Source organism: Nicotiana attenuata, unplaced genomic scaffold (assembly GCF_001879085.1).
Source record: "Nicotiana attenuata strain UT unplaced genomic scaffold, NIATTr2, whole genome shotgun sequence".
In the NCBI taxonomy this organism is placed as follows: Eukaryota; Viridiplantae; Streptophyta; class Magnoliopsida; order Solanales; family Solanaceae; genus Nicotiana; species Nicotiana attenuata.
In genome coordinates, this window is record NW_017670730.1 from 275312 (window position 1) to 347400 (window position 72089).

General features: G+C 40.3%; 1 protein-coding gene, 3 non-coding genes and 1 pseudogene across 4 annotated transcripts; 3 read left to right on the forward strand and 2 right to left on the reverse strand.

Moving 5' to 3' along the window:
- Positions 1-11367: 11367 nt before the first annotated feature.
- Positions 11368-17007, forward strand: LOC109242746 (annotated as a pseudogene).
- Positions 17008-18914: 1907 nt separating this feature from the next.
- On the reverse strand, positions 18915-18986 carry TRNAP-AGG. Its single transcript has one exon. It is a non-coding gene; the product is annotated as a tRNA-Pro (tRNA).
- A 3084-nt stretch (positions 18987-22070) lies between these two features.
- TRNAK-CUU lies at positions 22071-22143 on the forward strand. The gene has a single exon. It is a non-coding gene; the product is annotated as a tRNA-Lys (tRNA).
- Positions 22144-42276: 20133 nt separating this feature from the next.
- Positions 42277-42349, forward strand: TRNAK-CUU. Its single transcript has one exon. It is a non-coding gene; the product is annotated as a tRNA-Lys (tRNA).
- A 2577-nt stretch (positions 42350-44926) lies between these two features.
- On the reverse strand, positions 44927-47421 carry LOC109242752. Its single transcript, XM_019409603.1, has 6 exons — positions 46946-47421; positions 46023-46110; positions 45652-45812; positions 45491-45551; positions 45353-45412; positions 44927-45216 (listed from the first exon to the last, which is right to left on the reverse strand). Exons 1-5 carry the CDS (start codon positions 47060-47062, stop codon positions 45396-45398), a joined length of 444 nt encoding a protein of 147 aa, XP_019265148.1. The 5' UTR covers positions 47063-47421; the 3' UTR covers positions 44927-45216; positions 45353-45395.
- Between the last annotated feature and the right edge of the window lie 24668 nt (positions 47422-72089).

The window sequence follows — 72089 nt, forward strand, 5'->3', positions numbered from 1 at the left end:
GTGCTGAGGTTCTTTCTATTGATTCTGTGCCCGTTGTTTGTGAGTTCCCCGATATTTTTCCTTCAGACCTGCCGGGTATGCCACCCGACAGGGATATTGATTTCTTCATTGATCTGGTATCGGGCACTCACCCCATTTCTATTCCCCCATATCGTATGACCCCGCTGGAGTTGAAAGAGTTAAAGGAACAGTTACAGGATTTGCTTGAGAAGGGTTTCATTAGACCCAGTGTCTCACCTTGGGGTGCGCCGGTGTTATTTGTCAAGAAGAAGGACGGGTCAATGAGAATGTGTATTGATTACCGGCAATTGAACAAGGTAACGATCAAGAATAAGTATCCACTGTTGAGGATTGATGATTTGTTCGACCAGCTTTAGAGTGCCAGGGTATTTTCCAAGATTGACTTGCGATCTGGATACCATCAGTTGAGGATTAGGGTATCCGATGTCCCTAAGACAGCTTTCCGCACTCGGTATGGGCATTATGAGTTTTTGGTTATGTCATTCGGGTTGACAAATGCCCCAGCAGCTTTTATGGACTTGATGAACCGAGTGTTCAGGCCTTATTTGGACTCATTCGTGATAGTTTTCATTGATGATATATTGATATATTCCCGCAGCTAGGAGGAACACGAGCAACACCTTAGAATAGTTCTTCAGACTTTGAGGATAGTCAGTTATATGCCAAGTTCTCCAAGTGTGAGTTCTGGCTGAGTTCAGCTGCGTTTCTGGGTCATGTTGTATCAGCAGAGGGTATTCAGGTGGACCCAAAGAAGATAGAGGCAGTCAAGAACTGGCCTAGACCAGCATCAGCTACAGAGATCCGCAGTTTCTTGGGATTGGCAGGCTATTATCGACGGTTCGTGGAGGAGTTTTCATCTATTGCAGCCCCGATGACCAGATTGACCCAGAAGGGTGCCCAGTTCAGATGGTCGGATGAGTGTGAGGCGAGCTTTCAAAAGCTCAAGACAGCTCTGACTACGACACCGATGTTGGTTTTGCCCACAGGTTCAGGGCCTTATACAGTCTATTGCGATGCTTCCCGTGTTGGGCTTGGAGCAGTGTTGATGCAGGATAGCAAGGTCATTGCCTATACTTCGAGGCAGTTAAAGATTCATGAGAAGAACTATCCGGTTCATGATTTGGAGTTCGCAGCCATAGTCCACGCTTGAAGATTTGGAGGCATTATCTATATGGCGTGGCATGTGAGGTGTTCACAGATCACAAGAGTCTTCACTTCTTGTTCAAGCAAAAGGAATTGAATTTGAGGCAGAGGAGGTGGTTGGAGTTGTTGAAGGATTATGATATCACCATTCTATATCATCCGGGGAAGGCCAATGTGGTGGCCGATGCATTGAGTAGGAAGTCAGCCAATATGGGCAGTCTTGCTTATATTTCGGTCGGTGAGAGGCCGCTTGCTTTGGATATTTAGGCCTTAGTCAATTAGTTCGTGAGGTTGGATATTTCAAAGCCTAGTCGTGTGTTAGCCTGCACGGTCGCTCGTTCTTCATTATTGGAGCGTATCCGTGATCGGCACTATGATGATACCCACCTGTGTGTCCTTAGAGACACGGTGCAGCGCGGAGGTGCCAGGCATGTTACCATAGATGATGATGGAGTTTTGAGATTGCAGGGTCGAGTATGTGTGCCTAATGTGGATGGACTCCGAGAGTTGATTTTGGAGGAGGCCCATAGCTCCCGGTACTCTATTCATTCGGGTGCCGCGAAGATATATCAGGATTTGCGGCAGCATTATTGGTGGTGTAGAATGAAGAAGGATACCGTAGCATATGTGGCTCGTTGTTTGAATTGTCAACAGATTAAGTACGAGCATCAGAGGCCTGGTGGTTTATTTCAGAGGATTGAGCTTTCCGAGTGGAAGTGGGAGCGGATTACTATGGACTTTGTTACTGGACTTTTGCTGACTCGGAAGAAGTTCGACGCAGTTTGGGTCATTGTTGATAGGCTAACCAAGTCAGCACATTTCATTCCTGTGGCAGTCTCCTATTCTTTTGAGAGGTTGGCTGAGAATTATATTCGGGAGATTGTACGCCTTCATGGTGTTCCCGTATCTATCATTTCGGATCGGGGTACGCAGTTTACCTCGCGCTTTTGGAGAGCAGTTCAGCGAGAGTTGGGCACACGGGTTGAGTTGAGCACAGCATTTCATCCCGGACGGTCAGTCCGAGCGGACTATTCAGATCTTAGAGGATATGCTCCGAGCTTGTGTTATTAACTTTGGAGGTTCGTGGGATCAGTTCTTTCCCTTAGCGGAGTTTTCCTACAACAACAGTTACCAGTCGAGCATCTAGATGGCTCCTTATGAGGCTTTATATGGTAGGCGGTGTCGGTCTCCAGTCGGATGGTTCGAGCCAGGAGAGGCTCGGTTGTTGGGTACAGATCTGGTTCAGGAGGCCTTGGACAAGGTCAGGATTATTTAGGATAGGCTTCGTACAGCGCAGTCCAGGCAAATGAGCTATGCAGACCGCAAGGTTCGAGATGTGGCTTTTATGGTTGGTGAGCGGGTATTGCTCCGAGTGTCGCCTATGAAAGGCGTGATGAGATTTGGGAAGAAGGGCAAGCTTAGTCCTAGGTTCATTGGTCCGTTTGAGATTCTTGACCGAGTGGGAGAGGTGGCTTATAGACTTGCTTTGCCGCCGAGCTTATCAGTCGTGCATCCAGTGCTTCATGTGTCCATGCTTCGGAGGTATCACGGCGATCCAGCCCACGTGTTAGATTTCAGCATTGTCCAGTTGGACAAGGACTTGTCTTATGAGGAGGAGCCGGTGGCTATTCTAGACCGGCAGGTTCGTCAGTTGAGGTCGAAGAGTTTTCCTTCTGTTCGTGTTCAGTGGAGAGGTCAGCCTCCTGAGGCATCGACCTGGGAGTCCGAGTCCGATATGCGGAGCCGTTATCCTCATCTTTTCCCCGACTCAGGTACTTCTTTCTTCTGTCCGTTCGAGGACGAACGGTTGTTTTAGAGGTGGAGAATGTGACGACCCAAAGGGTCATCACCTGTTTTATTATCCATTCTGTGCTTCCGAGGCTTTGAAAACCTCATTTATAGTCGCCTCGTTTTGCATGTGCAATCCGGGCGCGTAGCCGGAAGGCTTAAATGTGAAATTGTGTGAAAAATGCTAAATTTTGGTATTAAAATGAATAAATTTGACTCCGTTCAACATTTTGGGTAAACGGACCCGGACCCTTGATTTGACGGTTCCGGAGGGTCCGTAGGAAAATATGGGACCTAGCGTATGCCCGGAATCGAATTCTGAGGTCCCAAGCCCGAGAAATAAATTTTTGAGTAAAATTATTTTTATGAAATTATTACGGAAAATTGAAATAAAAATTGATTATAACGTGTTGGTATCGGGCCCGTATTTTGGTTCCGGCGCCCGGTACAGGTCTTATATGTGATTTAAGATGTTTCTATAAAGTTTGGTTGAAATCGGACGTCGTTTGACGTGTTTCGGACTTAAAATTCAAAATTTGAAAGTTAATGAAGTTTGAGGAAAACTAGTGATTTTGAGGTTTGATTCGTTGTTTTTGATGTTATTTGACGATTTGATCGCACGGTTAAGTTCGTAGGATGTTGTTGAGTTAGTGCATGTGTTTGGTTAGGAGCCCTGAGGGCTCAGGAGTGTTTCGGAGGTGTTTCGGAGTGGTTTCAAACTTAGAAAAATTTCAGATTTGCTTCAGCTGTTGCAGACCCAGTTTCTTCTATGCGTTCGCATTGTTCATCTCGCGTTCGCGATGCTCTAATTTTTCCTCCTTCGCGTTCGCGTCCCTGACCTCGCATTCGCGTAGGGTTATTTGACTCTGAAGGCTGAGTCTTCTTTTCTTCATCGCGTTCGCGTAATGACTACTCGCGTTCGCGTAGCTTTTCAGGACTTCCTCTTCGCGTTTGGGTGCCTCCTTCCGCGTTCGCATAGACCCATTTCAGGGCCTCACCATTTTCACTCTCCGCGTTCACGTGCCTCCTTCCACGAACGCGATGGTCTGTTAAGTCCTACCCTTCGCGAACGCGACCAGCCTATCGCGAACGCGAAGCGCAATTTCGCCCAGTTATATTTCTAATTTTTTCAGAAACAGTAGCTACGGGATTTCATTTAGTTTTCACGAACTCCTTCTTCTCCAAGGTCCTTAGGCATCCATTGAAGCTATCTTTCACCAAAGACTTCTTGGGTTAGTAATCTTGGCTTGTTTCCTTCCATTTTCTTCAACATCTAATGAATTCCTAAGCCTAAAACATGTAATTAAGGGTAAAAATTAGAGAAATGGGTAGGGTTAGGGATTTTTAATTTTTCTTGATTTAGACCTCGTTTTGGGGTCGAATTTGAAAACAAATTATATATTCGGGCTCGTGGGTGAATGGGGGATTTGATTTTGGTCCGAACCTCGTGTTTTGACCAAGCGGGCCCGGGGTCGATTTTTGGGATTTTGGGAAGAAAGCTTGGAAATCTATAACTAGGCATTGGGCTTGATTTGTTTAGCATGTATTGATGTTATGGCGTCATTATTGTATAGATTTGATTGATTTGGAGCCGAATTCCAGAGGGAAAGCGGTTGTTAAGGATTGAATTGGCCGGGAAGTTTGAGGTAAGTGTTTGGTTTAACCCTAGCTTGAGGGACTAGGAGTTGAGTCTTATTTGCTAATTGCTTCTTGTTGAGTATGACGTATAGGCATGGTTACGAGTATCTATACGTTGGTGTCTAGCATGACCGTGGGTCTTTAAATTGTGAATATCTTGATTTCGTTGTATTTTCTTTGCCTTGGTGATGATTCCTAATTGTTGTGAAAAGTTTGTGAAAGGAAATTGTGACCTATGAACAACGAGGAGCATTGGCTAAAGTTATATTTCAATTGTGAACATCTATGAAATGGTTGAACCCTTTGGAGCATTGGCTCAAGTGGTAAAGTGAGATATGAAATAAAAGTGAAAGGAAGAGAAAGAGTATTTAAATTGTTCCCTTGCCGGGATATTGTTGTTTATTGATTATTTTCCCTTGCCGGGATGTTGAGATTATTGATATTGTACCCTTGCCGGGATTTAATTATTCAATTGTGTTCCCTTGCCGGGATTTTTTTATTATTCTGTATATTCCCTTGCCCCTTGTTTGTGATTGTTGTTTGGGTGAGTAAGAGTGTTAAAGCACGAAGGGTGATGCCGTGCATTGTTTGTTTATTGTGAGGAAAGAGTGTAAAGCACAAAGGGTGATGTCGTGCATTGTTTGCTTATGGTGAGGAAAGAGAGTAAAGCACGAAAGGTGATGCCGTGCCGCACGATGTACCATTCCGTGCCGATTATTTTGATTATATGTGAGGAAAGAAAGTAAAAGCACGAAGGGTGATGCCGTGCACATTTTATTATATCATTGCTTGGTGAGGATGAGAGTAAAAGCACGAAGGGTGATGCCGTGCACTTGTTGCTTTCTGTCTCTTTATTTATGTCTGAGATGTATTAATTTCTTTCGTTGCTGGACGTCTTTTACTTGAAATTGTTATTTTCCCCTAGCATGCTCCCCCTTTCCCCATATTGATTACTTGTCTCTGTATTTCGATTCCGCTGTATATGTATATATAACTGCACAGGTTTATGTGGTAGTCCGGTCTAGCCTCGTCACTACTTCGCCGGGGTTAGGCTAGGCACTTACCAGCACATGGGGTCGGTTGTGCTGATACTACACTCTGTGCTCTTTTGCACAGATCCAGGTGTTGGACAGTAGCTGCAGTAGCACGGGAGATAGCCTTCAGTCCAGCGAGACGCCGATGTAGCCTTGCAGGCGTTCGCAGGCCTGGCGTCTCTTCTATCTTTTATTTCAGTCTGTTATCTCATGTATTTCGAGACAAATAGTTATATTTTCCTTCAAACGGTTGTATTTAGCACTCTTAGTAGTTCGTGAGTATGTGACACCAGCTCTTGGGTAGAGGTTTATGTTGATTTTCCGCATTGTTGTTCAGATTCTTTAATTTAAGACTTCCGCTTATTTATTTTATTCCGTGGTTTTCATGATATTACTGATAATTGTTAAAAGAGGCAAATTGGTTAATGACAAAGGTAATTAAGGGTTGGCTTGCCTAGCTCTCATTAGTAGGTGCCATCACGACTCCCGAGGATGGGAAATCCGGGTCGTGACACCTCGAAAAATTGGCTCTAGCGTTGGTCATAGCTTCACGGAAGCTTAGACCATATTTCCAATGCCACCCCATAAAGGTGGTAACGACTCTTCCCCTCAGGAGCATCCTGCACAAACCCGAATTGTCGGGTAGATTGACCAAATGGGCCATAGAATTGGGCGAGCACGATATAACATATCAACCAAGAACTGCGATATAGTCGCAAGTACTCACCGATTTCGTCGCCTACTTCAGCGCAGAAATATTGCCCGAGGTCGAGTAAGAAGCGCTTCGCACCTCCCCTGGGCAACCCGACCTCTGGGTCCTCTACCCTGACGGTGCATCTAATGCATCGGGATCGGGATTGGGACTAGTACTTGAAGTCCAAATAGGCGAAGTAATTCGCCAATCCATACGGTGTCCTGAAATGACTAGCAATGAGGCCGAGTATGAGGCCGTAATTGCAGGACTAAAATTGGCCGAGTATGAGGCCGTAATTGCAGGACTAAAATTGCACGACGGGTCATCCTCCGCTGCGACTCTCAACTCGTTGTAAACCAAGTACTGGGACTTTCCAAATAAAGGAGAAGAGGGTACAGAAATACCAGACGCAAATCCATAAGCTACTACCAGAATTCGACGAACGCCGACTCGACCAAATACCCCAAGCGCAAAACATCGAAGCAGACGGTCTGGCCAATCTGGCAGCAGCAACCAATAGTATCACCAAGGAAAACGTGGCCACCCTCCTCCACTCATCAATAGACCAAGTCGAGGTTTATTTTATTAATTTAACTTAGGACTGGCGCAACCGCATCATAACATATTTGAAGGAGGGAACACTTCCGCAAGACAAAAAAGAAGCCAAAAAGCTTCGAATACAGGCGGCCAGGTACAGCCTCATAAATCACGACCTTTACAGAAGGACGTTTGGCGGCCCTTTGGCAAAATGCCTTGGACCAAATCAAACAATGTGAGTGCTCGAAGAAGTACACGAGGGCCACTGCGGTGCCCATACAGGCAACCGAGCCCTCGCTAGATACCTCATTCGGGCAGGATACTACTGGCCCACTATGAAAAGGGAAGCATCGGATTACGTCAAAAAATGTGAGCAATACCAAAAGTATGCACTAATGATACACCAAGCGGGCGAACTCCTGCATTTCGTCACTTTACCATGTCCGTTAATCAAATGGGGAATGGACATCATCGGACCCCTACCAATAGGTCGAGGTAAGACACGCTTCCTTTTAGTTTCAACTGACTAATTTTCCAAATGGGTGGAAGCAGGTGAATTCGCCCAAATACGCGAACAAGAAGTCATCACATTCATATGGAAAAACATCATATACCGCTTCGGCATCCCCAAAGAAATCAGCTGCGACAATGGGCCTCAGTTCGTCGGAAAAAAGACGACCGAGTTCTTCGAAAAATGGCAGATCAAGCGGATACTCTCCACGCCATACCATCCTGCCAGCAACGGTCAGGCAGAATCCTCCAACAAAACAATATTGAATATACTAAAGAAAAAACTTGAAGACGCCAAATAGCTATGGCCGGAAATGCTACAAAAATTATTATGGGCCTACCGCACCACGCCAAACACTAGCACAGGAGAAATGCCATATTCGTTAGTCTACGGAACTGACGTTGTCATACCTGTTGAGGTCGGAGAACCCGACCTGAGATACTCCAATGAGAGTGGACCAAACAACGACGAAAACAGAACACAAGACCTGGACGAAGTGGAAGAACGGAGAGATATGGCTCATGTAAGAATGGTAGCCCAAAAACAACAAGCGGAAAGGTACTACAACAAAAAGGCCAAAGTAAGACCACTCAAAGTCGGGGACTATGTCCTCAAGACCAAAACACATGCATCCAAAGATCCAAAAGAAGGAAAACTAGGAACCTACTGGGACGGGCCATATAAAATCACAGCGGCAACAAGCAAAGGGGTATTCCAACTAGAAACAATGGAGGAAAAACTACTACAAAAAAACTGGAATGTCGCTCATCTCAAATACTTTCACTTTTGAAAAACGAACGACGCCACCCAATTCGTACTCTTTTTCCCTCACCCGGGTTTTGTCCCAACTGGGATTTCTCGGGGAGGTTTTTAACGAGGCGACGAGGGGGACGCCTCAAAGTTCAAAGTATGATTCATCGCCTCGCCTGCTGATGATATCTCCACGCCGAGCGACGAAGGGACTAGATACAAGGAAACTTCTCCAATGTGTATGAAATCGACACGTACAACACTTTAATAAATTAAATAAAACAACATTTTCTACTCAGCATTTTCTCTCCATCGATCTCCGCTCGCAAGAAAGAGTTCGACATCACTCGAACTATGACGGGTTAACATTTCGATAAGCTCGAAATAATACCCCCTACGGCTAAGGCCATCGCCAAAGGAAAAAGTTTGACATCGCTTGAACCACGACGGGTTAACATTTTGATAAGCTCGAAATAATAACCCTACGGCTAACGCCATCGCCAAAGGAAAAAGTTTGACATCACTCGAACCACGACGGGTTAACATTTCGACAAGCTCGAAATAACGCCCCTACAACTAAAGGCCATCGCCTAGAAAAGAAGAGTTCGACCTTGTTCGAAACACGATGGGGGAACATTTCGACAAGCTTGAAATAAAACCCCTACGGCCAAAGGCCATCGCCTAAAAAATAAGAGTTCGACCTTGTTCGAAATACGACGGGTTAACATTTTGACATTAACTCGAAACAAACACCCTTACGGCAAAGGCCATCGCCAATAAACAACAACAAAAAACAGCTCAGAGGTACACAGCAAAAAATAACTGTTCCACTACACCTGATATATTACAAGTCTTTTTTACAAAGGGCTCAAGGACGCCCTCATAAAAATAGCAAATTAAAAATAAATACAACCAAAACCTACGCCACATCATCTCAGTGGCATACACCTCATTGTACCAAGAATCGGAGGTGAGCTTGTCCGCATCATCGGAATCAACATCATCTCCACCAGGCGTGCCGGGGTCATAACCGCATACCTCATGAGCCGCACGTGGTTTGACACGCACATCTCGAAGTTCTGCCTCAGACATCCTCTCGTCGGCATGAAGAGACTTATACACGTCAAGCTGAGCTTCGGCATGAACCCACATCTCATACAAATCTCATGGCACGATAGGGTCGGCCGAAGCATGAGATGTAGAGGGTTGCGACTGTCGTCGCCCATCATCCGCCTTCAAAGCGCTAACTTGTTCGTTTAACACGGATAACTCCGCCTCCAAATCTTGGATACGCCCCTCAAATCTCGCTACCTTAAGCGCAGACGCCTCCACCTCTTTATCCCGTTTTGATCTACAAACACGAAGGGTATCTTCCAAAGCCGCTACCTCAGAGAAGGCAGTCTCCCTATCCCTCTCAGCACGAGCCAATCCATCGTCCTTAGAGCTCAGCTCGCCCTTAAGGTCGACAGCTTCCGCCATCCTCCTGTCAAGCTCGGCAGTTAAGTTGGCCACCTGCACTTGAAGGGCGTTTTCAGCCATCACCCCCTTACTCATCTCGAGTTCATCTTCCTTGGCCTTAAGAGCTGCCTCAAGTTCGCTGCATCGGGCAATGGCCTTCATCAGGTCTTCATCCCGCTCTTTCAGCTCCTCTACCCTTTGTGCCAACAGTTTCTCCTTCTGCTTGAGCCTGTCACAGAACTGTTGAAAATCACTATCTTGGGTAAAAAGATCGGCCAATGCACGATGTTTGTTACGGTACTCCTTATATTTGTTGGCCATTTTCCCAAAAATGGCCGTTCTCCGCCTATCCCTCCGATCGCGCTCAACCTCCATGATGAGGGTCTAATATGCAAAGCAAATCCAAAATAAGGAATAGGTTAAGTACACAAAACGAATCCAAAAACAAAAAGAAAAAGAGAAAAGAACTTACCCGCAGAGCCATACCGGAAATACTCCGCGAAAGCTCTACATCGCTCATCGGCTTAAGCGTCGCGCTCTCGGAAGCTGCACACAAAGGGGCGAATACCGACGCCGCCTACGCACAGTTCGACAACAAGTCGTAATCTATAGGAACGACTATGTGTCGGTCAGGACCTTCCGTCCTCACTTCTACACGAGTATGACGCGCCAAGTAAGCTTGGACATCGTCAGGATCGACATCCGAACCTGAACCGTCATTCTCGGCATGCTCAACTCCGCCTCCTCCGACGGTGGACGATGCACCACCCTCTGCGGATCGTACAGATCCCCCGCCTTGATGTATCCCTTCAGCCCTGGGGGACCTCCCCGCCAAAATGGCGTCTGCCGTAAAAATGGCACTTGTGCCCTTCTTAGGCAAAGATGCCGCCTCCGACGCACCGGTTCTGCTCTTTCAAGTATCAGTGGCAACAACCTTCCCAAGCTCTGCCCTCCTCCTTTTCCTCGACGGAGATTCATCCCCATCGGAGGGCTCGTCCATGAGGTGATAAATAGGTCGAGAGGAGATCTCATCCCGTACAATGATGTCACGAGGAGAGTCTCTAGCAGGTACAGATTGAACACGACATCCTCGGACGGACTCGGCCAAGGCGAATTGCATCCCTGCTGATGCGATGGCCTGGCAAAATGCCGGGACTGGGGCCTTCTTCCTGGAATCCCTACGACCTATCATCACAAAGATGTATCAATAAAATGACGACAAATAGCCAAAGGTCAAAACAAAGGCAACATTTAGCGGACGAAACTCTCGGCCCGAAAAGTTTGAGAAAGGCGGGCCAGTCTCGAGTCCCCACCGTATAAGGCAGTACGCAAGCTACCCAGTTCTCCATATCGACGATAGGAGGAGGGGTACGTCTCGTAGCTATACAGAAAAGTCAAAAATAAGTACAAATTAGAGGGAACAAAAATAAACAAACGATTACCAACACCTACGGTTGTGATTCCACTGCTCTGGAAATCCAGTAGGGTCTGACACCAGGTGCTCGGTTCTAATGAAGAAGTACTTGTGCCAAAATTTGCGGCTTGCCCGATCGTCCGTTCTGACCACCAACCCCCTGGTTCCACGGTGCCGCAAGTGTACCATGGTGAACGCTGACTTCACACCCTGCCATCTCCGCATACTTTGTCAGTACTAGAAAATTTTTATACGTGTATGGAGATAGCTGCGCCAGGAAGACTTCGTAGAACCGATAGAATTCCTCCGCTAAGAGAAGAAGAGGGAGGGTGTGGCCGATCACAAAGGGATATACGTAGAAAGCACAATATCCCGGTCTATGGACCTCCACGAGATCCCTCCCTGCCGGAACCATCTCAATATGGGAAGAAACATTATACTTAGACCAGAGGTTATTTATATGAGCCTGCTCGGTTTCAGAAACCACCGGAACAGGGGAAGAGGCAGGTTCTTTATAAAATTCATTCTGGGACAAAGGGTTCCGTGGGAGTATCTCCTCTACGGTGGGAAAGTTGTCCCCACCACAACCGTCGTATCCTCGCCACCAGAAGGAGGTGCTATGGATAACGGGGCGGCGTCAGAAATTTCCTCGTGGGTCCGATGTGTTCTGGGCATCTTGATGATGAAGGGTATGTAGGTTAAACGTAAAACGAAGAATGGTGATTGAACAGAAAAGATGAGAAGAAAAATCACGAAAACAGAGCTGAAAACCCAACAAGAGATGATCAAAGAGGACAATGCATACACAAGAAAGGAAATGGCTAAAAGTCCTTGAAAAAAAAACAAACCTATTTATAGGGTTGGGTGGCGCTACAATCAAAGCGGGAGGCTGCCAATGGCACCAAAACCAAAGCGAAAATCAATCAGTCTCTGTCTCGGGAAGACGCGTAATGATGACGCACGTGGGAGTGACGTCATTTCCCGATAAAGCTACACCAACCAGGATACCATGAAACGCATCGCTCTTCCTTTTCTCGTCAAACCGGCGTAATTCAACAGCCAAATTTCTCCACGGGTATAGGCAATGTCCGCTTATCAAGGACGTACAGGGCCACAACCTCAACAAGCGGAGGGACTAACTGTATGGGTCCAAATTTGGCAACCACGACAGTTACCGAGTGGGACGGGGAACGAGGTTATCATGACGAACCATCTGATGGTCGTCGAAACGAAGGACAACGACCAAGAGCGGTCAGTCGAGACAAGATGTCAACAGTAGTTTAAACTTAATAGGAGACGGTAAGAATATGTTTTTTGAATATTCTTTATGTTGTACTTTTTAGGGTTTCTTGGGAGATTGGCCCTTATAAATAGGAAGGGGTAGTAAAGAAGAAGGGGATCCGGGAAAAAAAGACAAAAGAACACTTTGTAAAAAGATTCATCTGAGAGTGAATACAAAAGTTGCCTTGTTCATTGATTGCACGAAAAGAGATATACATCATTATACGATATCGGGAAGATCCAAAGATTCCTCAATCATCTCATACTGATTCCTTTTCTACGCCGATCGCATTTACTAAGATTGATTGTGCATTTAAGCTGTCGCATTTATGAGCATTTACCTGATTCCTACATGTTAGATAGCATTATTCATGTTGCTTACTTCTTCCATCACTTGATCTAGATTTGGTTATGCTTGACTAAGATTTACCCCATCATTATCATTAATTGATTTAATCAAAAGGGTTTTAATATCTTTTGGTCAAACACTAACAAAATCCTCTCCCTCGTCAAGAGGAGAAATGGTGGCTTCCTGTTCCTAGGGTCCCCATTGATGGTCTTAGTGAAAATGCAAAAAAAAGAACAGTTGCAGCACAAACGCGACTGCACAAACCAAATCTTGAAAGCTGCAATGGCAATCAACAGCAATACCTTAGCTGAAATGGAGGTTCCTGAATCATATCTTGAAAATCTTTCTAAGGTACAATTTTCTTGCAGATAGTGACTCTTACATATACGTAATGAAAACCACCATATCGGTGCTGATCTAACATTGTATTTTATCCACCTACAGAATGGAAAAGCTAGCTTAGGTGATTTTATCCATCAATATATCACCTCGGATCAATTTTCACCTGAATGTTTGCTCGAATGCCTTGATTTGTCTTCTGAGCATCAAGCATTAGAAATAGCAAACCGAGTGGAGGCCTCAATTTACGTGTGGCGCAGAAGAACTCACCCAAAATCCTCAAATAGTATGCTCCGATCCAATTCAAAGTCCTCGTGGGATATGGTTAAATATTTAGTGAGTGATGTTGATAAGAGGGAGTTGCTCGCCGATAGAGCTGAAAGCCTTTTGCTTTGCTTAAAACAACGATTTCCTGGTATTCCTCAGACCACCTTAGACATGAGCAAGATCCAATATAACAAGGTTTGTATGATGACCCAGAAGGTCATCACTTGTTTTAGAAACAAATTCAGTGTTTCGAGGCCTAAAAACCTCCTTTTTACCTCACCTTGATTTACGTGCGTGGTCCGGACCTATATCCGGAAAGCCTTCTATGTGAAAATATGAGAAATAGAAATTTCTAAAATTTGATTATAGTTGACTTTGGTCAACATTTTGAGCAAACGGACCCGGATCCGTTTTCCGATGATCCCGGGAGGTCCGCAGTAAAATATGGAACTTGGGCGTATGACCGGAAATGAATTCCGAGGTCCCAAGCCTTAGAAATCAATTTTTGAAAGAAATTGTTTTACTGAATTATCTAAGAAATGAAGAAAATAATTAATGTTTGAAACCATTGTTATCGGGCCCGTATTTTAGTTACGGAGCCCAGTACAAACTTGTTATAGTATTTGAAAGATAACTGCGAAATTTGGTGAAAAACGGAGTTTATTTGACGTGAGTTGGACTTCCGATTGAAGAGTTATGAACTTTGAGAGTTCTTGATGAAAATGTTCGGTTTTGAGGTTTAATTCATGATTTTACATGTTATTTTGATGATGTGATCGGGCGAGTAGGTCCGTATGATGTCTTTGAGTTAGTATGCACACTTGGTTTGGAGTTCCGAGGGCTCGGGTGAGTTTCGGGTAGGTTCCGGGATGTTTTAGGCTTAAAACATGAATGTTGCAGGTTCAGAGAAGTGCAAATCTCTGAACCCGCCAGTGCTGACCGCATTGGTTTTGGTGCTGTCCGCGGTGGGGGTTGTGCGTCAAGTTCACTGGTCCGACTTCGGGAGCCTATATCTTTTGATCTACAAGGAATTTTGAGATGATTCAAAAATAAAAGTTGTAGCCCTTCGTGTCTAGTTTCCAGAAAGGTAGAGAAATCACAATTTTGACATCTGTAGAGAAAGTTATGGCCAAAATACTAAAGTATGTTACTGCAGTCCACATGGAGAGTTGTGTGGTTGCACTCGATTTTGTGCGGTCCGCACAGGAGGTCTGAGAGGGGTATATTTAAATGGCATTTTCAGTTATACGTTGGTGCCAAGCATGCCCGTGAGTCTTATACTATGATTAATGTGATTCCGTTTCGTATTGTTCATGCTCTATATGATAATTTCTATTGAGGAATATGATTTGTGAAAATATTATTGTAAATTGAACATGGTAGAGAGTTGGCTTTTTCAAGTTGAGAATTTAATTGTTGAACATTGTAGAGCGTTAGCTCAAGTTGAGAATTGAATTGTTGAACGTTGTAGAGCATTGGCTCAAGTTGAGAATTGAATTGTTGAACGTTGTAGAGCATTGACTCAAGTTAAGAATAGAATTGTTGAACATTATAGAGCATTGGCTCAAGTTGTGAATTGTGTTGTGAAGTAAATGTGAAAGAAGAAAGACAGAGAGAATCATGATATTGTCTCCCTTGCCGGGATGTTATTGTTTTGATATTGTTTCCCTTGCCGGGATTTGATTGTTGTACTATCCCTTGCCGGGATTTTATTGTGATTTCATTTATTTCCTTGCCCTTATTTATTGTGATTGTTGTTTGGGTGAGGAAGAGTGTTAAAGCACGAAGGGTGATACCGTGTATGATTTTGTGAGGAAGAGTGTAAAGCACGAAGGGTGATGCCGTACCGCACGATGTACAATTCCGTGTCGATTATAATGATTTTATGGTAAGGATGAGAGTAAAAGCACGAAGGGTGATGCCATGCAGTTTATATTGATTCTTATGGTGTGGACGAGAGTAAAAGCACGAAGGGTGATGTCGTGCACTTGTCCTTGATTTTCCTGATTCTTGCTGATAATTGAGTTATGTTGTCCTTTACGTTTATTTACTGATTTTCTATTGTTACTTGATTTTATTTCGATGTTATAGATTCCCTTGCCCTATTTGCCTTGTGATTGTTGCTTGGGTGAGGAAGAGTGTAAAGCACGAAGGGTGATGCCGTGTACTGTTTTGGTGAGAGAGTGTTAAAGCACGAAGGGTCATGCCGTGTATTGTTTTTGTGAGAGAGTGTTAAAGCACGAAGGGTGATGCCATGCTCTTGTCCTTGATTTCCTGATTTTTATTGATAACTGAGTTACGGTTTCTCTACATTTAATTGCTTGTTTCCTGTTGATACTTGTTGTACCCCCGCAGGACGATTCCCCCTTCCTATTTTCACATGAACTGTGGTGATCCTCATATTTATTTGTTGTTCTTCTGTTATTATTCGATGTCCCCGCAGCATGTTACCCCCTCCCATGCTTAAATGTACATTACTGTTCTTCTTTTCCGCTATTGCATAGGTTTATTTGGTGGTCTGGTCCTAGCCTCGTCACTACTTCACCGAGGTTAGGCTAGGCACTTACCAGCACATGTGGTCGGTTGTGCTGATACTGCATTCTGCACTCTTTTGTGCAGATCCAGTGCTATAGACTTCGGACCGCAGTGAGATTGTTGTTTCTTGTTCATCAGGCGACCCGAGGTTAGGCTAGGCACTTACCACCACATGATGTCGGTTGTGCTGATACTACACTCCGCACTCCTTTGTGCAGATCCTAGTGCTATAGACTTCGGACCGCAGTGAGATTGTTGTTTCTTGTTCATCATGCGACCCGAGGTAGTCCTGCAGGCGTCCGCAGGCCTTGGCGTCTCCTTCTATCTACTATTCTTGTTTCTTTCATGTATTTCCAGAGACAGTGTTGTATTTATTTCTTTCAGACCATTATTTGAAGTATTCCTAGACAGTCTGTGAAGTTGTAACACCAGTCTTGGGTAGATTTGTTATGGATTGGTATTAGCAGTATTATTAAAACTTTACAATGCAGCCTTCCGCTTATTCAATTCTGTTGTTATCTAATTGTTGGCTCTTAACTGTTATCGGATTAAAAATGGAGACAAGGTAAATATTTCAGTTGGTTGGCTTGCCTAGCTTCCACTAGTAGGCGCCATCACGACTCCTGATGGTGGGAAATCCGGGTCGTGACAGTTTCACTTGAAATCAACTCACCCTTTATTTTTCATTTTTCATCAGCACTACTACTATTGTCTTGTTTAGCTACTCCATGTTTGATAGTTGTTGTTCAATGATATTCTTAGGATGTTGGGAAATCAATATTGGAGAGCTACTCAAGAGTTCTTGAGAGCCTGGCATTCAATATTGTGGCTCGTATCGATGACCTTATTTACGTGGATGATTTGACAAAGCACTCAGATCAATTTGTTCTAATCTCCAAAGCAGGCATCATTGCTCATAAAAGTATTGGAACTCCACTCTCGCGACACGTCTCAGGTAGTCAGATCAAAGCTCCTTTCACTACACCAATCTTCTCGCCTTCTCAGCATATTAGTCCAGTAAAGGGAGACAGATCACAGTTTTCTCAGTTTGGTTTTGGTGTGAAAAATATGTTGACTGATTATTGGAGTGTTAGTGATTCTAAAGGGAAGGACTTCAGTAATGAACTTAAGAGATCAGATTCATTTTCGAGCACAGCTCAAGAAGTTTCAGCAACAATATCAGTAGGCTCCTCTGAATGTTCAAGAGAAATTATGAGCCCATTGACACATGACTCACCTGGAGAATAGTGATAAATCAACACTAAAAATTGCTCTTTATCACTGATGATAAAGGAGTTGTGTGATATAGGTTGTATATGTCTTTGATGGTATAAGCTGCTCTTCTCTATTTCTTGCAACATTTCTCTGTTGTGCAGTTTTATCATTTTCTTACAGGCCCAATCTGATGGCAATTAAGACATTTCTATTATATAAAAAAGGAAAGATGGTCAACCAAGGGCATATATGTCATTTCATAAAAATTCCTACATTGTTTGCTTTTCTTAAATGCAGAACTTTGTCCTCATTGAAACACGTGGACCCCACATTCTCCTAGCCACAACTATCCTTTAAATGCAATGTGCCAGTGTTGATTAGATTGTTTTTGCAGGAAGTACGACATGCAAATGCTTATTTCAGACCTTTTTTCTCAATTGGTAATATTAGTAATTTTGTTTTAGTCGAAAATAGAAGTTTTATAGAGAAAGTAAAATTAATTTTTAAATAATGGAGCAATAAAAAGAAGTATCGATATAGATTTTTATGAGATTTTCATATTTACCCATACTATTTTAAAGCAATTTAAAAATGAAAATTAAATGGTTTTTATGTATCCACACTATTATTTGAAGGCGATTTCAAACAAAACAAATTTAGACTCAAAAGTATTTATAAAAAGTATAGTTTGTTAAACCTCAAAATTTAATTTAAGTAATGAGATTTGTTCCTACTGTACTAGGAAGCTATCTCTTATATACTTAATTGATGTGAAATTTATCTATACGGTTTGAACTCTATTCTTCCATAATAAGTTTTCATATATCAATAAATAGTCTTAAACATTATCTATTATATTTTTTGTATTGTTTCATTATAAAAATTAACATATTATAATTGTATAAAAATGAAAACATTTGTCTCATCTTCTTAAATTGAAAAAAAAAACTCGTATAATTTATATAGACCTCTATTAAATATTTATTATTTTATCACCAATTTATCATTTTAAACGAATTATAAAAAGATATAAATTGAACTTCTATATTAAATTACTACAATTTATGTCATATTCATATTTGTTGTAATGCCTATTGTTCTCTTTATTTGAAGTAGTAAATTGCCTTAATGGGAATGCAAATTTCCACGGAAGTTTTCTTTGTTTATTGTACTAAAAATTTCTCTTAATTTTGATGTATACAAGATATGAATTAAAGTTATAGTTTTTTTTCCATCTTTTATCATATTGTAAAAGATGATGTTGTTCGTTTAAACTTTCATCAAGTAGTTGATTGTTCCCACTGTAGAAACACTTGCAAGACCGATTTGGATGTATTTTAGATTAGTTTACAATAGAGTGATATGCTTTTTATTCCAAAATATTAATATAGATGACACTTGTAGCTTTTTAATGTATTCTCTTGTAAAACATTCAAATACAGTAAAAAAATAATACCATTGATATCAATTTTTTAATTTGATGTTGGTGTTTGACATTGATCAGAGGTTAAAATGAGTATCATAGCACGTAATCTTTAATGTTAATTGGAGCAACTTAAACAGATTATAATTTAAATTTTAATTTTATCTAAATTACTAAAATATATTAATTGTAAATTGTGGTCCCCAATATCATTCTCTATCCGTGATAAAAGAGATATAATAATAATAATAATAATTATTTATTTATCAAAAAATTAACTAATCACCAACAAACAACAATTATAAAATTATAATATTGGGCCCGTATACGGGCCTTTCCTCGTCTAATTAGAATGTATAAGAAGCTATATTGATCAATCGTCGTTACCGTGTATATTTATCAGCCAGTGCTGCCTAAATGTATTTTTGTCCCAGTAATGCTATTAAAAATTACTGTTGTGGTTCAAATGCAAGATTCAAATAAAAGTTTGCTTTGTAGCAAAAACAACTAATTAGAAGGGGCATTCCGAGAATTGAACTCGGGACCTCTTGCACCCTAAGCAAGAATCATACCACTAGACCAAATGCCCATACTCGTGATGTCTCAATCTGCTCTTTATTCACTAATCTTCACTAACACCATCGCACCTACAAATGGATTTTACTACACACACTTTTTACTAGTATATTATAATATTTGCTTCTATCAAATTAAATTTTACTAATTTTCTTTGTATAACACTTCCTTATACTAAAAGCATCCTGGCTCTTGCGTGTGACAGGAATTGGAATGAGATGATTTTCTCACCCAAAGTGTTCAAAGCGCAATTGCATTCCTTTGCTCTAACAACTTGTTTGGATAGTTGTTACCTATTGTATCGCATCGTATTGTTACTTTAAATAAAATGTTTGTTTTGATTGTTACTTAAATTTTATTGTATCGTATCGTTAAATCTGTCGTTACGTAACGATGAAATGTGCCACTTTATGTAACGACCGATTTAGTGTAGTCGCGTCGTTTCCTTGTGTTTTTCTCTCAATCTCACCCTTCATTATTATTAAATAATTTTATTTTATCATTTACCTTACCTTTTTATATACCGTATCATAATTTTTTTTTATAATATTGCAAGTTTATTCATCATATCACAGGTGCGTGATACCATGAAACGACGCCAAAACGACACAATCCATCCAAACATTGTATTCATCAAACAATACAGTACAATACAATACAATACGATATGATACATTATGAAACGCTACGTAACAACAATCCAAACAAGCCTTAAGCTAATTCTGAAATTTGAATGAGGAAATATTATTCTAATAGTAATTCACAAAATATGCTAGGAAATGGACTAATAATATTTGGAATTTTACCTCTTATAGCAAAGGTTAAAACCTTATTTATTTTAAATAAATACCATTTAAAAAAATTATATCCTATAGATACCTTTTAATGTTTATAGCAAAATATCTAATTTTGGTTATCTCCTACCCCTAAGCCACTAAATACGCTATTCAGTTACACTATTTTCTTTCTCTCTCTACTTTGATACATGCCGCTGTGGGAGAGACGAATTTAAACCCTAACCAGCCACTACATACGCTACGAGAGTGCTCACAAACAAACCTGCTCAAAATCCATCAAAAACAATTCGTAAACCTATTGAAATAGTTTATTGAGAACCTACTGTTGTGTTTACTATGGAGGAACTTGGAAAGTTCACTGTTGAAGAAGGCCTACATCAGGCTCTAGTATTAAAATTTTCGTTTAAGAGATTGGAGATGAATGAACTTCAAAAGTTCTTGTCAAAACTACTTGGAACTCAAGGTCTAGCTTGATTGGGTGGTTAGCGAGAAGGCACATCCTCATCAGGTTTGATTTATATGAAGATTATGTTGTTGCTACTTCAAAAGTTATTAATCATCTGCTCGTTAATGGTGATTAACAACTCCTTATTCTGCCACCATTGCTCGACGGCGGATTCGCCGGAAATTAGGGTTTGTTCTTGAACAAAGACGACGGAGTTTGGGGCTGAGCAACTTGATTTTCTGTTAATATATTTCAATGTATTTTCAACGTATCACGCTATATTTTCATGTATTTCATTTTATTCAGTGTCTTTTTTTCATTTTAATTCAATGTATCTCGTTGTATCCATGTATTTCATTGTATTCACTGTCTTTTTTTTTTTCATTGTATTTCAATGTATCCCGCTGTATTCTATGTATTTTATTGTATTCACTGTCTCGCTATATACCATGAATGTATTCATATATTTTTTAATTAATATAATTTATGTATTCAGATGTATTATATAATTTCTCTGAAGATTGCTATATTTTTGGGGTATTTTTCGGTTGAGAATCTTTTTTACAACCGAAAATAAAAATTTTGTGTATTATAATTGAGTTTGTTGAGTTATATTAGGAGTCTATTATGTTAATTGATACACTTTCCGTTTAAAAACAGTGTAATCCCCTGTTTCACGCCGTGAATACAGTCGAATACAATAATCTGTCCAGTTGTAATCCCATGTTTCATGCTATGAATACAGTCGAATACAACAACTGATTAGCTGGACTTCCCTTATTCACGCCTATTTTTGCTATTGTATTCATGAATACAGTAGCTTAAATACATCTAATACATCTTATAACAACAGAAAACGTATCTACAATCCGTAATATAGCAAATGATATCTATAGATAGCTAATTACCACTAAAAGATAGTGATTTATGAAAATTTCTCTAAACCTCTGTTTTGATATTTATAACACGTAAGGATAAAGCTTTTTCATGTTTATCTCAAAAGTGAGGTAATTTTATGCTTAAAGATACATATGAAGGAAAACATTTTGCATATAAAATGTTTGGAAAATCATCTTTAGAATTATTTTCTAGTGTTTTGTTAAATAAAAAAAAAAGTTAATATATGGTACTCGTACAAGGAGTAGTATAGGATACAAAGATAGTATTTTGATGATAGTTTTTTACTATTAAAGGGTGCCAATAATAATCAAACAAAATGATTGATAAGAATGTTGAAATTTTTATAAAAGATTATGACTTGTGTCTCTAAGTAAAGGAAGTCATTCTTTTATAGTTTTGGTCGAAAATACTTTCCTCACAATTTAAAATAATAAAACACACAAATATTCAGTATTCCATCTCATATCATTATAAAAAGTATATTAAAAACTTAAATCACTATCATCGTTAAGCTTTCGAGTGTGGTGTTGTGTTCGAACTGAGTTTCCCAGTTTTTTATAATAATAGCAATCCACTGACCGTTGATAACAGCAACTCGTTGTAATGTAGTGGTGAGTATTCTTGCCTGTCATGCCGGTGACCCGTGTTCTATCCCGGAAACGCCCTTTCTTTTTCCTCGCTATATACAAAGAATATGTGCCTTTTCTTCAAGTCAATCTTTATATTTTCCTTCTTCCTTTTTTGTCACTGTGAAATGTAGAAAATTCCTAGTTTTAGAATACCTAGTTTGTCACTGGAGCAAATTATCGAAAACTGAATGAAACAAGTACAAAAGGAGTGGAATGAATATTCAGAATTTGTACATTAATATCAACTAATTTAGAATTGAAGCACAGTTAATTTTGAATTTTTCTAAATAGTCTTTTTGATGGATTTAATGCTTCTGTTTCAAGAAGCCCGTCTAGCTCAGTTGGTAGAGCGCAAGGCTCTTAACCTTGTGGTCGTGGGTTCGAGCCCCACGGTGGGCGTTCCTTGTTTTGATAGGAAACCTGGAACAACGGTAAAGTTGGTTCGTATCGTGGAAGCAGTCACTATTGCTTGCAGTAAGACATTTGTCTACAAACGCGGTATGTTTTGTGCCGTAATCAAAACATCCATTTTTCTATTAGGGGCAATATTATATACTTCAATATTTATTTGTTAATTATGGAGGGCGTCGAAAAAACTGACTTCGTCTTCTTCCTTGGGTCTTTCTGAAATTTAACTCAAATCTACTCCAAATCACTTTAAAGTTAAATTTTGAACTCCTTTTGATATATTCAATCAATTGGAACAACACCCAATCCAAACAACTAACAAACTCAAAAAAATTCATTCTCAAAAGCAAGGCTATGAATGGTCTTCAATGGTGGACTTCTACTCTTCAATTTTTTTACATTGCAACCAGGTGACACAAGAGGAGAACCATAAAATATACGGCCCCTTGAAGCATAAGTAGAAGATGTGAGAAGAAGAGAGAGTGAACAACGGTAAAGTTGGTTCGAGTCGTGGAACCACTCACTATTGCTTGCAGTAAGACATGTTGTCTACGAATGCGGAATGTTTTGTGCCGTAATCAAAACATCCATTTTTCTATTAGGGGCAATATAATATACTTCAATATTTATTTGTTAATTATGGAGGGTGTCGAAAAAACTGACTTCGTCTTCTTCCTTGCGTCTTTTCTGAAATTTAACTCAAATCTACTCCAAATCACTTCAAATTTAAATTTTGAACTCCTTTTGATATATTCAATCAATTGGAACAACACACAATCCAAACAACTAACAAACTCAAAAAATCCATTCTCCAAAGCAAGGCTATGAATGGTCTTCAATGGTAGGACTTCTACTCTTCAATTTTCTTACATTGCAACCAGGTGACACAAGAGGAGAACCATAAAATATACGGCCCCTTGAAGCATATGTAGAAGATGTGAGAAGAAGAGAGAGTGAAAGCAATGGTTGTAAGAACACAAATTTAACTCCATAACTTTTAGAAGCAATGGTTGTAAGAACACAGATTTTGCTTACAATATGAGCGGGTAAAACTTAAAAACATTGGCATTTTTTGTTATGGGGTGAATCATGTGTATTTATTTGTAATTCTTTTGTTTGTTTTATCAAATTATATATTTAATTTTCCTAATTTTCTTTATATAATACTACTTTCTTATACTAAAAGCATCCCTCTTGGCTCTTGCGTGGGACTGGAATCCGGAAATGAGATGCTTTTCTCACCCAAAAGGTTCAAAGCGCAATTGCATTCCTAGGAATTAAAAGCTAATTTTGAAATTTGAATGAACAAACAATACGAACGCCAAAAAAGAACAAAACAATAAACCGTAGGAATTAATATTCTAATAGTAATTCACTAAATATGCTAGGAAAGGGTCTAATAAAGTTTTAAAATCGAAATATTCAGCATTCAAAATGGGCAGTGTAATGATGAGCCTCTGTTTGGATAATCATCTTTAGACTTATTTTCTAATGTTTGATTAAATAAAAAGGAGTTAATATATGGTATGTATTGGTCAAAATCTGACCACAACAATCAGGTCGACCAACGCCCCGCTCACAGACGGCAAGGCAACAAGGATCAACATGCGTTGTTCCATATCTTGCCCTCACGACTTTCGTCGAAGCGGTGAAGAATGACCTCCAGCGAGTAATCGAGGAGTGTGAGGCATAGAGAAGCGTCGGATAGAGCATGTAGCCGGAGGACCAGGGCTGTATATATAGGAGGGTAAAACCTCTCAGAAGGGGGCTTTTTTTTTGGGGGGGGGGGAGAAAAGATCTCTCCTATTCTTCATCTACCTCCTCTCTGTAACTTGGAGAAATAGAAGGATAAAGGAGGCAATCCTCAGCGATTGATATAATATGTAACCTGTTCTACTCTACCGATTAATGAGAATAATACTGAAAAGCTTCAATAAGATCGTTTATCTTCGCTTCTTTTTATATGCTATTCTTCTTTTGGTTCATTGATCTGGAGTTCATTACGAATGACTAAGATTTACCCCATCATTTTCTTTGATTGATTTACTCCAAAAAGGTTGCAAAATCTTTTGAGTCAAACAATTTGACGCCGTCTGTGGGGATTTCTTAGTGAAATATCCTAGTTTCTTCCAGATCAAAGACAAGGAACACGATTATCCCTCAAGAAGATCGCTAAGACGAAGCCCTACCCAAGCGTAAGAAAGGCGCAGCCTAGAAAGGAAAAGAAAGCTGAATACAGCCATCAAATGTCGGAACAACTCCATCACCTATCGAAAGGCCAAGCAAACTCTGATTCACCAATTCATCGGATGGAGGAAAGAAAAGTATCGTTCTAATTTGCTTTCTGCTCTCTGCTCAAGTAGAGACACAAACGCCGCGCAAGCGAGTGAACAAAGAAACACTTCAAATGGGGAATGAAAAACTACCACGGCAACCGGAACATCGCCCGCCAATTGTATCTCCGGACCAAAAGGCGGGAGTCAGATGAGGAAACTTGTAACGACCCGGCCGGTCGTTTTTATAATTTACGCCCCGATCCCCTATTAACTGCTTTCCCCGTGTTTATTTCTGCTATTTTGATTTGCCGGGATGTTCGGTTTTGAATTTCGTAGAGTTTTGGGACCCTTAGTCCCTAAATGAGAGCTTAAGTGTTAGAAATTTGACCGTAGTAGGAACAGTGTTAAGACGGCCTCGGAATGGAAATCGATGGTTCCATTAGCTCCGTTGGGTGATTTCAAGCTTAGGGGCATATTCGGATTGTGTTTTGGAGGTCCGTAGCTAATTTAGGGTTGAAATGCCGAAAGTTGGATTTTTGAAGTTTCTGGTTCGATAGCGAGATTTTGATCCGAGGGTCGGAATGGAATTCCGGAAGTTGGAGTAGCTCCGTAATGTTGAATATGACGTGTGTGTAAAATTTCAGGTCATTCGGACGAGGTTTGGTAGACTTTTTGATCGAAAGCGTAAATTTTGAGTTATTGAAGTTCTTAGGCTTGAATTTGATGTTAAATTGGTGTTTCGATGTTGTTTTAGGTGTTTTAAGGATTGGTATAAGTTTGGACAGTGGTATTAGACTTGTTGATGCCTTTGGTTGAGGTCCCGGTGGTCTCGGAATGATTTTGGGTGGTTAACGGGAAGTTCAAACTTGGAGTTGGCAGCTGAAGTTCTTTGGGCTGCTGTCATAAGCGCATCTGCGGTTGAGAGGGCGCAGTTGCGACCCCCGCAGATGCGGCATCTAATCGCAGAAGCGGCCAAGAGGGAACAAGGCTGGCAACGCAGATGCGGAATCTTAGCCGCACCTGCGTGACCGCAGATGCGGTCAGTAAGTCGCAGGTGCGGATTTTGGGACTTTAGTGAGTTTCGTAGATGCGGTCATTTTTCCGCAGAAGCGGAAATGCTGGGCAGAAAATAAGAGTTTCGATGGTTTAGTTTCAAAAAGTTAAAATTTGATTTGGGAGCTCGGGATTGGCGATTTTGAGAGGGATTTTCACCTGGGTGTTTTGGGTAAGTGATTCTTACTCGTTTTTGATTGTTTTCCCCGAGTCTATGCTTAAATTTATCATTTAGTTTCGGATTAGAGATGGAAATTGGGGTAAAATTGGAAGAAAGTTCTTAGACCTAGAATTCGAATTTTGATGGGGAATTTGACCTTGGATTTTGATAATTTTGGTATGCATGAACTCGTGAGAGTATGAGGATTCTGAAAATATAAATTTTACCCGATTCCGAGACGTGGGCCCGTGGGGCATTTTGGTCATTTCACCTAATTTCGCGTATTAGCTTAGAACTTATTTGTAGAATTAGTTACTTGAAGTGTTATTTACATTATGCAATCGAATTGAATATATTTGGGCCATTTGGAGTCGAGTACTCATGGCAAGGACGTGGTTTCGGGTTGATTATTGAGCCGGTTCGAGGTAAGTGACTTGTCTAACCTTGTGCGGGGGACATTCCCTTAGGATTGATATTGTGATAATTGAAATGCCTTGTACGTGAGGTGACGAGTGCGTACTTGTGCTAATTGTTGAAATTCTGTTTTTCATTAAAATAGCCTTAAATTATGTTTTTCCTTTCTTGCTTACACTACTTGGAATTTAAGCCCGCTGCTAGCCTAGAGAAGTATGTCTAATTGAATAAATTGCTCTATTTTCTTTAACTGCCTTATTTGTATTACGTGAAGCATGCTAGGTTAGAATTGTTTGTGTTACTTTGGTATGAAGTTGAGCTTAATTGAGTATTCCTTTTGTTGTTATTGTGTGTTTTACTTTGGGACTACGGGAAGGCATTCCGGGAGATCCCCGGTACGTATTTATGATTGAGCTGAGGTGCGGGATACCGAGAGATCCCTGGCACGTATATTGAGGATACCAAGAGATCCTCGGGATACCAAGAGATCCCTAGCATATATTAAGAATACCAAGAGATCCTCGGGATATCAGGAGATCCCTGGTATAGATATTGAGAATACTAAGAGATCCTCGGGATACTGAGAGATCCCCAGTTATTATCCTTGTGATTGTTTTTGCTTCTGTGTCAGTTGTAGATATCTTTATATCCTGTGATACTTTTACTGCTGAACTTATTTATACCGTTCTATTCTACACTGTCAAACTTTTTATCTTATTTAACCTCAGTAGGGCCCTGACCTTCCTCGTCACTACCCGTCCGAGGTTAGGCTTGACACTTACTGAGTACCGTTGTGGTGTACTCATGCCCTTCCTACGCATGTTTTTCATGTGCAGATCCAGGTACCTCTACTCAGACTTACCATCCTTGAGGCGAGGCGATCTTTCGGAGACTTCGAGGTAAATCTGCCACGTCCGCAGACCGAAGAGTCTCTCTCCATTCTCTCTTGTGGTCACAGTCCTTCTGTATTTACTTTGTTTTAGACATTCTGGAGTTAGAGCACTATATAGTATTCTTACCTTGTGATTTCATGAGATTCCGGGTTTTGGAAAAGTATTAGTACTCGAAAGTTGATATGGTGTATGCCGAGCGGCACTAATAAACACTGTTTTATTTACTATTTTGGTTTTTACTTGTTTCATCCGCGAATTTGGTTTATTTTTCCGCATTTTAGGCTAACCTAGTCGTAGGGACTAGCTGCCGTCACGATGGTTCAAGGAGGGTGAACCGGGGTCATGAAAAAATTCCTATGAACACACCGAACAAATATAAGCGAAACAACGACATTTCATATCCTCCAGTGTTACATACTCCGATGCGAGCAATATCTAGATAATTGGGACTCACCAAAAAGACGCCCGATTCTCCAAAAAACAGGGACAGACGATGGGTTAACATTTCGATAAGTCAAAATAACACCCTTTAAGGCCAAGGGACTTCGCCAAAAAGACGAGTTCGACCTCGATCGAACGACGACGGGTTAACATTTCGATAAGTCGAAATAACACCCTTTAAGGCCAAGGGCCTTCGCCAAAAAGACGAGTTCGACCCAGATCGAATGACGATGGGTTAACATTTCGATAAGTTGAAATAACACCCTTTAAGGCCAAGTGCCTTCGCCAAAAAGACGAGTTCCTCGATCGAACGACGATGGGTTAACATTTCGATAAGTCGAAATAACACCCTTTAAGGTCAAGGGCCTTCGCCAAAAAGACGAGCTCGACCTCGATCGAACGACGACGGGTTTAAATTTCGATAAGACAAAAGAACACCCCTTAAAGCCAAGCGCCTTCGCCAAAAAGACGAGTTCGACCTCGATCGAACGACGACGGGTTAACATTTCAATAAGTCGAAAAACACCCTTTAAGGCCAGGGGCCTTCGCCAAGAAGACGAGTTCAACCTCGATCGAATGACGACGGATTAATATTTTGATAAGTCAAAATAACCCCCTTTAAGGCCAAGGGCCTTCGCCAAAAATACGAGTTCGACCTCGATCGAACGACGACAGTCTAACATTTCGATAAGTTGAAATAACACCCTTTAAGGCCAGGGCCTTCGCCAAAAAGACGAATTCGACCTCGATCGAACAATGACAGGTTAGTATTTCGATAAGTCAAAATAGCACCCTACAAGGCCAAGGGCCTTCGCCAAAAGGAAGAATTCGACCTCGATCGAATGACGACGGGTTGACATTTCGATAAGTAGTAATAACACCCTTCAAGGCCATGAGCCATCACCAAAGAGAAAATTTGATATATTCCTAAGGCCAAGGACTGTCGGAAGGTACAAAAAGACTGGGACTTGCCGTGCGGGAATCTATCTCTCGCCGTAATCACGAAAAACAAAAACAAAGGTAAAGTACGAGATAAATAACAGCGAAAGGCTCTTCTTTATGCAAAGTCACCACGCAAATGGTCGCGGATTACATGAGGCCCAAGTCAACAATATAAAAAAACAACAACGACAACAAGGAAAAAGAAGAAGGAAATAAAAATGACAACCGACAAAAAAAAATGAAGGAGGAAAACAACAAACAGAAAACAGATTAAAATCACTATCTCTCTATTCGGCATCATCATCGCCACCCTCATCTCCGGGGAGTTCACCTTCGGCGCCCACGCCCTCATCAGCCTCTGGCGTCGCCGAGTCATATCCACAATTGACGCGAGCTTCTCGCGCTTCTTCATATGCGGCCTCGGTCACCTTACCCGTCTCCCATAGATTCTTATATATATCCCGCTGGGCTTCAACGTGGACCCAAAGCTCGTTCAAATAACGAGGAACGACGATAGAGGAAGACTCTAGTTGAGCCAGCTGTTGCTCTTTTTCGGCTTCCAGAGCGTCGACCCGATCTCCCAAGATCGAGGCCTCCCGGTCAATCTCGTTAATGCACTCTTCAAGCCTCTCCTCCCTTAGCGTGGCTGTCCCCCTTTCCGATTCCTGCTCGGATTGGAGGATGCGGATGGTATCCTTAAAAGCCGCTGCCCTCGCCGAAGTAGAGGATCAGGCACTCTCCATGCATTCCAACCCGGCCACCTTTCTCTCCATCTCAGCTAATTTTCCCACCTACTCCGCACTCATAGCCTCGACCCTGAGGAGGTTCTGATCCATCTCAAACCGACCTCAACTTCTCCTAGAGATATTCACACTCTGCAGCAACTCCTTTGCCTAGCTCGAGCTCTTCATCCTTCGCACGAAGTTGCTCCTCAAGCGCACTCTTGCTACGAATAGCCTGCAACAATTCCTGGTTCCTCTTCTCCAACTCCTCGTCGAAGAGTCCGATCACAAGGGTTCGCCTTCAGCCGCTCATGTATCTCACGGCACTTGTCGTTATAGCGCCGATATTTCTCCAGCATGTTCAAGAAAATCTTGACCCGAAAGTTGGCCCTGCGAATACTCTCCACCTCCAGCATATACGTCTGAAAAATGAGAAGATAGGTTAGCACCCCGTCATCAAGAAAAACGAAAGAAAAGCAATAGGGATAATGTAACGTACTCTCAAGCCCATAGCGGCCACGTCATCCATCAAACCAGCATCAGGAACATTCCGAAGGGCCATAGTCTCAACCTCGGAGCACAAAATGTCAAACTGCGGTACCAAATCCTCCGTATCCCCTAGAAGGTTGACATCTAAAGGAATATCAAGAAAGCAGGCCGGACCTCCCGCTCGAACCACCGAATGAGTAATGCCCTCCTCAAACATCCTAACATCATTAGGGTCGAGGTCCGACTCAGACTCGTAGTCGTGGACCACGACTCCCTTTCCTCTGTCAGCAGCTGAAGAGGAAGTATGACCGAGCACGGAGGACGAGGGTACGTCCGAAACCACAACGGCGGCCCAGTAACCTGACCCTCCGTCGCGGCAGGATCCTGGTCACCGACAATGGCTACAATCTCTGATTGAGCAGATGCAACGGCCGGCTCCGTCCCTACAGGAGGAGTCGTATCAACCCCCACTCCAGATCCCGTCGAAGGAGAGTCGTCCAGATGAATCACAGTTGGGGGCGCTGTCTCGAACTCCACTCGCCGCCTTTTCGAAGGTCCCTCTTCGTCCTCAGTAGGCGGAGATTTACCCGTCGGGTGAGCAACACGAGTTGAAACTTCAGCCTGAGAAGCGGCCTTAGCAGGATTAACCGCTGCCGTAGACTCAACTGAAGCAGCCCTGGATGAAGGTCGGGCATTGGGTACTGGGATAGGGCGAGTAGATGAGGTTGGTTGTCAGAAAGCTAACGTAGGAGCCCTCGCTCTCCGCACCCTCCCTGACATCGATGAGCAGCTTGTGAGAAATTAAATACAAAGAAGGGAAGGAGAAAAATGACAAACGGACACGACATCTTACTAGAAAGAGGCTTGCGCCCATACTTGTCGTAGAAGGCCACCCACGTACGGACTCCCACCGTCTGAGGAAGAATAGTGCTCACCCACTCACGGATACTTTCGACAGGTGGAGGAGGCAATCTCGCGGCTGCAAAAATTGGCAAAGATTTAGTATCACGATAAGAAATGGTCGTGCATCCCTTCGACTAAAAATAAAACAACGTACATACTTACGCGTAAATTTCCATTTCTCAGGGAACCCCGTTGGATCCGCCACGAAGTGCTCGGTTCGCACATAGAAGTAATTCTCATAGAAACAACGGTTAGCCCTGTCATCTATATTCACCACCAGGCTCTTCGACCCCCGAGGGCGCATGTGGATCATCGTATCACGAATATGCTGAGGGGCGAAGATGTTGAGCGTGTGCCCCAAAGTGACCTCACGACCGGCGAGTTCTGCAAACTAGAGCAACATCAGAAACAATTTATACAGGTACGACGAGAGTTGGGAAGGGCATACCTCATAAAAGCGACAGAAGTCCACCACCAGGAGTGGGAGAGGAAGAGTGTACCCAATAAGGAAGGGGTACGTGTAGAACACGCAGTGCCCCGGGCGGTCAAAATGGACGATGTCATCCCCTACTGCCAGCCGCATTTCGATATAACCGGGAATTCCCCACCGGGCTTTCAAATCTACAATATCCTCCTCCTTCATCACTGAGGGGACAGGTTCCGGCTCTTCCCCAATGCGACTGCTGAAATTAGCCCATGCTCTTCCAGGGCGGGGCAAGATCTCGGCTACTGATGGAACCTCCTCATCCTCCACAGTTCTGCCCCTCTGGTGGTCAGAGTATTGTTTTCTGGCGCCGGAATCGGGGCAGGGAGGTCAGCGCGAGAAGAATTACCAACCATTGTGTTAATTTAGCAAAGAAAAAAGGCGACGAAAGGAAAGGATGGAAGTTTGTCGGCTCACTGGGAGCAAATAAAAGCTTGAAATTACCGGGAAGAAAGTATACTCGCAAGAATTCTTTCAGGCGAAAAGCAAGGGAATGTGTCAATCGAATGATGTATTCCTTCTATTTATAAGAGACATAAATCTCCCAAGCGCGAAACCCCAGAGTTGCCAATCAAACCCGGTGGCACACGAAACGTTTCAACTCTCTGAGAACGTGTGTCATAATGGCTGCAACCACGATACGACGTTTCGGTACAAATGACGTTTCGGTTCCAAAATGGTCGCGACAGTCCAGAAATACCAAAAAGGTGCCGTCGTCTCTTCCGAATCCACGTAGCGCAACCAAGGAGTGAGGAGTCAGATTTCTCTCGGGTTGACAGCGGTCATAATCTGTCTGTCGAGCCCGATAGGGGACGACCCCGATAGACGGAGGGACTAATTGTATTGGTCAAAATCTGGCCACAACGATCAGGCCGACCAACGCCCCGCTCACAGACGCCAAGGCAACAAGGATCGACATGGGCTGTTCCATATCTTGCCCTCACGACTTTCGTCGAAGCGGTGAAGAATGACCTCTAGCGAGTAACCGAGGAGTGTGAGACATAGAGAAGCGTTGGATAGAGCATGTAGCCGGAGGACCAGGGCTGTATATATATGAGGGTAAAAACCTCTCAGAAGGGGGCTTTTTTTAGGGGGAGAAAAGATCTTTCCTATTCTTCATCTACCTCCACTCTCTAACTTGGAGAAATAGAAGGATAAAGGAGGCAATCCTCAGCAATTGATGTAATATGTAACCTGTTCTACTCCACCGATTAATGAGAACAATACTGGAAAGCTTCAATATGATCGTTTATCTTTGCTTCCTTTTATATGCTACTCTTCTTTTGGTTCATTGATCTGGAGTTCATTACGAATGACTAAGATTTACCTCATCATTTTCTTTGATTGATTTACTCCAAAAAGGTTGCATAATCTTGTGAGTCAAACATGGTACTCATACAAGGAGTAGTATAGAGTACAAAGATAGTATTTTGATGATATTTTTTACTATTAAAGGGTGCCGATAATATCAAACAAAATGATTTGACATAAATGTTGAAATTTTTATAAAAGAATATGACTTGTGTCTCTAAGTAAAGGAAGTAATTCTTTTATCGTTTTGGTCGAAAATACTTTCTCACTATTAGATAACTAGTCTTAGGGTACGCGCTTTGCGCGTGTACCTATAACAATAAATATTTAATTTTTGAAAATTACGTAAATATTATTAAATAATGTGTTTGAGTTAAATATTGAAAAAATATAAGTTCCTAAAATTAATGAATGTTAATCTCACTAAGCTAGATAAAAAAAATAAAGAATCTACTCCACATAAATTTTTACATACCTTATTATGATTTATGAGGAGTAAAATATCTTCTAAAAATTGTTGTTATCTTTATTACCAAATACTATAAACAAATAAAACATAAAAAAGAAATTTTACNAGTTCCTGTTGAATATGAGGCTTATGGCCGGTACGAATTTGATCTCAGGCAAGTATTGCTATCAGAAATGCTATTGTGGGCCTATGTGTGACGTGTCATGTTGTGTGGTTGTACCCTGTGTGTGTTGGCTTGTATTGAAATATCTTGTTGAGACTGATACCGGATATGGATTTAGGATCGGGTCTTTTGGAAACGGATGGAAGGTGAGAATTCTGGCTTGAAGGCCTATTGGTATTGCTAGAAAAGTTAAATTTGAGTTGAGATGGTGTCGTCAGGCTTAAGTGGATTGGGGTGACGTGGGATCACCCGCGGGTGTATGTTAGAAGTGCGCACTCAGTGACTTGAGGAATTCAAGTATGTCTCTATGCTCGTTCGAGGACGAACGAATGTTTAAGTGGTGGAGGATGTGACGACCCAAAGGGGTCATCACTTGTTTTCTTACCCATTCTGTACTTCCGAGGCCTTGAAAACCTCATCTGGGGTTGCCTCGATTTGCATGCGCAGTCCGGGCGCGTAGCCGGGAAGCTTAAATATGAATTCTGTGAGAAAAATGCTAAATTTTGATATTAAATTGAATAAATTTGACTTCGGTCAATATTTTGGATAAACGGACCCGGACCCGTGATTTGACGGTCCCGGAAGGTCCGTAGGAAAATATGGGACTTGGGCATATGCCCGGGATCAAATTCCGAGGTCCCAAGTCCGAGAAATAAATTTTTGTGTGAAATTGTTTTCTGGAAATAATTAAGGAAAATGGAAACGAAATTTGATTAAAAGACTATGGTATCGGGCACGTATTTTGGTTTCGGCACCCGGTACAAGTCTTATATATGGTTTAAGCGCTTTCTGTAAAGTTTGGTTGAAACCGGACGTCGTTTGACGTGTTTCGGACCTAAAATGGGAATTTGATATTTTATGAAGAAATTGGAAAAAATCATGAGTTTTGAGGCTTGATTCGATGTTTATGTTGTTAATTTGGCGATTTGATCACGCGAGTAAGTCCGTAAGACGTTTTTGAGGTTGTGTGCATGTTTGGTTTGGAGCCCCGAGGGCTCGGGTGAGTTTTGGATAGGTGTCGGAGTGCTTTTCAACCTTGGGAAAAATTGCAGCTATAACTGACCTGCAGGCTTCACAATTGCAAAGAGTCAGCTCGCAAATGCGAGAATGTGCCAGGCGTGAAGTTATCGCAAATGCGATATAAAACCTCGCAAATGCGATGGGTCAGGTTTCGCAAATGCGACCTTATGGTTCGCAAATGCGAACCTCCCAGTTTCCCCCATTGTTCGCAAATGCGAACAAGTATCTCGCAATTCCCAAACTTGGTCGGGGTTCGCAATTGCGAACCCCAGTTCGCAAATGCGACATCAGAGACCCAGCAAATTTATACATAGTCGATTTTCCACCATTTTTCACCATTCTTTCAAGACCCAAACCCCATAGGCGATTTTTCAAGGACAAAACTTCTTCCAAATCATTTGTAAGTCGATTTTTACTTAATTCCTTCAATCATTTATATCATTTAACATGTTTTCCTCTTAAAATCAATGAAATTCATGGGTGAAATTGGGGGTTTGGGGTAGAACCTAGGTTTTTTCTAAAATTGGGGATTTGGACCTCGATTTGAGGTCCGATTTTGACACAAATCATATATTTGGGTTCATGGGGGAATGGGTAACCGGATTTTGGTTCGAACCTCGGGTTTTGACTACGTTGGCCTGAGGGGCGTTTTGGTCATTTTACTTAAATTTGCGTCTTAGCTTTAAATTAAATAATAGAATCAGTTGCTTGAGATGTTATTTACAATGTGTGATTTAATTGAATAGATTTGGGCCATTTGGAGTCGAGCACTCGTGGCAAGAACGTGGTTGCTAGTTGATTTTAGCCGGTTCGAGGTAAGTATCTTGCATAACCTTGTGTGGGGGACTTCCCCTTAGGATTTGAGTCTTCTTTGTTGATTGTATTCCTTGTACACCAGGTGACGAGTGCGTGCTCGGATTTATTTGTGGAAAATTGCCCCTTTTAGGCTCTTGGGTCTTTGTTATCACCGAATATGAAGTTGTTCTTGATACGATGGAGTTCCCTGTTATTAGTTTCACCTCTACATGACTTACTTGGAATTTATCTGCCCTTTTTGGTTATTCTTGTTGCCTAATTGACTTTTACTTGTTTAACTGTGGACATTTACCCTTCTATAAGCACATTATCATTCCTAACTGCTTGTCTTTATTTGGAAAGCATTAATTCTATCTCTCGTGTAATTAATTGGTCTTAATTGGAAAGAAGTTAGATATCCTATGTTTAGTTGACATTTCCTTAATGGTGATTAATTGATTTATGTTAATTTCCTTATTGTTGAACTGAGTATTATGGAATCGTTGTTTCATATTATTTCTCCCTTGTTGAGTTGTTCTTATTGCACTTAGTATTTCTCTGTTACGGTTATTCCTTATGAGTTAGTTGTACCGTCTTTTGGTGAATGGAAATACCTGAGTTGATTCTCTTGCTTTGTTCCTGTATATATTTTCATTTGTTGTGTGGTACTTGAGACTGTGATGCACGAGGTTTCTGCCGTGCGGTCGTTGATACTATGATGCACGAGGTTTCTGCCGTGCGGCTGTTGGTACTGTGATGCACAAGGTCTCTGCCGTGCGGTTGTTGTTGAAGGGTTGCACGAGGTCTCTGCCGTGCTATTATTGCTATTGATGTTTTGCACATGCGGCGTAATAAGGCGGGATATGTTATATGCTTATATGTGGGTTGCGCATGTGGCGGAATAAGGTGAGAACATTGTGATGCACGTGTGGCGAAATAAGACGGTGCCTATTATATTATTATTTGCACGCGTGGCGTAATAAGGTGGGCTATGTCAGGGGTTGGTTGTAAAGAACTGTGACGGCCTGTGGAGGCATTCCTATTTGTTTAATATTGTGATTGTGGGTTGTTTACCTGTATGAGCTTTACCGCTTGGAAGTTGTGAGGAAACATTCGTACGTGCAGTCCGTTCTCCTTTTCATGTTTACTAGTTGGGAAAATCCTTGTCAAAAATACTTGCACAAGCATACACGTAGTTGGACACCCCATTAGAGGTGAATTCCTTCCGATTTTGTTAAGGGTGGAGATACGCCCTCGTTCGTCCATTATATATGTGAGAGTGGTCCTAGTTAGCCAGTTAGTTGTCAGCATGGCCGTGAGATTGATGGGGTACAGGATGCCAAGTGTTAGATTTCAGATGCTGGGTTTTTCGTGAGTTGTGGTTTGTCAGAGATTTTTGGTAAAATTGTGGGAAGAGTTGAACAAGACCTTATGTGAACATCATTGTAGGATATGAGTTATTGACTTGTTTTTCCCCTTGCTGTGTTGTGACCTTAGGATGGATTGTGATTCTGCCGTCATTTCGTATCATCATTTATTATATTCTCGTTGTTACTTGCTGTCCTCTTTTCCTTATTGGGAATTGTAGNGCGATTGAGTTCCCTGTCATTAGCTTCACCTTTACATGTCTTACTTGGAATTTATTTGCCCTTTTTGGCTTATTCTTGTTGCCTAATTGACTTTTACTTGTTTCACTGTAGACATTACCCTTCTATAGTCATATTATCCCTCCTAACTGCTTGTCTTTATTTGGAAACACTATTTTCTATCTTTCATGTAATTAATTGGTCCTCGTTGGAAAGAAGTTAGATATCCTATGTTTAATTGATATTTCCTTAAATTGTAATTTGTTTAATTCATGTTAACTTCCTTGTTGTTGAACTTAGTATTATGAAATCGCCGTTTCGTATTGTTTCTCCCTTGTTGAGTTGTTCTTATTGCGCTTAGTATTTCCCTGTTACGGTTATTCCTTGTGAGATAGTTGTACCGTCTTTTGGTGAACGGAATTTCTTGAGTTGATTCTCTTGCTTTGTTCCTGTATATATTGTCATTTGTAGTGTTGTATTGATATTGTGATGCACGAGGTTTCTGCCGTGCGATTGTCGATATTGTGATGCACGAGGTTTCTGTCGTGCGGTTGTTGATATTGTGATGCACGAGGTTTCTGCCGTTCGATTGTCGATATTGTGATGCACGAGGTTTCTGCCGTGCGGTTGTTGATACTGTAATGCACGAGGTTTCTGCCGTGCGGTTGTTGTTGAAGGGTTGCACGAGGTCTTCGCCGTGCTATTGTTGTTATTGATGTTTTTGCACATGCGGCGTAATAAGGCGGGATATGTTATATGCTTATATGTGGGTTGCGCATGTGGCGGAATAAGGTGGGAGCATCGTGATGCACGTGTGGCGAAATAAGGCGGTGCCTATTATATTATTAATTGCACGCGTGGTGAAACAAGGTGGGCTATGTCAGGGGTTGATTGTAAAGAATTGTGACGGCCTGTGGAGGCGTTTTCTATTGTTTAATATTGAGATTGTGGATTGCTTACCTGTATGAGCTTTATCGCTTGGAAGTTGTGAGAAAACATTGTACGTGTGGTCCGTTCCCCTTTTATGTTTACTAGCTGGTAGAGGTTTGTTAGAAATACTTGCACAAGCATACACGTAGCTGAACACTCCTAATAGAGGTGAATTCCTCCTGATTTTGCTAAGGGTGGAGGTACGCCCTCGTTTATCCATTTTTACACGTGAGAGTGGCCCTAGTTAGCCAGTGAGTTGTCAGCATGACCGTGAGATTTATGAGGCATAGGATGCCAAGTGTTAGATTTCAGATGCTGGGTTCTCGTGAGTTGTGGTTTGCCCGAAATTTGGTAAAATTGTTGAGAGGGGTCAAATAAGACCTTATGTGGACATCATTGTAGGATATGAATTATTGACTTGCTTTCCCCTTGCTGTGTTGTGACCTTAGGATTTGGATTGTGATTCTGTCGTCATTTCGTATCGTCATTTACTATATTCTCGTTGTTACTTGTTGCCCTTTTTCCTTATTGTGAATTGTAGCATTTCTTTTGTCATTCATGCAGACTTTACATATTTATATATCGGTTCCATTATTCCTATGATTATACTGTTTAGTTGACCGGTAGGTGCCTTGACTGTTCCTCGTCACTACTCCACCGAGGTTAGTCTTGATACTTACTGCGCACCGCCGTGGTGTGCTCATGCTACTCTTCTGCACATTTTTGTTGTGCAGATACAGGTACTCTCGTTCAGTTCTGTCAGCCTGGGAAGGAGGCGTTTCTATAGAGACTTCGAGGTATATCTGCTACGTCCGCAGACCGAAGAGTCACTTTCTATCTTCTGTAATAAGTATAGTTCTATCAGTATTTTCCTTTTGTATAGATATTCTTGAGTCAGAGCCTCTTATGTATCCCTTAGCTTGTGATTTGTGAGTTTCCGGGTTTTGGGAATGTTGTTAGATTCGAGAATTGTTATGGTATGTGCCGAGCGACACCTTAAACACCGTTTTATTTTACTGGTTCAATTTTATTTACTTTCTTCCGCAATTATGGTTTATCTTCCGCATCGTTAGGCTTACCTAGTCGTAGGGACTAGGTGCCGTCACGACATGTTCACGGAGGGCGAACTGGGGTCGTGACACTTTAATTTAGTACTGATATTACATAAGGCATGATAGCCAGAATAAGGGATCTAACATCAATAATTTAGTAATTTCTTCACATGTTTACCATTAGCGTATACATTTTCTAGTAAGCTTAGTAATGTATTTCAAACACATTTTTAGAAGTCACTTTGTTAAAGTTTACGCTTTCGGAAAACTAATTGTTAGGCTCGTTTCAATATTGTTAAATTGGAGTTTTCCTTATAAATGAGGCAAACCATATAAGTCTTTCTAGGAACTAATTTGTAGTGGTTTAATTTCTTGAGTAATTTCAGATTTGATATTCTTTTACTATCAGTTTATTTCTTTCAAAATTTAAACGGATGTTACTTTAAAGATATAAACCCCTTTTTTTGTAGTTTCATATGAAAAAGCTTTTCTTAAAATATAAGAGGTAAAGTCCAAACTGTTTATTCGTTTGAATTTGAAATGCATGAAAGTAATTTTCTTTCTCAATTATAAATGTATACCGAAGGGACTCATTTCTTTCTTCCTAACATTATTACACACGTATTTTTAATTGATTGACAAATGTTTTTAAAATACACACATGTTGCTACTTACTTTTTTAAAATTAATTAACCTAAGTTTGACCGGTTAACCGTAGTTAACGGATCATATAGGGTGCCTTAATAACCTTTCCTATAGGATTAATTAGAACCCTTACCCATAATCTTTAAGGTTAAGCAGACCGTAAACAAACAGAGTTAACTTTAAGCATTATTTCACTAAAATTGGTGTCCTAATTTACCGTTAAAATAATTAGGTAGCGACTCTTTTTTTTAATTAATTAAACCTCTAGAATTACCCATATGTTGTACTCTATTTTGACCCGTGTTAAATTGGGGTATAACAGTTTTGTCGTCGAGGAATTTAGTCGCCGGAGACGTAATAACTCGTAGCTTCCGTCGAAAGTCCGGCCACCGGCGGTACTATTCTTTGCCGGCAACAGTGGGTTCCGATAAAGGGGGGAGGAGAAAGAGAAGAGAGAGGAGATAGAAAATATCAACTGAATTACGAAAGCTTGTTGCTCTCTTGTTTCAGTTCAAAACAATTAATTTCTTGTTTCAATTCAAAACAATAGATTTCTTGTTTCAGTACTACAGGTGGATTTGCTAAAAAATTCAAATATAGCTACGAATGATAATTTTTTGAACGTATAGCTACGAATGATAAATACACTACTAGAAAACTGGCAAAATTCGTCCACAGAATACCGACCGAAATCGGTCGAAAAATAAGTAAATTGGTCGCAAAAGTCAAAGAAAAAGTTTCTAACAACGGAAATATTGGTCCCGCAATAAAGATATAAAAATTCCAACCGATTTCGATCGGAAACTGGTCAATCTTTGACCAAGACCTGGTCATACTTACATATTATCTATCAAAATAATTTTTAATTAAAAATTTTCAAATATCTGACCANAATAGATAAAATTTGATTAAGTTTAAAATTTAAAATATTAAAAATTATCATAGACGATATTGTAGTCCAAAAAATAAGTTATTGCAGTTATGTCCTTTCGCTATGGGTTTTCCATTTAATATTTTAGGGCTATTTGGTTTATTAACATTGTATTTGTGCTTTTTATAATAATATAGGCTCTCCTTTTTCAAAATCGATTTGGATAATATAATACATTCTCAAATTTGTTCAAAAAATAAGTTATTGCACATATGCACTTTCCCTATAGTTCTTCCATTTAATACTTTAGGGCTATTTTGGTCTATTAATATTGTATTGTTATTTTATAATGATAATATAGGCTCTCCTTTTTCTAAATAGATTTGGATGATATAATACATTCTCAAATTTAATTAGTAACTAGTCTTAGGGTACGCGCTTTGCGCGTGTACCTATAACAATAAATATTTAATTTTTGAAAATTACGTAAATATTATTAAATAATGTGTTTGAGTTAAATATTGAAAAAATATAAGTTCCTAAAATTAATGAATGTTAATCTCACTAAGCTAGCTCAAAAAAACAAAGAATCTACTCCACATAAATTTTTACATACCTTATTATGATTTATGAGGAGTAAAATATCTTCTAAAAATTATTGTTATCTTTATTACCAAATACTATAAACAAATAAAACATAAAAAAGAAATTTTACCATAATTATTTAAAGATAAGAAAATAAATTAAGATTTTGAATCTTTTGATCTTTTAGAAATTTGTGAGTGATGAGGTAGAACTATAGCTCCTATAAAAATATCGATAAATAACAACATAAAGTTTTAAATAACTAATATTGAATTATAAAAAACAATGTAATACTATACTAAAATTATAGAAAGCTATCATTTAAAGAAAAATATTAATAATAACTTCTTTTGAATAGCTTTTATCTTATGTTACATCCTTAATGCTTCAAACTTAGGTCATAATTAAATTTTCACTCGATTTTAAAGTGCTAAATATTAGGAAAGTAACTAAAATTACATATTTGTCCAATGTGAAACTTATTTTAAAAGGGTAAAAAAGGCGAACGACATTTCGCTAAGGGCCTTCGTGTTTTTAATATAGTATAGATATAGATTAAACACTGAAAATATTCACTATACCATCTAATATCATTATAAAAAGTATATTAAAAACTTAAATCACTATCATCGTTAAGCTGGTCGAGCGTGGCGTTATGTACTTCGAACTGAGTTACCCAACTTTAATATAATACAAATCCACTGACCTATCATGACAAAAAGTTGTTGTAGTATAGTGGTGAGTATTCCTGCCTGTCACGCGGGTATCCGGGTTCGATCCTCGGCAACGGCGTTCTTTTTGCTTTTTATTACGATTGGTTGATGTTTTCTCATTCCTCCAGGCACAAGTAGATAATTCGCTGTTATGTGCCTCATTTTCAAGTCAATTTAGTATTTCCCTTCTTCCTTTTCTCCTCTGGTTGAAAGGACTAAATTTCTTAATGCCCTGGAACTTTTGACTTTGGATTTCATCCAGTTGTCTTAAACTAATCTCAGTCCCACCATGATGTCATGAGATGCAGAAATCTTTTCAATTTTGTTAGACATTGTATGTCGTTGTACGAATAAATGAGAACTGTAGAAAATTCCTAGTTTTAGAGCACCTAGTTTGTCACTGGAGCTAATTATTGAAAACTGATTGAAACGAAGTATAAAACGAGCGGAATGGATATTGAGAATTTGTATATCAATCCCAGCTAATTTAGAATTGAAGCGCAGTTATTATTGAATTTTTCTAAATAGTGTATTCGATGGATTTTGTTAAGGTCTTGAAGAGAGACTTTAATTAGCTAAATTAACTCTTGACTCACCTTGGCGTTTGAGGAAATGTTGAGCTATACTGCTATAGTGTATAACGGGTGGTGCAACATTTATATTGCTCTCACTAGCTGAATCATCAAACCATTCCACTAAAAAATCTTAAAATAAGAAAAAAGAAATCTTGTACCATCCTCCAGATGTTTTCATCGATTCGATATACCAAAACTAATCATGATCAGAAGGGTTATCTATTTTAACCTTTAATTTGTTGGAATTAACAGAAGATAGGATTCAACTGAGCAATTATGTAAATGCTAAAAAAATAAGGCCTTGGGGCTTGATCGGGTGTTAATAGCGCATGGTATGATGTGTGAATTAGGTGCATGTCACGAGTTCGAATCCTATTACAGACAAATATCTGGCATTTAAAAAAATGATAGAGGGATGAGCGTACTATCCATCGAGTCTAGAATGATGCACCAGCTGATCTCTTGGTAAATAAAAAAAAAAATTCTACAAAAAAAATGATTAAAAGCACCATTAGGATTTCGAGGTGTGCAGATTGCAGGGCCTTGTGGGAGTTCATCTCCAGATAATGAGGCGATAAAACTCCTTCCTTGTGCAGATCCAGGACCAGATTCTAAGGCTTCTGTTTCAAGAAGCCCGTCTAGCTCAGTTGGTAGAGCGCAAGGCTCTTAACCTTGTGGTCGTGGGTTCGAGCCCCACGGTGGGCGTTCTTTGTTTTGAAAGGAAATCTTGGAACAACGGTAAAGTTGGCTCTTGCTTCGTGGAAGCAGTAGGATATTGTTGTTAAAAATCAAACTTCCCACTCAACTTTGAACAATAATCATTCTCCCCCTTTAATCCTACACAATACCTTTTTTGCCCTTGAATTTTCAATTTCCTCCTCAATTCAATACTTTTTTATTATATGATATTTTTTTTATGGTAGCTTTTTCTTACGCATATTTAGCTAGTGGGGCATTGGTCATAGCCGAAATTCGTCGAAGGGATAAAACAAAAATAAAGAAGCTATAACTTAAATTATGTAATACCTATTATAAATTGTAATTAGAGTTCATTAAAATTATAAGTAGAATAAGTAATTAGAATCCATTAAAATTACCTTATCTTTATGATTATTATTTTAATGTAATGCATATTAATTATATATTTAAGCTATATTTTTTTAACGACGGAGCTAGAAATTCATATAAGAGGATTGAAAAATACCCCAATTTTTTTTATTATTTCGGATTGAACTTGTGAGCTAAGATAACTTGGGGTGTTTTTCAATCCTCTTATATGAAAAACTCGGATTGAACTTGTGAGCTAAGAAATTAATGAACTCTATTCTCTTAGCTCACAAATTTTAATTTCTTAGCTCACAAGTTCAATCCGAGTTTTCATATAAGAGGATTGAAAAGCACCCCAAGTTATCTTAGCTCACAAGTTCAATCCGAAATTAAAAAAAATTTGGGGTATTTTTCCATCCTCTTATATGAATTTCTAGCTTCGTTGCTAAGAAAATATAACTTAAATATATGTTTCATATGCATTACTTTAAAATAACAATCATAAAAAAAAGGTAGTTTTAATTGACTCTGATTACTTATTCTACTTATAATTTTAATGAACTCTAATTACAATTTATGATAGATATTACATAATTTAAGTTATAGCTAAAACCATAAAAAAATATCATATAATAAAAAGGTATCGAATTGAGGAGAAAATAGAAAATTCAAGGGCAAAAAAGGTATTGTGTAGGATAAAGGGGGAAGAATAATTATTGTTCAAAGTTGAAGGGGGAGTTTAATTTTTAACACAAAATTAGGAAGGGTAAATAATTTTCACCCCTTCAATATTTATTTGTTAATTATGGAGGGTGTCGAAAAAAACAACAAGAGCGCTCTCTAGTCTTTGACCAACACAAAGTGTAGATCTCCTTCTGCCACATATAAGATATTTACTCCCTCCGGTTCACAATAAGTATTCAATTTGCTTTTTCATTTTGGTTCAAAATAAGTGTCTAATTATGTAATCAAGAAAGAATACAATTTGGTTTTACAAAATAACCCCTATGTACATTCCCTAAAAAGTTTTCTTACTCCTCACATTAAATGTTTAATTAGGGGTAGTTTAGTCATAGTAAGTATTTTTGCATAGAAATTAGTATTTTCTTAATGAACGTAATAAAAGCAAATTGAACACTTATTGTGAATCAGTTGAAGTAGCAATTAAGTAGCTCTGATTATTGAATTTTTTAACCTGTCTTTTTCTAAAGAAAACTTTAGTGGGGATGGAACAATTCAGTTAAAGTTATCACATAAAGGATAAGTCCGTTTTAGACGGTTAGTCGGTGGACAAAACAATAGATAAGAAATTGAAAGCATGAGATTCCAACAGTAACATTTGTAGTATTTGTCAACAACAATACATATGCATCTCAAAAAATAGTTTTTAAGTATTTGAATGGGAGCAGATAATGATGTTTGGTTTTTGATTGGACAATAAATGAACCAAGAAAAGAACCAAACAACCCTTTCACGTGACAATTAAAGATAACAAAGTAATCAGAAATAGTATCAAAAAGAAGTTCCAAGAATCAAAAATATCTATAGATAAGGTTCATCTTGAATAATACCCATAGAAGAAGTACAACAGTAACATCCAAATGTTCTGACCAAGTCTTTTCACCTTATCAGAATTGACACTTTAACCACCAGAGAACTGAAAAAGACAGTAGTGGCCCTTAGTCGAACGTGGCTTCATCTCATAAGTTTGAGGATCGGGTCGGAGAAAGTATGGGTTCGACAGAAACAGTAACTTAATCTCATAAGTTCAAGGATCAAGGGTGGAGCTAGCAAAGAAACTATGGGTTCGACAGAATCTTAATTTTAAATTCTAAATTTGCTTCGAGAATCACATACGATTTTTTAAGTAAGCAGTTCTCCGACAAATTATTCGACTTGTTACGAAGATAATATTATTCGACTTGTTACGAAGATAATATTGTTCTCACCGCTTCTATTGAGAATCACATATGATTTCCTAAGTAAACAGTTCTGAAACAAATTCTTGGACTTGTTATGAAGATAATATTGTTCTCATGGCCATGGGGCACATTCATTGGATTTGGACGTAAAAACCATTTCTACGAACCACAAGATAGTTCTTGTGAAGTCATAATCTTTTTGAATTTGACCACCATACAATAATAAACTCATAAAGCACCTTTAGAGAGGATATTAAGAACTTCAGAAAGTATATAAAATCATATTTTCTGCAAATTAAGTATTTGAGATGTGTTGAGGCCAAAAAATTAATAGTAATTACTAAGAGCACAGAATTTTATGGTATAAGCTAGTTACTAAACAGAACGTTTTTACATTATAAAGTAAGTGCATAAGGTCTATAATCCTTTACAAGGAAAGTAAAGAGAAAAACACCTAACTACAATAACAACATATTATATTGTAATAATTATGATAATATGTAGGTCCAACCAACTAAGGGTCATATTTAGCTAATTACTAGTAATCATCCATCTTTAATATGGACTATAGATAACTGCTTCTCTCTATATTAATCTTAACTCCTGCCAGAAAACAAAGAAGATACATTAGAACAAACAAAAAAAAACATATAACCTGATAAGTTCAAAGAAAATAATTAAGATAAGAAATTGAAACCAAAAAAAATATTAGATGAATAAAACCAAGTCCTTCATATACCTAGAGTATATGTAACATCCAAGTCATTATCGGTAATGAGATCTCAATAATATAAAGACCCTGCAAAATGAAAAACCATGATTTATTGATGAAAAAATGAGATGAAATTAAACTAATTTAACAATTAAAGCTATATACCTTGCCACCAATTTCCTCTAGACGCGCTGCCAGAATCATCTTCACCATTATCTTTGTTGAACTGAAGTCAAAGGAAAAAATAGAAACATCAGAATGAGCAATTGACCTTAATAAATCTAAGCACTAAGGCATTATTTACATGAGATTATTTATGCACTCACAGTTGTGTAGTTAGAGTTCTGGTTATTTTGAGGAAATGAATAGACATCTTGGCCGCCATAGTATATTGAAGAGCTAAGATGGCATGGCTGTACTTTTTCATTCTGATAAAATGAATTTGTCTGCTTATTTTGTGCAGCTTCATTGCTAGGAGTAGTACTTCCTGCAAAAACAAAAATTGCCAAGATTTTGATATACAGAGGAAATCATTGTATTATCATTAAAAAGAATTTTCATGTGCTTCGCCTATGAAAACGAATCAAGATCACATGTAGTTGAAGACATAATTAAACAAATAACAACTGATCAATTATAACATAATCTCACCAATTCCAAACTAATTCCTTTTGTCAAAGCTATAAACATCACTAACCTGAATATCCACCTTTAGCATTTCTTGCCTGAATCACAGAATCTCGCTTCGGTTGAACCGTCTCCGAATGTACTGATGATCCATGTCCCTTAAAAGCAAAAGGAATTGAGGTATATGAGAATATAGCAATATGAAATCAAAAAAGAACATTCTCATCAAAATCCTAACGTCGTTTGCCATCCTTAACTCACTAGAATTACCTATCACAAAAGCAAACCAACAGAATATAGCAACTTCAATTCAATTCTTGTCTAAGATTCTGTCTGTCTCACTTCAAAATTCTCAAATTGAGTAAGCTCTTTACCAAATAGGTCAACTAAAAATCCAACAATTCTTCAGGGCTACAATCCCCAAAGCCGCCCCACTCTTAATTTTTTTTTTAATCACTTTTTTCTATTGTTCACCTAATATATTTTGCTAACGACCAACATATCAAGAAAAGTATAAATTGGAAACAGCAAAACAAAGAACAGGGTCGTAACTCAATAACTACTCCCTCGATCCCAATTTATGTGGGCTTTTTTTTATTAAACACGGAGTTTAAGCAAAAAAAGACTTTAAAAGCTTGTGGTTTAAAACAAGTCATAGATATTTGTTTGCCAAAAATCGGGTAAAATAGTAAGTTTAAAGTTAAATTTTATCTAAATACAAAAAAATATTAGTATTATTTTGGACAAACTAAAAAGAAAGAACATCACATAAATTTGGACGGAGGATTACGATAAAAGATTTTTTTTTTCCCTTGTTACAAACAGACAAGAGATACCATTAGAACTCGAGCATCAATTAACTGTTAGTCATTGACATGATTACGCAATATGTGAAAAACAGAGCAAAATGAACAGAAAAAAAATGCATAAACACCCACAAAAAAAAATACCATAAATCATTGCAAAAACTATTGAAAACCCAAAAAATCATACCTTAGAAGGAGGTGGGAAAATAGAACCAAAAATCCCAGAAGTTGAAGAAGCAGAAGACTCCTTAGAACCAAAAAGATCAGAAGTAAATGAAGAACTCGTTGGCTTTGTTCCTTCCATTTTTCCCTTACAAAAAAACTCTTTCTTGAAATATTAATTAGACGAGATTCACCTTAGTTTATATAGGAAAACCACCGTCAAAAGAAGGATCAGATAAAACGTAAAGGCCCACAGCTTTTTCTCCTCAGAAACAAACAGAAAACAGAGGAAAAAAGGAAAGAATAAAGAGAGAGACACGTGAAAAGATGGGGTGACGCAAAGAAAATGTTAAACTTTAAAAGAAAATTTTGCCTTAGCGTTTTAAACTGTCTCAATCGAACACAGAGGAATTTGGTATTATTATGTGAAAAAAGTTTGAATATTTTGTATGTTCATCTTTGTTTTCTTGACCGACGATTATGTGTTTTGTCTCTCTCTCTTGTATTCTATATTCTGCGAGTTTTCGGTTGTTCTTTCGGTTACACGGCGTTATTTTCTGAAATAAGACATACCTGTCGGAAAATCGATTAGATTGACGCCACGTGGATCAATGGATCTGCCCCAATGGGACCAACTATTGTACTTCCAACCTTTTATCGCCACGAATTCCCTAGTCCTTCATAAGCTCATAACCAACCCCCTTCTCTCCCTCCTTTTCTTTTCTTTTTATTTATTTTCATTCCTCACACTTTTCTTTTTTTTCGAGAAAAAGATACTATTAGTGATATTTTGAGGTGGAGATGTAATAATTCTTTATTATTGTTTACCCTAAAAAATGGATAACAATTGAATTTATACGCGATTTTAAAGATACGTAATATAATTTGGTACAAATTAAGAAGACAGATTAATATTGAAATGACGATTAGAGAATAAATGCAAACCACACAAATTGAATAGCCTTGGCCTTCGAGTTCGATCACCCTCAAACCAAGAAATGTCTCAACTAGTGTAGAACAGAATAATAAGATGATAAGAGCTAAAAATGACAATATATTGCTTTGTGTTGCGTATTACAATATGTCTTACAAATGATCAGAACCCCCCCTCCCTTTATATAGTAGGGGGTTCCCACTCTTGATAAAAAATCTCATGATATACTAATTAATCCGCCTCTCCTTGATACATGCCAAGATTTCCGCCATGATCTTCAACTGATCGTGGATATTTCGGCCTTCTGTTATTCGGCTCGGCAGATTTTCCTCGATCTTGTTTGGTCTCGATTGTCTTCGGTCCCGGGATCACGAGCTCAACGATGTAACTTCGTACCTCGGTTCGATATAACCCGAGATCGAGCTTTAACCTGTCATGCTTCAGTCTCGATAGGCCATACAATAGACGAACCTGGTTTCGACCGTATACAGATAGTCCCCTCATTTTTTGGAGAGAAGATTACGAGAAACGATATGAACTTTCAGACCCCGCTTCGATAGATCATGACGTAAGCAACAAACGGTTACTGAAATGTACCGTTGGTCCAGTTACTAAGGCATTAAAATCCCTGTCAGCTGTTGGTCGACCACTACGAGTTTTGAACCGTCATTAGCAGATTATAAATATCCCAACTTTCATTCGTTCAAACTTTATGTTCAAAATCTATTCTTGTTCTTCAAAAATCTCTTCACTCTCCAACTTTAGTACCCAAATTTCTTGAACCTTTTGCAAATCACTAAGCGTTGATTTCCTCTTCTTCAGCTCTGCTCTAAAATGGCGAAAATGTCTAAGACTGTCCCACAAAAGGAGGCCGCTACTTCATCACGACCCGCTGGCAACGTGACTGCGGCGGAACCACTCCTTGAAGAGTTCGTTCCCGGAGGGTGCCCGACCGGTGCTAATTTCAAGGTCCAAAAAACTTCCTCGGTACTGGGTCGCTGCGAGCTGGTCTCGAGGTACATATGTTCTATCACTGATGATCTCCTCTCCAAGGTCAAAGATGATTGCAACTGGGCCGATAAGCACGTGGTGGTGCCTTCGCCTGAGGAAGGAATCACTACCCACGTGGAGGGTTTTATAAGTGTTTACTCTTACCCCTTCACGTTGGGCCCCTGACCCGGTCATTATCGCCTTCTGCAAGAGGTAAAAGGCGACTTTTGGTCAATATACCCCTCCTTCTGGAGGATAGTGATTCTTCTCCATTTCTTTGTAAACAAAATCGAGGGGTATCCCTTCACCCTCGATCATCTTATGCGTATGTACAGTCCCCGACTCTATCGATAGGGATTAATCAAACTTGCTCGTCGGGCCAACAGGGCCCCGTTCTCGAGTATAGATGAGGATCGGGACCGAGGCTGGATGGGTCGATTCATTCGAGTGAGGACCTCGGACTTGATCCTTGTCGAGGACATGCCATTTCTCGAGAAATGGAACATTAAGCGTAAGTATAACTTCGCCTTAAAGATTTTATTTATTGTTTCTCCCTTTTCCTCCCTTCTTATCGGTATTTTTGTGGTGCAGCTGTGGCTCGTATGCCAGATGTAGTTCCTCACTCAAGGAATGGGTCGAGGGTCTCGTGTCACAGAGACCATATTCCGAGCGCACATGGCGCGATTGTCGAAGGGTCGATGGGAGGCCCGTAATCATGGTAAGTTTTCTTTTCTGGTTCAATAATGTTTGATTTTCTCCTTGCACAGTCGAATCCTTATTGGCTATTTTTCTTTTGTAGGTCTCCCAAAGATGTTGCTATGAGGCCTCCATCCGGTGATGAGGATGAGCCTCTCGAGTCCCCTGCTCCGAGGCAGGGTGATAAAAAGAAGAGAAAAGGGGTCCCGAGTTCCCCGAACTCGGAAAAGAAAAAACCAAAGAGGAGCTCGTGCAAGCCCAAAGGAGGCTCTGGCACTGTACCCTCGGACTTAGTCCACCGGCTAAGGGATGAAGAAGAAGATAAATCCAAGCTGGTGGCCCGCGTGCGGGCAGGTGTCACGATACATAAGGCTTCTGAACCGGTGAGTGCTGAAATTGAACCGTCTCGACATGAGGAGGTCGATGAGAGAGCTCTAGCCGAAGCTCCCGAACTAGAAGGGGGTGAGGCCACTCCGTCCCAAGCTAGGGAGGTCGAGAGGGAAATCGGGGCTGATAATCCCCGAGCAGAGGAAAATACCCCGAAAGATGCGCTTGGGGCGATCGACATTACCGGGTCTCCTCAGTTTTCAGATGCCATGATCCATGAGGCCGGTATGCTAGAAAGTCGTTCTTAAGAAGGGCCTCAGGGGGCGACATATATCCACAACTTCTTGGATGGATTAGAGCCAATTGCCTCAGAGGACGTCACTAGGCTCGGAGACTTGTCGGTGCCAAAGAAGGTACCATCGCTGGGAGCCAGTAGGTTTTCCTCAAGACCAAAGTTAATGGACCGATCCCCGACCCCGAGTGTTGACCTTAACCAAAAGCGGTCAATAGTTTTCTCTATCCCGGAGGATGCTCGAGTTTTCTCTGCCCCCGTAGGGGTTGCTAGCTATCTTTGGTGTTTGGTGACCGAAGATGACCAGGCCGTGATGGATAAGGTGGAAATGCCCTGCCTTTTCAATGAAGCTCAACAGGCGTTGAATCGGGTAATTTCGAGTGTCTTTTTTTTAACTATGTATTTTAAACTTAAAGTCGTAAATAATCATAGCACCTCCTTTATGCTTGTAGGTTTCGGTATTGCACCATGAGACTTTCCTCCGATAAAGGGAGGAGTTAACCCATCACGAGGCTGAGGTTCGGGATCTCATTAAGAAGAGGGACACCTACAAGTTTCTCAGTGAGAAGCTTCAAGCCGAGTTAGAAGCGGCTCGGAGGGAGCATGCCGAGATGGCGAGCAGGTAAATCGAGTACTTCACGATAGTGAAAACAAATTGGACATAGTGGCTAATGATCCGATCCTACAGGTCCGGCAGAGGCTTGAACAGATCGGGCAGCTCTAGGCACATGTAGATACGATACAAGCTGAGGCTGAGGAGTTCAAGAAAATATGGACCTCTTAGCCTTGAAAAAAGAAGGTGTCCAAGTGCAATTGGAGTCGACCGAGGCCCAGCTTCGGGCTGCAAAAGAGAAAAACTTGGTGCAGGCGAAGAAAATCGAGAAGCTCCAATCTCAGTTAGACTTGGCTACTTCTAGTAAAGAGAATCTGGCCAAGGAACTCAAGGCGGCCAAATCAGAGGTGGTTGTGGCCAAGACCGAGGTTGATGCTAGAGTGGCCCAGTACAAGGTTGACGTCGAGGCGATTTAAAGAAAAGCTCTTACTGAAGAAACGAATAAGGTAACAAAATTCAATTATCAATTAAACCTTATTGGAACTCCTATAGAACTCCAAAAGGCAATTGATTATTTAAAGAAGGAATTCGAGATGAAAGATCTTGGAAAGACAAAATTATTTCTTGGTTTGCAAATTGAACATTTGGCAAACTGAATTTTTGTTCATCAATCTGCCTACATAGAAAAGGTATTGAAATGGTTTTACATGGATGGAGCACATCCATTATGTACTCCGATGATTGTTCGATCACTTGATGTGAATAAGGATCCATTCCGACCTCAAGAAAAGAATGAAGAGCTACTTGGTCCTGAAGTACCATATCTTAGAGCAATTGGTGCACTAATGTATCTTGCTAATACTACAAGGCCTGACATAACCTTTTCAGTTAATGTCTTAGTAAGATATACCTCTGCTCCCACAAGGAGACATTAGAATGGAATCAAACACATATTGCGGTATCTAAAAGGAACTACCGATATGGGCTTATTTTATGGCAATAATTGCAGTCCCGATCTTGTTGGTTATGCTGATGCTGGGTATTTATCTGACCCACAGAAGGCTCGATCTCAAACAGGTTATGTGTTTACCTGTGGAGGCACTGCCATATCTTGGCGATCGACTAAGCAATCAATTGTGGCTACTTCATCTAATCAAGCTGAGATAATTGCTATTCATGAAGCAAGTCGAGAATGTGTGTGGTTGAGGTCTATAATACATCTTATTCGAGACAAATGTGGTTTGAAAATGTGACAAACTACCCACGATTTTGTATGAAGATAATGCAGCATGCATAGCCCAATTGAATGGAGGATTCATAAAAGGAGATAGGACAAAGCACATTTCACCAAAGTTATTTTTTACTCATGATCTTCAAAAGAATGGTGATATCAATGTGCAACAAATTCGTTCAAGTAATAATATGGCTGATTTGTTCACCAATTCTCTACCGACGTCAACGTTCAAGAAGCTAGTGTACAAGATTGGGTTGCGAAGGCTCAAGGATGTAAAATGATGCTCTCATCAGGGGGAATTTAATACGTGTTGTACTCTTTTTCCCTTACAAGATTTTGTCCCACTGGGTTTTCCTTGCAAGGTTTTTAACGAGGCAACCAAAAGGCGTATTATTAAACATGTGTACTCTTTTTCCTTTACTAGATTTTTTTCCCATTGGATTTTATTTTAGTTAAGGTTTTAACAAGACACATAACTTGAGTAGACATTCAAGGGGGAGTGTTATGAATAGGATTGTAATTAGAGTGAATGACTATCTTTTACAGAGTTTTACTTTGTGGCTAAGTTATTTTTCCCCTATAAATAGAGGGGTCTTACCCCATTGTAAATCATCCCAAAATTCAATAAAAATTACTCTCTCTTTCTATGCAATATTGTTCTTCTACTTTTATTGTTTTATTACGATATGTGTCTTTTTATATACAATTTCTGTTTACACTTAATTACCGTGTATATTTTCATTTTAGTTTATCCGTTTACCATAAAATATTAGTGCGATTTAGCGTAAATATCAAAATAATTATTCTCCGAAGTACGGGAGGAGGTTGTTTAAGGGACTGTGAGCTTATCATTTTATCTGCAAGTTGTGACGACTACTATTTGGCTGGTGGGACAAAGACTTCAGACATAATGTGTGATACTAGGAAGAGAAAGCAATATCAGAATATTAATGGTTTTTGTGTATAATATTAAACAAAGACGCTTTATTTGATTTATTATCAACTATCTTTACCTTAATCTTCCTTCCGTTATATTGTGGTTTCAGTGTGCGTCGGATCTTCATCGATAGAATTAGAAAATAATTCCATTTTTCTATTTGCGTGACTTTTTCCTACTTAAGGGTGTTAAATAGACGAGTACCATCAAGACTGTAGTTTATTTGTAGCAGTAAAATTTTTAACATACTAACTGTGAGTTTAATTTTCACTATTCTCATTGTCCATTTTGTTAGAACATGCGCAGCGGAAGCAAGCATACAATCCAGGCATCAAATACATGTAAACTAGACAACGCAATAATAACGAGATTAGAAGCACTAACCTCTTGAAGTAGTTGCACAAATCCTCCAAACAACAAGAATCCAGGGCTGCAGTCTTCTGCTATTTGCCTAGTAAAACCTTGGACGATTTTGCTTTTGGGTGGGCAAGAATAATACAACTAAAAGGTAAGTTATTAGGTGAAACTAGTCTTCCTTTAATAGACCCGAAATTAAGCCACAATAGGGGCTTAAAAACGTGTAGGATTCTGCAAGTAGAATCCTACTCTAACTCAAAAGGATAACTTTTCTCCCAAGCTACTTTTTACCCAAGTCTGTCCAGGTTTTTACTAGGTATAGCAGGGACCACAGAAATAATAAGAGGCTACTAATTATAGTATTAATTCGAAATTAGCATGAATTAATTCTTACTATAATTAATTGCAATTTATTTCACTAAAAAACTGCAATTGAACTCCTCAATATGAATTTCGAAAATTCATTAACACTTATTTTAACTCCCCATGTTAAGATTTCAAATACCAGTTAATTAAATTAAGTCACTGAAAATTTAATTCAATTAACTAATTAAATCCTTTATAATTTCGCTTAAATTATTTCATGTGACGGATACAAAATCCACCGGCCGGGTTTTCACATGAAAACTTATAAGCTTACACAAAGGGGTATCATCAAATCCAAAACCGAGTCATGGATTCTATCAACTAATTATTATTCACAAATGTTATTCGTTATTGTCCAATCTATTAGGCATACACTAAATCTAAATAGAGTCGTACCTTTCGATAAATCAAAACAATAAACAAATTACATGGATCAATAATAATTATATCAAGATTAGGAGTATAAGCTCATTTAATGAATTAGAGAAAATATTTATATATTCAGTACAAAAACATCTTTTCTATACTTGGTCGGTTCAATATACACTGAATATACTAGCACAAGAAGTTGGAGTAAAACTACTCCCATAATCAAGACAAATTATACGATAATCTTGTGCTACAATCATCAAGATATTTTGTCCAACAATATCTTTGATTGTGAACATAGTTTATTAATTATGAGAACCAACAATTTAATCTTCTGTGCATGAGCTAAGACTCCATACACTAAATTGTCTACTACATAACTAAAAGGACACACATGTAACAAATGATCTATTTAAAATAGTACTTTATTGAATTGAATAAATTAAATAAATAATTGTTCCATAAAGAATAAAATATAATACTATGTCTTTACCGCATGGTTAATAGTATATCCCAACAATCTCCCACTTAGACTCATAACCATGCGTCTACTACTCTAACACCCATTCTTTCTACATGCTTGTGAAAAATCTTCCGTGTCAAGCTCTTTGTAAACGGGTCTGCCAAATTGTCCTCTGACGCAATCTTCAAAACTCTTGCATCACCTCTCTGAGTTATGTCCCGAATTAAGTGATATTTACGCTCAATATGCTTACTCCTTTTATGGCTTCTTGGTTCCTTCGAGTTTGCAACCGCACCACTATTGTCACAATAAAGTACAATTGGTGCTTGAACCGAAGGAACCACATTAAGCTCTTTCAGAAAGTTCCTGAGCCAAACAGCCTCTTTAGCCGCCTCAGATGCAGCCACATATTCGGCTTCCATGGTGGAATCAGCAACACATGATTGCTTGATGCTCCTCCAACTTATGGCTCCACCTCCTAAGGTAAAAACATATCCTGAGGTAGATTTTCTAGAGTCTCTATCTGACTGGAAATCTGAATCAGTATAGCCAATGGGTGCAAGATCACCTGAGTGATACACCAACATATAATCCCTAGTCCTTTTCAAGTACTTGATTATATGCTTAACAACAGTCCAGTGTTCTCGACCAGGGTTAGATTGAAATCTACTAACCATGCCAACAGCAAAGCAGATGTCAGGTCTAGTACATAGCATAGCATACATAAGACTCCCTACAGCAGAAGCATAAGGGACCGCCTTCATCTTTTCTATCTCATCAGTCATTTTTGGGGACTGATCTTTTGACAGAGAGATTCTGTAACGACCCGACCGGTCGTTTTTAGAACTCATGCCCCGATCCCCTATTAACTGCTTCCCCTAAGTTCATTTCTGCTATTTTGGTTTGACGGGATGTTCGGTGTTAGGATTCGGAGTGTTTTGGGACACTTAGTCCCTAAATGAGAGTTTAGGAGTTGAAAAAATGGTTCTTAGTCGGAACAGTGTGAAGACGGCCTGGGAATGGAAATCCAAAGGTTCCGCTAGCTCCGTTAGGTGATTTCGGGGTTGGGAGCGTGTTCGGAATGTATTTTGGAAGTCCGTAGCTCATTTAGGCTTGAAATGCCGAAGTTTGTATTTTTGAAGTCTCCGGTCCGGTAGTGAGTTTTTGATCCGAGGGTCGGATTGGAATTCCGGAAGTTGCAGTAGCTCCATCATGTCATTTGGGATGTGTGTGTAAAATTTCGGGTCATTTGGACGTGTTTTGGTTAGGTTTTTGATCGAAAATGTATTTTGATGGAATTTGAAGTTCTTAGGCTCAAATCATTGATTAATTCGAGTTTCCGGCATTATTTTAGGTGGTTTAAGGATTGGTACAAGTTTGAATGGTGATATGGGATATGTCCGTAGGTTTGGTTGAGGTCCCGGGGTCTCGGGTGTGTTTCGGATGCTCAACGGAGCATTTTGGAGTTTGGAAATGTTGCAGAAAATCCTTTAGCTGTGCAGGTCCCAAATCCTTCTTCGCGTTCGCGGTACCTTCCTCGCGTTCGCGTAGCTTTGGTCTTCTTCCTCTTCGCGTTCGCATTATTGCCTCGCGTTCGCTTAGTGTAATTTGGAGCTGAAGACTGTGCCTAATCTTTCCTCTTCGCGTTTGCGTATGCCACTTCGCATTCGCGTACCTTTGCAAAGCCACCCTTCGCGTTCGCGTACAGTGCCACGCGTTCGCGAAGGGCAATTCTGAGCCATCGTATTTTTTCTCTTCCGCGTTCGCGGGCCTGCTTCCGCGTTCGCGAAGCATAAATTGAGCAGCCTTCATTTTTCTTCTTCGCGAACGCGAGATATATTCCGCGTTCGCGATTCATTAAAAGCCTGATCAGTACTTAGCATTCAAAACGAGGGTTTTTGCCATTTTTAACAAAACTCAAGCTAGAGAGCTCGGATTTGGGAGAGATTTCGAGAGTTTTTTAGAGGCATCGATTGGGTAACGATTATCTACTCTCTTATGCTTAAAACCGACTAATCTAATCATGATTTCCTTCTTATTTTCGGATTTTTGGAATGAAAAATGGGTCAAACTTCATAGACCAAACTATTGAATTTTGAGTGGGTATTTGACCTCCGATTTGAGAGATTTTTATATGGTTAGACTCATGAGAGTACGAGGGTTCTGAAAATGTGAAAATTATTCGATTCCGAGATGTTGGCCTTAAGGGCATTTTGGTCATTTTACCTAATTTCGCGCATTAGCTTTGAATTAAATAGTAGAATCAGTTGCTTGAGATGTTATTTACAATGTGTGATTTAGTTGAATAGATTTGGGCCATTTAGAGTCGAGTACTCGTGGCAAGAACGTGGTTGCTAGTTGATTTTAGCCGGTTCGAGGTAAGTATCTTGCCTAACCTTGTGTGGGGGACTTCCCCTTAGGATTTGAGTTTTCTTTGTTGATTGTATTCCTTGTACGCGAGGTGGCGAGTGCGTGCTCGGATTTATTTGTGGTAAATTGCCCCTTTTAGGCTCTTAGATCCTTGTAATCACCGAATATGAAGTTGTTCTGGATACGATTGAGTTCCCTGCTATTAATTTCACCTCTACGTGTCTTACTTGGAATTTATTTGCCCTTTTTGGCTTATTCTTGTTGCCTAATTGACTTTTACTTGTTTCACTGTAGACATTACCCTTCTATAGTCACATTATCCCTCCTAACTGCTTGTCTTTATTTGGAAATCATTATTTCTACCTCTCATGTAATTAATTGGTCTTAGTTGAGAAGAAGTTACATATCCTATGTTTAGTTGATATTTCCTTAATTGTAATTATTTGATTCGTGTTAACTTCCTTGTTGCTGAACTAAGTATTATGGAATCGTTGTTTCATATTATTTCCTCTCTTGTTGAGTTGTTCTTATTACATTTAATATTTTCCCTGCTACGGTTATTCCTTATGAGCTAGTTGTACCGTCTCCTAGTAAATGGAAGTACTTGAGTTGATTTACTTGCCTTGTTCTTGTAAATATTGCCTTGGGTTGTGTCGATATTGTGATGCACGAGGTTTCTGCCGTGCGGTTGTTGATACTGTGATGCACGAGGTTTCTGCCGTGCGATTGTCGATATTGTGATGCACGAGGTTTCTGCCGTGCGGCTGTTGATACTGTGATGCACGAGGTTTCTGCCGTGCGGTTGTTGTGAAGGGTTGCACGAGGTCTTTGCCATGCTATTGTTGCTATCGATGTTTTGCACATGCGGCGTAATAAGGCGGGATATGTTATATGCTTATATGTGGGTTGCGCATGTGGCGGAATAAGGTGGGAACATTATGATGCACGTGTGGCGAAATAAGGCGGCGCTTATTATGTTATTAATTGCACACGTGGCGAAATAAGGTGGGCTATGTCAGGGGTTGATTGTAAAGAATTGTGACGGCCTGTGGAGGCATTCCTATTTGTTTAATATTATGATTGTGGGTTGCTTACTTGTATGAGCTTTACCGCTTGGAAGTTGTGAGGAAACATCGTACGTGCGGTCTGTTCTCCTTTTCATGTTTACTAGCTGGTAGAGTTTTGTTAGAAACACTTGCACAAGCATACACGTAGCTGAACACTCCTAATAGAGGTGAATTCCTCCTGATTTTGCTAAGGGTGGAGGTACGCCCTCGTTTATCCATTTTATATGTGAAAGTGCCCCTAGTTAGCCAGTGAGTTGTCAGCATGACCGTGAGATTGACGGGGCACAGGATGCCAAGTGTTAGATTTCAGATGCTGGGTTATCGTGAGTTGTGGTTTGTCCGAAACTTGGCAANCGGCTTCCAGCGCGGACCGCGCGGAAATGACCGCGCCGTGCTGGGGGCCTGCAACACCTGAACCTGCAATCAACTGGTATTTCTAGCCTAAGACCTCCCGGGGACCTACTCAAAACTCACCCGAGCCCTCGGGGCTCCAAACCGAACATACACATACGCTCAAAAACATCCTACGGACTCATCCGTGCGATCAAATCGCCCAAACAACATCATAATCATCAAATTAGGCTTCAAGACCCAGGATTTCCTTCCAATTTACATAAAACATCAAGTTTACTGCTTCCAGCTCAAAACACGTCAAATGACGTCCAAATCTTACCAAACTTCACAGCAATTGCTTAACTCATATTTAAGACTCGTGCCGGGCGTCGGAACCAAAATACGAGCCCACAGCACCGTCTGCTAAACAAATAATACTTCCTAATTCTTTAATTATTATCAGAAAACAATTTCACACAAAACTTCAATCCTTGGACTCGGGGCCTCGGAATTTGATCCCGGGCACACCCCCAAGTCTCATATTTTCTTACGGACCCTCCGGGACTGTCGAATCACGAGTCCGGGTCCGTTTGCCCAAAACTTTGACCGAAGTCAAACTTAACCAATTAAAACATTAGAATTTATTATTTTTCTCACAAATTCATATTTAAACTTTTCCAGCTACGCGCCCGGACTGCGCACACAACTCGAGGCAACCCCAAATGAGGTTTCCAGGGCCTCAGAAGTACAGAGGGAGTAGGAATACAGGTGATGACCCCTTCGGGTTGTCACATAAGCGCTCATCATCTCGGGCTCGCTGCAATGTCCGAGAAGCCAGATCTGTAACCTGCCGGCCATACTCGTTGCAAAGCGGTCGTTCCCTCGCTGGTATGCTGTTGCATCTGCAGTCCCAACTGGTAGATCAGATATAGCCCAATAGCCTGCACAAAATAAAAAATATTAATTACGGAACGCTAGGTTAACATTATAAGTAAGTATATGAAATGACATACCAGTGCCTCATCCCTCCCGGCGTATGGAACAAACCGACCGCCAGCGCGATGAAAGGGATTCCCGACGAAAAGTCGGGTAATGCTACGGCACCAGCCCATATACCCATGCTCACCATCCGTACGCCCAGGTGGAGGGGGTGGCGGAATCAGGTCATGTCGCTGGTCACAAATCTCGATCTGCGACTCTAGCCATGCCACATATGTCTGGTCAACCCTGGAACAATCATCCCGCTGGTAATGTGTCCTAATCCAAGCGGGGGGTGGAGGTACAAGCTGCGGTCGACCAAACTGGCGAAGGACTCGCTCGGTGGCATGATGTTTGTTTATTATTTAATATATTTGTTTCTTATTTTATATGTTAGTTTTATTATTTTATATGTTTGTTTGTTACTCACCTATTTTTGACTATAATAAAATTAAATAATTAATTTTCATATCTATACAGGATTTAATTATTAAGTACTCAATAGGGTTGTTATTTTATATGTTAGTTTATTATTTTATATGTGAGTTTATTATTGTATATGTTAGTTTATTATTTATATGTTCATTTTATTATTTTATATGTTTGTTTGCTACTCACTTATTTTTTACTATAATAAAATTAAAATTAATTTTCATAACTATATAAGAATTAATTATTAAATATTCATATAACAATACTTAGTTTGACAAATATTATTGTTTTCTCATGGAATTTTATTACGTTTGTTGACTAGAATTGGAGAGAGTTTGTGTTTGAACTATAAGCTTTTTTGACGTATTTTTGGGTTTAACAGATACTTAAATTATTAATTTCAATAACTTCAAGGATACTACGCTAAAGGGCACTACATTACAAATACGAGCACTATATTAGGCCACAAGAGACCAATACAGGGAATTAAACTAATAATTTATCTATTTTACTAGTCTTTTAGCAAATAAATAATCTAAAGCGGATAACAACAACAAATTAATTTGATAAAAAACAATCACGAAAATACATATACCACAAAAAAAGTAACTTATTAATATTTTGTTTTACAACTAATAATAATTTCTCTATTTTACTAGTTTTTTTAGCACACTAATACTATAGTCCGGATAAAAAATAACAAATTACTTGAATCGCAAAAAAAAAATCACAAAATAACATAGAGTACATTAAAAACAACTAATATACATTTTTTATACGAGTTTCAACAAAAACTAAGTCGGAACTCGGAATACTTCGATTTAAGGTTTTTGGAAAGTTGAAGATTTTGTGATTTGGATCCGAATCAAGCAACCCACTACAAGATAACGCCTTAGCTAGGATGTGGGGATAGAGAAACTATACTTTTTGTGGGACCGGTAGGCTCCAATTGAGCTTTTTTCTGTTGACAGGGGGGACCGCTGATTTTTTTTTTAAAGGGGGGGGGGAGTTTATGGTTTGGTGGGGAAGGGAAGGGGACGGATTTTTATGTGGGAATAGCGCCTTTTATTAAGACGCTATACCTTCCCTCTCTTTTCAGGTTCAACTATAGCGTCTTCTAAAAGGGCGTTATCCTTAACTAGGCAAACAGTCGTTAAGGTATAGCGACATTTAAAAGGGCGGTATATATAAAATGGTCACCAACTATTTTTTATACACATTATGGTTCTTTGAGTCCAAAAGAATTACATTTTTGTTCCGGACTCGCTCCTTTTTGGGAAAGAGAAAAGAGAGTAAATGCAGTTCAGACATAAGGTCGTTTTGGTATCAATGATTGAAAAGTATTCGATTGACTACATATTCGGGATACACTAGTCAAGTTTTTGAAGTGTAAAACATTATTTTCTCCCTAAAAAGTACTCCATTTGTTTTAATTTATGTGTCTTAGTTTGATTAGGAACAGAGGCGGATCTAGAATTTGAAGCTTATAGGTTCCCACCATAATCTCAAATTAATATGCAATAATAACTAGGTTCACAGTTAAATATTTACAAATATTTAGTGGATTTCTTAATATAAATACAGGGTCTACACAAGAGTTATTGGATTCCCGGGAACCCATATTGAATGCTCTAGGTCCACCCCTGATTAGGAAGGAAGCAAGGAAGACTTTTAAATCTTGTGGTCTTAAACTAAAAATTATGTAATGTACCAAACTATTCTTCAATCTTGTGGTATTAAATATGTCATATGAAAAGTTAGAGTTAAAGAGCGACTAAATATATAAAGAAGTATTTTTTTTAAACAGACTAAAAAACACATACATTAAAACGATTGGAGTATTTTTAAAAAATTTGAGGAATTTGGCAAAAAATAAAGTGATATTGAGCAGCAACAAAAGTAATTTTTCTTAGGTTAGGAAGAAGCTCTAATCAAAAGTCAAACGGACTCGANGTCTATCGTCCATTCTAGCTATGTCGAGAGTTATGAGGTTAGTAGTAAATTCATGTTGTCTGTTTTGGTAGGTTCGATGTGATCTCTGAGTATTCTTAGTTACGAGTTGTGATTTCTATGCTCCACCGGTGTGGGAGCCAGCCTGTGTTGTAATTTGTAGATGGAATTGATCTAGTGAGAGTCTCTAGATGGGTTGATGTGTGCCCTACTTGTGATTCAGTAATGAGGGCGGGACCCTCGTGATTTCAGGTGATTTGATATGTTGAGACCGGGTTGTGTACTGCGGTGAGAAGTTATATCAGTATAAGATCATTGTGAGTCTTTTATATGCTTTCATTCTTTCTTGTTAGATGTTTTGTCGATTTGTGTTTTAGAAGAATCTGTGCTAGTTTGATTTGTTTGTTAGTTCCCTTATGTGTTTCCTTTCTCATGTTCAGTCATTTTCGTTCTATGCTTCTTGAGTTTTAGCTTGTGGGGTGTGGACCCGTTGGTGTTGGCTGAGACTTGGTTGTTCGGGTGTTTTGTTATGCGGATTTCGTGGTTATTGTATCACCGCCAGTGTTGTGGAGGTTTGAAAAGAGTTCCTGTTGGATATGAGGCTTATGGCCGATACGGATTTGATCTCAGGCAAATATTGCTATCAGAAATGTTATTATGGGCCTATGTGTGAAGTGTCATGTTGTGTGGTTGCACCCTGTATGTGTTGGCTTGTATTGAAATAGCTGGCTGCGACTGATACCAGACATGGATTTAGGATCGAGTATTTTGGAAACGGATGGAAGGTGAGAATTCTGGCTTGACAGCGTATTGGTATTGCTAGAAAGATTAAATTTCAGTTGAGATGGCGCCGTCAGGGTTAAGCGGATTAGGCTGACGTGGGATCACCCCCGGGTGTATGTTGGAAGTGCGCACTCAATGACTTGAGGACTTCAGGTATGTTCTCTATGCTCGTTCGAGGACGAACGAATGTTTAAGTGTGGGAGGATGTAACGACCCAAACAGTCGTTTTTAGAACTCATGCCCCGATCCCCTATTAACTGCTTCCCCTAAGTTCATTTCTGCTATTTTGGTTTGCCGGGACGTTGGGTGTTAGGATTCGGAGTGTTTTGGGACACTTAGTCCCTAAATGAGAGTTTAAGAGTTGAAAAAATGGTCTGTTGTCGGAACAGTGTGAAGACGGCCTCGGAATGGAAATCTGAAGGTTCCGTTAGCTCCGTTAGGTGATTTCGGGGTTCGGAGCGTGTTAAGAATGTATTTTTGAAGTCCGTAGCTCATTTAGGCTTGAAATGCCGAAGTTTGTATTTTTGAAGTCTCCGGTCCGATAGTGAGTTTTTGATCCAAGGGTCGGATTGGAATTCCGGAAGTTGCAGTAGCTCCGTCATGTCATTTGGGATGTGTGTGCAAAATTTCAGGTCATTCGGACGTGTTTTGGTTAGGTTTTTGATCGAAAATGTATTTTGATGGAATTTGAAGTTCGTAGGCTCAAATCATTGATTAATTCGAGTTTCCGGCGTTATTTTAGGTGGTTCAAGGATTGGTACAAGTTTGAATGATGATATGGGATATGTCTGTAGGTTTGGTTGAGGTCCAGGGGCCTCGGGTGTGTTTCGGATGCTCAACGGAGCATTTTGGAGTTTGGAAATGTTGCAGAAAATCCTTCAGCTGTGCAGGTCCCAAATCCTTCTTCGCGTTCGCGGTACCTTCCTCGCGTTCGCGTAGCTTTGGTCTTCTTCCTCTTCGCGTTCGCATTATTGCCTAGCGTTCGCATAGTGTAATTGGAGCTGAAGACTGTGCTTAATCTTTCCTCTTCCCGTTCGCGTACGCCTCTTCGCGTTCGCGTACCTTTGCAAAGCCACCTTTCGCGTTCGCGTACAGTGCCACGCGTTCGCGAAGGGCAATTCTGAGCCATCGTATTTTTTCTCTTCCGCGTTCGCGGGCCTGCTTCCGCGTTCGCGAAGCATAAATTGAGCAGCCTTCATTTTTCTTCTTCGCAAATGCGAGACATATTTCGCGTTTGCGATTCATTAAAAGCCTGATCAGTACTTAGCATTCAAAACGAGGGTTTTTGCCATTTTTAACGAAACTTAAGCTAGAGAGCTCGGATTTGGGAGAGATTTCGAGAGTTTTTCAGAGGCATCGATTGGGTAATGATTCTCTACTCTCTTATGCTTAAAACCCACTAATCTAATCATGATTTCCTTCTTATTTTCGAATTTTTGGAATGAAAAATGGGTCAAACTTCATAGACCAAACTATTGAATTTTGAGTGGGTATTTGACCTCCGATTTGAGAGATTTTTATATGGTTAGACCATGAGAGTACGAGGGTTCTGAAAATGTGAAAATTATTCGATTCCGAGACGTTGGCCAGAAGGGAATTTTGGTCATTTTGCCTAATTTCGCGCTTTAGCTTTGAATTAAATAGTAGAATCAGTTGCTTGAGATGTTATTTACAATGTGTGATTTAATTGAATAGATTTGGGCCATTTGGAGTCGAGTACTCGTGGCAAGAACGTGGTTGCTAGTTGATTTTAGCCAGTTCGAGGTAAGTATCTTGCCTAACCTTGTGTGGGGGACTTCCCTTTAGGATTTGAGTCTTCTTTGTTGATTGTACTCCTTGTACGCGAGGTGACGAGTGCGTGCTCGGATTTATTTATGGAAAGTTGTCCCTTTTAGGCTCCTAGATCCTTGTAATCACCGAATATGAAGTTGTTGTTGATGCAATTGAGTTCCCTATTATTAGCTTCACCTTTACATGTCTTACTTGGAATTTATTTGCCCTTTTTGGCTTATTCTTGTTGCCTAATTGACTTTTACTTGTTTCACTGTAGACATTACCCTTCTATAGTCACATTATCCCTCCTAACTGCTTGTCTTTATTTGGGAACACTATTTTCTATCTTTCATGTAATTAATTGGTCCTCATTGGAAAGAAGTTAGATATCCTATGTTTAAATGATATTTCCTTAAATTGTAATTTGTTTAATTCATGTTAACTTCCTTGTTGTTGAACTTAGTATTATGAAATCGTCGTTTCATATTATTTCTCCCTTGTTGAGTTGTTCTTATTGCGCTTAGTATTTCCCTGTTACGGTTATTCCTTGTGAGATAGTTGTACCGTCTTTTGGTGAACAGAATTTCTTGAGTTGATTCTCTTGCTTTGTTCCTGTATATATTGTCATTTGTAGTGTTGTATTGATATTGTGATGCACGAGGTTTCTGCCATGCGGTTGTTAATATTGTGATGCACGAGGTTTCTGCCGTGCGATTGTCGATATTGTGATTCACGAGGTTTATGCCATGCGGTTGTCGATATTGTGATGCACGAGGTTTCTGCCGTGCGGTTGTTGATACTGGGATGCACGAGGTTCTGCCGTGCGGTTGTTGTTGAAGGGTTGCACGAGGTCTTTGCCGTGGTATTGTTGTTATTGATGTTTTTGCACATGCGGCGTAATAAGGCGGGATATGTTATATGCTTATATGTGGGTTGCGCATGTGGCAGAATAAGGTGGGAGCATTGTGATGCACGTGTGGTGAAATAAGGCGGTGCCTATTATATTATTAATTGCACGCGTGGCGAAATAAGGTGGGCTATGTCAGGGGTTGATTGTAAAGAATTGTGATGGCCTGTGGAGGCATTTCCTATGGTTTAATATTGAGATTGTTGATTGCTTACCTGTATGAGCCTTATTGCTTGGAAGTTGTGAGGAAACATCGTACGCGCGGTCCGTTCCCCTTTTCATGTTTACTAGCTGGTAGAGTTTTGTTAGAAACACTTGCACAAGCATACACGTAGCTGAACACTCCTAATAGAGGTGAATTCCTCCTGATTTTTCTAAGGGTGGAGGTCCGCCCTCGTTTATCCATTTTTACACGTGAGAGTGGCCCTAGTTAGCCAGTGAGTTGTCAGCATGACCGCGAGATTTATGGGGCATAGGATGCCAAGTATTAGATTTCAGATGCTGGGTTCTCGTGAGTTGTGGTTTGCCCGAAATTTGGTAAAATTGTTGAGAGGGGTCAAATAAGACCTTATGTGGACATCATTTTAGGATATGAATTATTGACTTGCTTTCCCCTTGCTGTGTTGTGACCTTAGGATTTGGATTGTGATTCTGTCGTCATTTCGTATCGTCATTTACTATATTCTCGTTGTTACTTGTTGCCCTTTTTCCTTATTGTGAATTGTAGCATTTCTTTTGTCATTCATGCAGACTTTACATATTTATATATCGGTTCCATTATTCCTATGATTATACTGTTTATTTGACCGGTAGGTGCCTTGACTGTTCCTCGTCACTACTCCACCGAGATTAGTCTTGATACTTACTGGGCACCGCCGTGGTGTGCTCATGCTACTCTTCTGCACATTTTTGTTGTGCAGATACAGGTACTCCCGTTCAGTTCTGTCAGCCTGGGAAGGAGGCGTTTCTATAGAGACTTCGAGGTATATCTGCTACGTCCGCAGACCGAAGAGTCACTTTCTATCTTCTGTAATGAGTATTGTTCTATCAGTATTTTTCCTTTGTATAGATATTCTTGAGTCAGAGCCTCTTATGTATCCCTTAGCTTGTGATTTGTGAGTTTCCGGGTTTTGGGAGTTTTGTTTGCTTCGAGAATTGTTGTGGTATGTGCCGAGCGGCACCTTAAACACCATTTTATTTTACCAGTTCAGTTTTATTTACTTTCTTCCGCAATTATGGTTTATCTTCCGCATTGTTAGGCTTACCTAGTCATAGGGACAAGGTGCCGTCACGACAAGTTCACGGAGGGCGAACTGGGGTCGTGACAAGTTGGTATCAGAGCTCTAGGTTCATAGGAGTCACAGATCACAAGCCGATTTATTAGAGTCTCGTGGATCGGTACGGAGACGTCTGTACTTATCTGCGAGAGGCTATGTAACCGTTAGGAAAATTCCACTTCATTTGATTTCCCTGTCGTGCGAGATTTTGACATTCACAATCCTAAACCTCTGTCTTCCACTCTCTCACAGATGGTGAGGACACGTACTACCCGAGGTGATCAGGCACCCACGCCCCCTGCTGCAGCCGTCGGGGGTCGGGGCCGGGGTAGAGTTCGAAGACGTGCACGTGGTGCAGCGCGAGCTGCCGCCGAGGTACCACCAGCAGATCCAGCCGGAGACCAAGCACCTGACACGCCTACTGCCACTACTACTCCAGCCCTTCAGGAGACTTTGGCACAGTTCATGAGTATGTACACCACTTTGGCTCAGGCAGGATTGCTTCCCCTTGCTGCAGCCACATCCCAGGCCAGGGGAGGAGCACAGACTCCCGCCGCCCGCACTCCTGAGCAGCGAGCACATGTTGAGCAGGTCCCAGAGATTATTCCTGCGCTGCCTGCAACACCAGTTCAGCCCGAGGGCATGGCAGCGGCTTCCGAGCAGGAGCAGATGAGACTAGAGAGGTTCAAGAAGTATGATCCTCCGGTGTTCAGTGGATTAGCATCAGACGATGCCTTGGGGTTTCTTGATGAGTGTTACCGTATTCTCGTACTATGGGTATCTCTGGATCGAGCGGGGTTTCTTTCACTACTTTCCAGCTTCGAGGAGCCGCCTATAATTGGTGGTGCACCTATGAGTTAGACAGCCCAGAAGAGGCAGCTTCACTGACTTGGACCCAGTTTTCAGATATGTTTTTTAGAGAGTTTGTTCCTCAGAGCCTCAGGGATGCATGGCGCGCGGAGTTTGAGCATTTGCGCCAGAGTGCTATGACCGTCTCGGAGTATGCTGTCCGTTACACCAGTTTGGCTAGACATGCCTCAGCCTTGGTTTCTACTGTTCGCGAGAAGGTTCACAGGTTCATTGAGGGGCTTACTCCTAGCATCACGTCCAGCATGGCCCGTGAGTTGGAAATGGATATTCCGTATCAACAGATGGTGAACATTGCTAGGAGGATAGAGGGTATGCATGCTAGAGAGAGAGAGAGGGTAGGCAGGGTCATGAGAGAGAGAGAGCAGACGAGATCAGGAGAGAGAGTTTGAGGAGGCGAGGGTTCCTCGTAGACCGAGGAGATATACAGGTCCTTATTTTGGAGGCAGGGTGCGTCATGGTAGAGGTTTTGCGGGTCAGCCAGTCCAGTTCGTGCTTCAGACTTTGCATGGTGATTCAGGTGCTCGTGGGTCTCAGAGTACCCGCATCGCATAGTTCCCACCGCCTCGTCAGCAGAGAGGGTGCTTTGAGTATGGAGATACTAGCCACATGATGAGAGATTGTCCCAGACTTCGGACCGGTGTGTCCTAGCGAGGTATTCAGGCAGGTAGAGGGCGCCCAAGAGGGGAGGCCCGGCTCGTTGATATGTTTCATATAGTAGGCTTGAGGCAGGTGCGCGAGTTGAATGTCATTCAGGTACGGATTCAGTTTGTTATAGAGGGGCACTATTTGTAGTTCATCACAGTCTGCTTATCGGGGTGAGTTCCCTTATTTGTTGTTCCATTTATGAGTGCGTTTCATGATTTGTACTCTGTTTACGTGATTATTCTGTTGGGAGGTTCTATGAGTGATAGCCGTGTCTATCGTCCATTTCTAGCTATTGTCGAGAGTTATGAGGTTAGTAGTAAATTCATGTTGTCTGTTTTGGTAGGTTTGATGTGATCTCTGAGTATTCTTGGTTACTAGCTGTGATTTATATGCTCCACCGGTGTGGGAGCCAGCCTGTGTTGTAATTTGTAGACGGAATTGATCTAGTTAGAGTCTCTATATGGGTTGATGTGTGCCCTACTTGTGATTCAGTAATGAGGGCGGGACCCTCATGATTTCAGGCGATTTGATATGTTGAGACCGGGTTGTGTACTGCGGTGAAAAGGTATATCAGTATAAGATCATTGTGAGTCTTTTATATGCTTTCATTCTTTCTTGTTAGATGTTTTGTCGATTTGTGGTTTAGAAGAATCTGTGCTAGTTTGATTTGTTTGTTAGTTCCCTTATGTGTTTCCTTTCTCATGTTCAGTCATTTCCGTTCTATGCTTCTTGAGTTTTAGCTTGTGGGGTGTGGACCCGTTGGTGTTGGCTGAGACTTGGTTGTTCGGGTGTTTTGTTATGCGGATTTCGTGGTTATTGTATCACCGCCAGTGTTGTGGAGGTTTGAAAAGAGTTCCTGTTGGATATGAGGCTTATGGCCGGTACGGATTTGATTTCAAGCAAATATTGCTATCAGAAATGTTATTGTGGGCCTATGTGTGATGTGTCATGTTGTGTGGTTGCACCCTGTACGTGTTGGCTTGTGTTGAAATAGTTGGTTGCGACTGATACCGGACATGGATTTAGGATCGAGTCTTTTGGAAACGGATGGAAGGTGAGAATTCTGGCTTGAAGGCCTATTGGTATCGCTAGAAAGGTTAAATTTCAGTTGAGATGGCGCCGTCAGGGTTAAGTGGATTAGGGTGACGTGGGATCACCCGCGGGTGTATGTTGGAAGTGCGCACCCAGTGACTTGAGGACTTCAGGTATGTTCTCTATGCTCGTTCGAGGACGAACGAATGTTTATGTGTGGGAGGATGTAACGACCCGACCGGTCGTTTTTAGAACTCACGCCCCGATCCCCTATTAACTGCTTCCCCTAAGTTCATTTCTGCTATTTTGGTTTGCTGGGACGTTCGGTGTGGTGTTTCGGAGTGTTTTGGGACACTTAGTCCCTAAATGAGAGCTTAAGTGTTAGAAAGTGGTCCGTAGTCAGAACAGTGTGAAGACGGCCTCGGAATGAAAATCCGATGGTTCCGTTAGCTCCATTAGGTAATTTTGGGGTTGGGTGCGTGTTTGGAATGTATTTTGGAGGTCCGTAGCTAATTTAGGCTTGAAATGCCATAGTTTGAATTTTTGCCGGTCCCATAGCGAGTTTTTGATCCGAGGGTCGGATTGGAATTCCGGAAGTTGCAGTAGCTCCGTCATGTCATTTGGGATGTGTGTGCAAAATTTTAGGTCATTCAGACGTGTTTTGGTTAGGTTTTTGATCGAAAATGTATTTTGATGGAATTTGAAGTTCTTAGGCTCAAATCATTGATTAATTCGAGTTTCCGGCGTTATTTTAGGTGGTTTAAGGATTGGTACAAGTTTGAATGATGATATGGGATATGTCCGTAGGTTTGGTTGAGGTCCCAGGGGCCTCGGGTGTGTTTCGGATGCTCAACGGAGCATTTTGGAGTTTGGAAATGTTGCAGAAAATCCTTCAGCTGTGCAGGTCCCAAATCCTTCTTCGCTTTCGCGGTACCTTCCTCGCGTTCGCGTAGCTTTGGTCTTCTTCCTCTTCGCGTTCGCATTATTGCCTCGCGTTCGCATAGTGTAATTTGGAGCTGAAGACTGTGCTTAATCTTTCCTCTTCGCGTTCGCGTACCTTTGCAAAGCCACCCTTTGCGTTCGCGTACAGTGCCACGTGTTCGCGAAGGGCAATTCTGAGCCATCGTATTTTTCTCTTCCGCGTTCGCGAAGCATAAATTGAGCAGCCTTCATTTTTCTTCTTCGCGAACGCGAGACATACTCCGCGTTCGCGATTCATTAAAAGCCTGATCAGTACTTAGCATTCAAAACGAGGGTTTTTGCCATTTTTAACAAAACTCAAGCTAGAGAGCTCGGATTTGGGAGAGATTTTGAGAGTTTTTCAGAGGCATCGATTGGGTAACAATTCTCTACTCTCTTATGCTTAAAACCCACTAATGTAATCATGATTTTCTTCTTATTTTCGGATTTTTGGAATGAAATGGGTCAAACTTCATAGACCAAACTATTGAATTTTGAGTGGGTATTTGACCTCCGATTTGAGAGATTTTTATATGGTTAGACTCGTGAGGGTACGAGAGTTCTGAAAATGTAAAATTTATCCGATTCCGAGACGTTGGCCTGGGGGGCATTTTGGTCATTTTGCCTAATTTCGTGCTTTAGGTTTGAATTAAATAGTAGAATCAGTTGCTTGAGATGTTATTTACAATGTGTGATTTAATTAAATAGATTTTGGCCATTTGGAGTCGAGTACTCGTGGCAAGAACGTGGTTGCTAGTTGATTTTAGCCGGTTCGAGGTAAGTATCTTGCCTAACCTTGTGTGGGGAACTTCCCCTTAGGATTTGAGTCTTCTTTGTTGATTGTATTCCTTGTACGCGAGGTGACGAGTGCGTGCTCGGATTTATTTGTGGATATTTGTCCCTTTTAGGCTCCTAGATCCTTGTAATCACCGAATATGAAGTTGTTCTTGATGCGATTGAGTTCCCTGTCATTAGCTTCACCTTTACATGTCTTACTTGGAATTTATTTGCCCTTTTTGGCTTATTCTTGTTGCCTAATTGACTTTTACTTGTTTCACTGTAGACATTACCCTTCTATAGTCATATTATCCCTCCTAACTGCTTGTCTTTATTTGGAAACACTATTTTCTATCTTTCATGTAATTAATTGGTCCTCGTTGGAAAGAAGTTAGATATCCTATGTTTAATTGATATTTCCTTAAATTATAATTTGTTTAATTCATGTTAACTTCCTTGTTGTTGAACTTAGTATTATGAAATCGTCGTTTCATATTATTTCTCCCTAGTTTAGTTGTTCTTATTGCGCTTAGTATTTCCCTGTTACGGTTATTCCTTGTGAGATAGTTGTACCGTCTTTTGGTGAACGGAATTTCTTGAGTTGATTCTCTTGCTTTGTTCCTGTATATATTGTCATTTGTAGTGTTGTATTGATATTGTGATGCACGAGGTTTCTGACGTGCGGTTGTTGATATTGTGATGCACGAGGTTTCTGCCGTGCGATTGTCGATATTGTGATGCACGAGGTTTCTGCCGTGCGGTTGTCGATATTGTGATGCACGAGGTTTCTTCCGTGCGGTTGTTGATACTGTAATACACGAGGTTTCTACCGTGCGGTTGTTGTTGAAGGGTTGCACGAGGTCTTTGACGTGCTATTGATGTTATTGATGTTTTTGCACATGCGGCATAATAAGGCGGGATATGTTATATGCTTATATGTGGGTTGCGCATGTGGCGGAATAAGGTGGGAGCATTGTGATGCACGTGTGGCGAAATAAGACGGTGCCTATTATATTATTAATTGTACGCGTGGCAAAATAAGGTGGGCTATGTCAGGGGTTGATTGTACAGAATTGTGACGGCCTGTGGAGGCGTTTCCTATTGTTTAATATTGAGATTGTAGATTGCTTACCTGTATGAGCTTTATCCCTTGGAAGTTGTGAGGAAATATCGTACGTACGGTCCGTTCCCCTTTTCATGTTTACTAGTTGGTAGAATTCTTGTCAAAAACACTTGCACAAGCATACACGTAGTTGGACACCCCATTAGAGGTGAATTCCTTCCGATTTTTGCTAAGGGTGGAGATACGCCCTCGTTCATCCATTATATATGTGAGAGTGGTCCTAGTTAGCCAGTTAGTTGTCAGCATGACCGTGAGATTGATGGGGCACAGGATGCCAAGTGTTAGATTTCAGATGCTGGGTTTTTCGTGAGTTGTGGTTTGTCAGAGATTTTTGGTAGAATTGTGGGAAGAGTTGAATAAGACCTTATGTAAAC

What these genes read in the sequence shown, in the direction of transcription:
- LOC109242752 (XM_019409603.1), bottom strand. Translation starts at nt 47,062, where the DNA reads ATGGAAGGAACAAAGCCAACGAGTTCTTCATTTACTTCTGATCTTTTT. An exon ending in TTTTCCCACCTCCTTCTAAG is followed by an intron (nt 46,111 to 46,945) that starts GTATGATTTTTT and finishes TTTGCTTTTAAG; the next exon opens with GGACATGGATCATCAGTACA. An exon ending in TGCTAAAGGTGGATATTCAG is followed by an intron (nt 45,813 to 46,022) that starts GTTAGTGATGTT and finishes TTGTTTTTGCAG; the next exon opens with GAAGTACTACTCCTAGCAAT.